Source organism: Natator depressus, chromosome 28 (genome assembly GCF_965152275.1).
Source record: "Natator depressus isolate rNatDep1 chromosome 28, rNatDep2.hap1, whole genome shotgun sequence".
Classification (NCBI taxonomy): domain Eukaryota; kingdom Metazoa; phylum Chordata; order Testudines; family Cheloniidae; genus Natator; species Natator depressus.
In genome coordinates, this window is record NC_134261.1 from 12,670,202 (window position 1) to 12,726,795 (window position 56,594).

Consider the following 56,594-nt stretch of genomic DNA (forward strand, 5'->3'; position numbering starts at 1 on the left):
AGGCATTTCCCCCGCCCCCCAACCCTAAGAGTCTCTTCCTAGCCTCTAGGAACTGGGTGACACAAGTCTCAGCAAGTTTGTCACACCCTCTTTCAGCACCATGGCACATTTTTCTGCCTTCTCCCACCGCCAAGGCACTCACTGCTCCTTTCCCACCGGCAGCTCCCGGACAGTCCCTACCTGAACCGGTTCCAGGGCAACCCTTTCCCTTCCCCGTCCCACGGGAGGACGGGACGGTCTGGGACAAAACACGGAGGTTATTCTGCAGCCTGCCAAGGCAAAAGGAGCATTCGGGGAGATGTCAGAACAGGCTTCAGTTAGCGTCACATCCCAGTGCTCTGCCCACCCCCTTCCCAAACCTTTCCCTGCAGAAAGACATTCCAGGCTCTGCCATTCAAACGCCAGAAATGTCCCAAACACAAGCCCTGGTAATAAGAGTGGGGTAAGAGTACCTACATATCTGTGGGTGAGGGGGCTCAGGGCTGGGGATTAGGGTGTGGGGCGGTGCTTACCTGGGGGGGGCCTCCCCGGAAGGGCGACAGGAACTCCCCTCCCTCAGCTCCACATGCTGCCTCTGCCCACAGGCACCGCCCCCGCAGCTCCCATGGGCTGTGGTTCCCAGCCAATCGTAGGACTGGAAGGGACCTCGAGAGGTCAGCTGGTCCCGTCCCCTGCACTCATGGCAGGACTAAGTATTATCGAGACCATCCCTGAGAGGTGTTTGTCCAGCCTGCTCTTAAAAATCCCCAACGAAGGAGATTCCACAACCTCCCTGGGAAATTTACTCCAGTGCTTCACCACCCCGACAGGTAGGAAGTTTTTCCTAATGTCCAACCTGAACTGCCCCTGCTGCAATGTAAGCCCATTGCTTCTTGTCCTGTCCCCAGAGGTTAAGGAGAACAATTCTTCTCCCTCCTCCTTGTAACCACCTTTTATGTCCTTGAAAACTGTGATCATGTCCCCCCTCAGTCTTCTCTTCTCCAGACTAAAACAAACCCAGTGTTTTCAATCTTCCCTGATGGGTCATGTTTTCTAGACCTTGAATCGTTTTTGTTGCTCTTCTCTGGACTTTCCCCAATTTGTCCACCTCTTTCCTGAAATGTGGTGCCCAGAACTGGACACAATCCTCCAGCTGAGGCCTAATCCGCACGGAGTAGAGCGGAAGAATTACGGTAATTCTCGTGTCTTGCTTTCAACACTCCTGCTAATACGTCCCAGAAGGATGTTTGCGGGTTTTTTTTGCAGCAGCGTTACACTGTTGACTCATATTTAGCTTGTGATCCACTCTGACTCCCAGATCCCTTCCCGCAGGGCTCCTTCCTAGGCAATCATTGCCCGTTTTGTGTGTGTGCAATTGATTGCTTCTTTGCATTTGTCCTTACTGAATTTCATCCTATTGACTTCAGACCATTTCTCCAGTTTGGAGAGCTGCAGAACCGGGGCTCGGGGTGGAGAGAAGGCACCACATGGATCTAGGAACTGGAGGTCGCGGCTTCCTAGGAACCAAGTAGGGAACCTGCCCCAGCCCCGCCAACTCTCCCCTGAGCACTCGGGCCCCCCTGTTAGGGGGGCGGGGGGCCAGGGCATCTCCACATGCCACTGCCCACAGGCACCGCCCCCACAGCTCCCATTGGCCGCAGTTCCCGACCAATGGGAGCTGTGGAGTCAGCGCTCAGGGCAGGCGCAGCCCACGGAGACCCCTCCCCAGGGGCCACAGGAAGGTGCTGGCTGCTTCCGGGAGCAGTGCGGAGTGAGGGCGGGCAGGAATCTTCCCTTAGCCCCGCTGCGTGCTGGGGGCCACTGGGTCCTTTTAAATCACCCAGGCCCCTCAGTGGTTTGAGCATTGGCCTGCTAAACCCAGGGTTGTGAGTTCAGTCCTTGAGGGGGCAAAAATTTAGGGATCCGGGGCAAAAATTGGGGATTGGTCCTGCTTTGAGCAGGGGGTTGGACTAGATACCTCCTGAGGTCCCTTCCAACCCTGATATTCTACGATTGTATGATCTGCCGGCCATCCACACCGGCAGCCGGGAGCCCTGGGGATGATGCTTCTTGAACAAGAGAATGTAGGGCACAGAAGAGCCAAAATATTTAAGACATTTCCAGGCTCTGTCACTGGCAAATAATGGCCACTGATCCACTCTAGAGGTGGCTGCATCTCAGTGCTGGGGGAAGCAACCCCTCATAGGTTTTTGGGGATACTTTTGCTCATAATCAAAGAGTCATGGTCACAGAGATCGAGGCCAGAAAGGACCACCAGATCATCTGATCTAGCTTCCTGTATATCACAGGACACTGTCGCTCTACGTAGATTTGACCTGGTAAAAGAGAAGCAGGAATAGCACCACAGGGTTTGGACTGTATCACAGATGAGTGTGAATTAGGTGTGTAGGTAAGATAAGGCTGTAAAGCGAGGCTGAAGGCCTGTAAGATATTAGGCTTAGCCAGACAAGGCCTTAAGCCCAAGATACGTTGACAGGACCAGTTACCCAAGACATGACCCTGAACCCATAAATTGCATGACTACAGCAAAAGCGTGTTCATTGCTGATGCTTAGGAAAACTTGCCACCATGTACCTGTTAACAGCGCAAGATGTCAGTTCGGAACAGTCACAAATATTTGGGGGAATTCTAAAATGAGCGCAAGTTACTTTAGTAACTGATTGATGTCAGTGTTAGTGAGGGTAAGAGGAACTAATTAGCCTATGGAAAATGGGGCATCCTGAATTTAGTAGGATGTGGAAGGACAGAGAAGGATAAGCCTTTATACATATGTATGAGTCTTAGTGGGCATAAGCGTAACTCAGGATAAAAGACAGCACCCAGCTTGTGTGCGGTAGGGTGGGGAACACATCAGAAGATGTCCAGCAGACGACCACCATAAGAATGGCCCTACTGGGTCAGACCAAAGGTTCATCTTTCCCAGTGTCCTGTCTTCCGACAGTGGCCAAGGCCAGGTGCCCCAGAGGGAATGAACAGAACAGGGAATCACCAGGTGATCCATCCTCTCTCTCCCATTCCCAGCTTCTGGCAAACAGAGGCTAGGGACACCCTCCCTGCCCAGCCTGGCTAACAGCCATTGATGGACCTGACCTCTATGAACTTATCTAGTTCATTTTTGAACCCTGTTATGGTCTTGGCCTTCACAACATCCTCTGGCAAGGAGTTCCACAAGTTAACTGTGCGTTGTGTGAAGAAATACTTCCTTTTGTTTGTTTTAAACCTGCTGCCTATTAATTTCATTTGGTGACCCCTAGTTCTTGTGTTATGAGAAGGGGTAAATAACACGTCCTTATCTACTTTCTCTACACCAGTCATGATTTTATAGACCTCAATCATATCCCCCCTTAGCCGTCTCTTTTCCAAGCTGAAAAGTCCCAGCCTGATTAGTCTCTCCTCATATGGAAGCCGTTCCATCCCCCTCATCATTTTTGTTGCCCTTTTCTGAACCTTTTCCAATTCCAATATATCTTTTTTGAGATGGGGCAACCACATCTGCACGCAGTATTCAAGGTGAGACAATATGATATTTTCTGTCTTAATATCGATCCCTTTCCTAACGCTTGCCAAGACCTGATGATCATCTTACCTATTCCAGCGTTCCCCAAGGGGATGTGAGTGGGAACGTATCGATGCTGGACGTTAGGTACTTTCCCTCTGTCTTCTGTTACGTTCCTATGCTTTGGCCTTTCTTTATCTGCTCGGGGAAATGATGAATAAACAGACATGTGAAAATCAGTGACTGTATCCCCTCTAATAGTTGTTCCTCGTGTCTCCCTAGAGCCTCTCCATCTAGTGATATTCAGAGCAGTGGCTCTCACCCTGCCAATCCTGATACTGTTGCCAAATTGGGAGGCCGAATCCTTATCGCAAATCACTGCCGTTTAAAAGACCTTGCATTGGTACAGCTGTACGTTCACCACCGTGGACATGGCCTCCGTCGCTAGGGAATACGTTTTGTTTGTAACCGTACCTGTCTTCTGCTCTTACCTCACATCACTTAAATCTCTGTTCTTTGTTAACAAACTCATCCTCGTTTGGGTGGACTTGTATTTTGATGTCCTACGAATGCAGCGGTGTTAACTGCCCACGTCAGAGGCCTCCGAGGAAGTGAGCTGTAGCTCACGAAAGCTTATGCGCTAATAAATTTGTTCATCTCTAAGGGGCCACAAGTCCGCCTGTTCTTTTCACTTCACTTTGAGGCAATATGGGTTAATTTCTTAGGATTCTCAATCTGTTCTAGGCTGAGTACCTTCCCCAGACCTGAGGAGGAGCTCTGTGGATCTCGAAAGCGTGTCTCTTTCACCAACGGAAATCGGCCCAGCGAAAGAGGTCACGTCACCCACCTGGCCGCTCGGGGCACTTTAGATCAGTTCTTGAGAACTGGGGAGAGAAATGGGTCAAAACCGAAATATTCGATAATATAAGATCAAAACACCAAGGTCTGAGGGATGGTCAATAATTCGAGGGGCGAGTGGGAAAGTTTGAAAGGAATGTATGGGATTGTAAAATACACAGACAGTAACGGTTCCCCACCATTCCCCTGGGCAGCAGGGAGCCTTTTGTGAAGGTGTTTTAAGAAGACCAGGGAGGGGGGTCTGGAGCAGGAAGGCTCCCTGGCGGTGGGGAGGGGGCAGCAGGATGGGAGGGGCAGGGGACAGGCAGCTGGTGGCTGTGGGGAGCTGCACTGGGCAGATGGGGGGGTAGAGGGGTGGCAGCTGGACCTGGTTACGCCACTGAGAAAAATCTCTTCTCCCTTCCCCCCGTGTCCCTCCCAGGCCCTGTTGCTGGCGGAGACCGACCGCCCCGTCCCACCCCAGAGCCAGACGCATCTCCAGGCTCCCCTAAGCTGGACCCACAGTTGGGGGAATGACTCGGGGCGACAATTTCCCACCTGAACAAGGACAATTGGCTGCAGATCAAATGGGTGGGGAAATAGCTCACAACTGAGACTTTAAACTGACCTTTGGGAATTAGAAAATGGGGCAAAATCTGAGGACGATAGAGACAGGGACAATCATTGGAGAAAAATTGGGGGGGATCGACATGGATTTTATCCCCATATTTTATAATTGGAGGGGAAAGGGGAAGAATTCAGGAAAAATTATTCAGTGTTTGAGACTGAAGTGGCAAAACCAGAGAGAACACCCCCCCCCCCCCACATCTCCAGCCTGTCCAGAGCCAGGTCTACCCAGTTCACACGGTCTGTCCCCTCCCTCCCTGGCTCATTTCTCATCCCTCCCTTCCCGGCCCCTGCACCCCCAGACACACGAAAGGGAACCCCACTGGGGCCCGGTCTCTTGCCCCATCTGACCCCCCCTCCCCCGTGCCTCTGGGTCAGCCCCTGGCTGGAGCCGGGGGCAGAGGGGTCACTGGTGTGAACGCAGCTCGGGGCCCACCCCAGGTGCGGGAACAACCCGGGGGCCGGTTCCCAGGGGCGGGGGGACCTGGGCCCCCTCGTGCAGAGGCGTCTCCCGCCCCCAGCCCTTGGTTAATTACCTGCAGGCTCCGGCCCGGGGCTGCCCAGGGGGCTGGTCCCAGCTGGGGAACATCCCCCCTGGCTGGGCAGGGAGGGGTTAATGACGCCCCCCCAGCACAGACCCCATGGGGGGAGCAGTGCCTTGTATTGCCCAGCCCGGAGCTGCCGCAGGATTTTCCTGCCTCCGCCCCCAGCTGCTCCAGCCCCTTCCCGGGTCTCCTGCAGACACCCGCCCGGGCGGCCGCGCTGGCTGGGACAAGGGGGAACCAGCCCCCCAGCCCCGCCCGGGCCTGCCCCTGCAAAGGCTGCCCTCCCTGGGGGTCACCCTCTGCTCTCCCTGCTGAGGTTAGAGGGAGCAAATCAGAGGGGAGGGCTGGGAATCTGTGCAGGGGCCGTACTGCCCGCCCAGGAGGGTCGATCAGCTGGAGGCAAGGCAAGGAGAGGGGCCATGGGGCAGAATCAGGGGCTGGGGGGTCAAGACCAGGGAGACGCATTGCAGTGGCAGAGGGGAAACCCACACACAATATAACTCTGCACCTGCTTCCCAGGGCTGTGTGTTTAAAGACACAGGGCACCCCAGTGCCTGGAGCGGTGGTGCTCAACCAGGGGGACGTGTAACCCTGGGGGTACGCAGAGGTCTTCCAGGGGGTAGATCAACTCATCTAGAGATTTGCAAAGTCAGTACAAACTAATGCCTTGCATGGTGACAGGTTTCAGAGGGGTGGCCGTGTTAGTCTGCATCAGCAAAAACAAGGAGTCCTTGTGGCACCTTAGAGAGGAACAAATGTATATGGGCATAAGCTTTAGTGGGCTATAACCCAGTCCATGCATCTGATGAAGTGGGTTCTAGCCCACGAAAGCTTATGCCTAAATACATTTGTTTGTCTCTAAGGTGCCACAAGGACTCCTCGTTGTTAATGCAAACTAAAATTGCAGACAGACAGTGACTTGTTCATACTGCTCTCTACCCTGTACGCTGCAATGTCTGTGCAAGTTTTATTTTCCACTGGATTTATAATTCTATGGTAAAATGAGAAATTAAGCAGTTGTTCAGTCCTAGTGTGCTGTGATACTTTTGTATGTTAATGTCTGATTTTGCAAGCAAGAAGATTTTTAAGTGAGGTGAAATCAGACGTACAGTCTAGAGAAGGCAGCTCTTCCCCGTCAAGAATGACTTATTGAGCTGCGAAAGGAGACTTGGTTCAGTGAAATGTTCCCCATCCATGTTTTTAGTGTTTAAAAGAGTCGCGTCTCAGTTTATTATACTGGAGCTCGGCTGTTCTCAGTGGTAGAAGAGGACAGGACAAGGAGTAATGGTCTCAAGTTGCAGTGGGGGAGATTTAGGTTGGATATTAGGAAAAACTTTTTCACTATGAGGGTGGTGAAACACTGGAATGCGTTATCTAGGGCGGTGGTGGAATCTCCTTCCCTAGAAGTTTTTAAGGCCCGGCTTGACAAAGCCCTGGCTGGGATGATTTAGTTGGGGATTGGTCCTGCTTTGAGCAGGGGGTTGGACTAGACACCTCCTGAGGGCCCTTCCCACCCTGATCTTCTAAGTTTCTATGATTCCATACGTCTGCAGAAAGCCTCCTCGCAGTTCCCAGATTTGGTTTATCTGCTCTTCTGATTCCCTGGTTTGGGAATCCAGTGTGAAGGGAGTTGCACTCCTTTTATTTGCTTTTTAAAATGTTTTTTATTACTCTTTTTAGTCTTCCTCATTTACCGGTGTTAGCATTGTGCGGCTGGATGCCCCTGTGCTATGGAATTGATATTTTAATAGCCAATAATTACTGAACGTGTTAATACTTGCTACTTTTAGCAACGACAGCTCAGTGTTTCTAGTATAATGGTTCCTATGTTTTGACGATGATTTTGTAATTTGCAATGTTTCACTCTAAATTTTTGTTCATATAATATAAATGTTTATTTTTTTGGTACATGTGACTTCAAGGCTGATCGATTTCCAGGGCTGATGTCAAAACTAGGTCTGCCAATTAATCGCAGTTAACACAAGCGATTCATGCAAAACAAATTAACTAGATTACAAAAAATATTTGTGATTAATTGCAGTTTTACTCACACTGTTAAACAATAATAGAGGACCAATTTAAATTTATTATAAATATTTTTGGATGCTTTTCTACATTTTCAAACATATCGATTTCAATTACAACACAGAATACAAAGGGTACAGTGCTCACTTTATAGTATTTTGATTACAAATATTTGCGCTGCAAAAATTATAAACAAAAGAAATTGTATTTTTCAATTCACCTCATACAAGTACTGTGGTGCGATCTCTTTATCATGAAAGTGCAACTTAAAAATTGTTTGTCAGAGTGATTGGCTGAAGAAGAAGGAGGACTGACTGGACTTCTAGGCTCTAAAGTTTTACATTGTTTTATTTTTGAATGCAGGGGTTTTTTTTTTTGTCCATAATTCTACATTTGTAAGTTCATCTTTCATGATAAAGAGGTTGCACGACAGTACTTGTATTAGATGAATTCAAAAATAATGTTTTTGTTTTTTACAGTGCAAATATTCGTAATCAAACATACAGTGAGCACTGCACACGCTGTATTCTGTGTTGTAATTGAAATCAATAGATTTGAAAAAGTAGAAAACGCCCAAACATATTTAAATAAATGGTATTCTACTATTAACAGCGCAATTAATCGTGCAATTAATCACGATTGATTTTTTTTTAATCGCTTGACAGCCCTAGCTCTTTCTGTTTGCCATTTTGTTCCTGAGCCGTTAGGGTGCACTAGGACCAGTGACGACTGGAAAAAGGCTAATGTAGTGCCCATCTTTAAAAAAGGGAAGAAGGAGGATCCAGGGAACTACAAGCCAGTCAGCCTCACCTCAGTCCCCGGAAAAATCATGGAGCAGGTCCTCAAGGAATCCATTCTGAAGCACTTAGAGGAGAGGAAAGTGATCAGGAACAGTCAGCATGGATTCACCAAGGGCAAGTCATGCCTGACTAATCTAATTGCCTTCTATGACGAGAGAACTGGCTCTGTGGATGAAGGGAAAGCAGTGGACGTGTTGTTCCTTGACTTTAGCAAAGCTTTTGACACGGTCTCCCACAGTATTCTTGTCAGCAAGTTAAAGAAGTATGGGCTGGATGAATGGACGATAAGGTGGAGAGAAAGCTGGCTAGATTGTCGGCTCAACGGGTAGTGATCAATGGCTCCATGTCTAGTTGGCAGCCGGTATCAAGCGGAGTGCCCCAAGGGTCGGTCCTGGGGCCGGTTTTTTCAATATCTTCATAAATGATCTGGAGGATGGTCTGGATTGCACCCTCAGCAAGTTTGCAGATGACACTAAACTGGGAGGAGTGGTAGATACGCTGGAGGGTAGGGATAGGATACAGAGGGACCTGGACAAATCAGAAGATTGGGCCAAAAGAAATCTGATGAGGTTCAATAAGGACAAGTGCAGAGTCCTGCCCTTAGGACGAGAGAATCCCATGCACCGCTACAGACTAGGGACCAAATGGCTCAGCAGCAGTTCTGCAGAAAAGGACCTAGGGGTTACAGTGGACGAGAAGCTGGATATGAGTCAGCAGTGTGCCCTTGTTGCCAAGAAGGCCAATGGCATATTGGGATGTATATGTAGGGGCATTACCAGCAGATCGAGGGACGTGATCGTTCCCCTCTATTCGACACTGGTGAGGCCTCATCTGGAGTACTGTGTCCAGTTTTGGGCCCCACACGACAAGAAGGATGTGGGAAAATTGGAAAGAGTCCAGTGGAGGGCAACAAAAATGATTAGGGGACTGGAACACATGAGTTATGAGGAGAGGCTGAGGGAACTGGGATTGTTTAGTCTACGGAAGAGAAGAATGAGGGGGGATTTGATAGCTGCTTTCAACTACCTGAGAGGTGGTTCCAAAGAGGATGGATCTAGACTGTTCTCAGTGGTAGCAGATGACAGAACAAGGAGTAATGGTCTCAAGTTGCAGTGGGGGAGGTTTAGGTTGGATATTTGGAAAAACTTTTTCACGACGAGGGTGGTGAAGCACTGGAATGCGTTACCTAGGGAGGTGGTGGAATCTCCTTCCCTAGAAGTTTTTAAGGTCAGGCTTGACAAAATCCTGGCTGGGATGATTTAATTGGGGATTGGTCCTGCTTTGAGCAGGAGGTTGGACTAGATGACCTCCTGAGGTCCCTTTCAACCCTGATATTCTATGATTCTATGATCCACAAAAGTATTTAGGATCCTAATTTCTATCTTTGTGGATCTGGGCCTTTGCTCATATTTTTGCTGTTACCTTTCCCAAAGAATCCACCTATCTAAAATGACTCTATGATCTTCAGTACTGTCTTGGACTCCTCCCCCTTCCCCAATTGAAAATTTCTTTTAAAAGCCTTATTTCTGTAAGTAATCCCCCGCATCCTGAAAACACTGAAACACACACTGTACTCTTCTCTTACGTCATTTGCTGCTAGATGCTGATTTTTCTATGGACTTGTTTACATTCCTAATTACGAACTTTACGGTTGTATCCTTTGATGTCTGATCCATAGTTTTGCTATGACACAGTTCAGCCATGTTCTTCATACTGAAAAGTTCACTGGTTTGTACTGGCGAAAATCAACACAGATTTTTAAAAACGATGCATTTTGTTCCTCCTTTGTGTCGGTCACGGGGAGGGGCAGACTGCTGCAGTTACCAGACATTCTCTGTGTTTGATCCTGAAGCCGGGGAGGCAGTTTTCCTTGTGGGCAGTCCACCTGGCTACTCCCTATACATTTCAGATCCTTCATCCGCGGAAAAACTGGGGATTCTACAATTGGACTCTGGAAAACAGAAACTGTGGAAGATGACCCAGCTGCGGCCCCTCATTCTGAAAGTACTCCGTGTCAAATTTGTATGATTATTTCTTAATGCTGTGCAATTATTATGTGATTTCTAATTAAAAGTTTAATTTGTTTACAGAGATGTATTTGGAGTATAAAGACATTCGTACTCGGGAAAGTACAGGAGACTCGAACTGTGCATAGAAGAGTCAGACAAGATTTTTGTTACATACGCCTAGTGAGGGCGAAGTACACAGGAAGAGAATAGGGAGAGTAGAATAACGTCCTAGATCACGAACAAGCATCTTCATTCACACGCAGTGGGATATGTCACAGGTCTCTCCGTATGAATAAGGCATTTAATTAGTGAAAAATTAAAAAAAGAAAAGAAAAAATGTTGACACTGAAAGGGCAGGGAAATCTATTTGGACATAGTTTTAGCTACCGGCATTAAAGTCGCAGTTTGAGACAAATAAATGAGGGTACCAAATAGAATTTAAAATATGAACCCTCAAAAGAAATGACATTCATGAGTAAGTCAAGATTTCTGCTTATACTTTTGGTCATTAGCGAACCATCATTTGCCGTGCTCCACCCCCCAAATCTGCGCCGGTCTAGGGCCCACCCCTTGCCCCCCATTCTGCCCTGGCCACGCCCCACTCCCCCAATCTGCCCTAGCTCCAAGACGGGACCCAGGACCCCGGCCCGCCCGCTACACAAGGGGCTGAGGTGCCAGTCAGGCCCCCAGAGGTACCATCCGCCAGCCCACAGCCACCCAGCAGGACCCCATTCATGCCCAGCTGGCAGAGCCGGGAGGGCGGTGGCCCCCGCTGCAGGGTGGCCGCCCCTTTGCTTGCCCAGGGGCCCAGACAGCGGCAGTGGGGCGGGGTAGGTGCCTTGCGCCCGGAGCTCCCCCCGGCAGCCACAGCTGTGTCTTCATCACCATCACCTGAGCAGAAGCTGCAGCCCATGGCCGGGGGGCTGGGGGCACTCGGGTGGAGAGGGGCCGGGGCGCAAGAGACCCAGGGTACCTGGGGAAGGGGCACAGAGGGTCCTGGGGAGATTGGGGTTTTAGGGGGGCCGGGGAAAGCAGAAAGATGGGGAAGTCAAGGAGGCAATGGGCGGCGGGGTAGTAAGGGATTGGGGGGACCTTGCAGGGGCACTGGACAGAGAGGTGCTGGGGAGATATTAGGGGTGGGGAGATATCTGGGGGGGGGTTGGATGAAGTAAGAGACCAGTAAGAGCGGGGCGGGGCAGTACGGGATGGGGGTGGTGGGGGGAGATCAGGGATTTGGAGAAGGGGAGGGTAGAGACTGGCGGAGCCTGGGGCAGGGGGAACCAGTATGTTGGTGGGGGGGGAATCGGGAAGGGACCAGAGGGAGATCAGGGTGCTGTGAGGGGGGGGTCCCTTTGGCTCTCGGTGCAGCTGGTAATGGAGGGGCGTGGAGGGAGGGAGGGTCTCTGGGCAGACTGACCTGGGAGGGCTCTGGCTGGGGTGGGGGGGGTGTGTCAGCGGGAGCAGGGATCTGGGGGCTGGGTCAGGGGGTCCCAGACAGGCAATGGGGGACTGAGTTCCCAGTGTGGCACCCCTGGCTGGTGAAGTGTGTGTGTGGGGGGGTGGCCGCTGGGAGCCCCCGGTGGGAATGTCCGTTTGGGGGTCCTAGGCAGGTGGTGGTGGGGTACCAGGAAGGTGGAGTGGTGGGATTCTGGGGGGGGTCCTGGCCAATGAGGTGGGTGGGCCTGGGTCCTAGTGGCTCATGGGGGGAGCGTCTGGGGAGAGTCTCGGTGGGAGGGTCGGATCTGGACCTGTGGTGCTGCGAGCCTGGGGAACTCCCTGCCACAGGACCCTGCGAGCACACGCTGGCCTCCAGCCGGAGCAGGGACACCCAGCGTGTGGCAGGGCTCAGCCACCTCACCACATCAGGGATCGGGAAGAACCATGGTGGGGGAGATGGGAGGATGCCCCCTGCCCCGCTTCCCCTAGACTCCCGGCTTTTCCCACAACCCCCTCGAGAGGCATGGAATCGGCCTCAGGTTACCCTGGGGAAACTGAGGCAGAGAAGGACAAAAATCCCCCACCGGGGATAGAACCCAGGCATCCTGTGCTGGGCGGGCGGTGAGGAGGGGAGCTTGGGCATTTTCCCTGGCACCCTTTTGAGCTGGCACCAATACCCACCTCACCCTGCGGGACTGCAAGTCTCAGCTCTTTCCCATAGCTCCTTGGGCAACAGGCTGCCTCTGGGTGTGAACCCAGGCGTCCGAGGGCCCAGCACAGGACTTGCCGGGCCTGTGAGCCAACAGCCCAGTCCCTCCCCGACCTCTGACCAGCACTTACTGGTTAGCGGCTAGAAGGTGGTCGCCTGGACCTCTGGGAGGAGAGTGGGGTCCAGTGGTTGCAGGTGGGGGCTGGGAGCCAGGACTCCTGGGTTCTCTCCCAGGCTCTGGGAAGGGAGTGGGGGCTGGTAGTTGGAGCAGTGGGGGCTGGGAGCCAGGACTCCTGGGTTCTCTCCCTGGCTCTGGAAGGGGAGTGGGGGCTGGTGGGTTAGAGCAAGGGGGGCTGGGAGCCAGGACTCCTGGGTTCTCTCCCTGGCTCTGGAAGGGGAGTGGGGGCTGGTGGGTTAGAGCAGGGGGGGGCTGGGAGCCAGGACTCCTGGGTTCTCTCCCTGGCTCTGGAAGGGGAGTGGGGGCTGGTGGGTTAGAGCAGGGGGGGCTGGGAGCCAGGACTCCTGGGTTCTCTCCCTGGCTCTGGGAAGGGAGTGGGGGCTGGTGGTTGGAGCAGTGGGGGCTGGGAGCCAGGACTCCTGGGTTCTCTCCCTGGCTCTGGAAGGGGAGTGGGGGCTGGTGGGTTAGAGCAGGGGGGGCTGGGAGCCAGGACTCCTGGGTTCTCTCCCTGGCTCTGGGAAGGGAGTGGGGGCTGGTGGTTGGAGCAGTGGGGGCTGGGAGCCAGGACTCCTGGGTTCTGGCTCTGGGAGGGGAGGGGGGGCTGGTGGGTTAGAGCAGGGGGGGCTGGGAGCCAGGACTCCTGGGTTCTCTCCCTGGCTCTGGAAGGGGAGTGGGGGCTGGTGGGTTAGAGCAGGGGGGCTGGGAGCCAGGACTCCTGGGTTCTCTCCCTGGCTCTGGAAGGGGAGTGGGGGCTGGTGGGTTAGAGGAGGGGGGGCTGGGAGCCAGGACTCCTGGGTTCTCTCCTTGGTTCTGGGAGGCCGAGCTCACATTTTACGCCTGTCCCACCCCCCCGAAGCAGCGCCGGCCTCTTTCCGGTTGGGGGGGGGGGGCTGAAGTGGCTAGACAGAAAATCGGGGAGCTGAGGCCCCCCCAACGCCAGGCCGGAGTCGGGCACGGTGGGGCTGATGCCCTGTGGGGATCCTCGACTCCCTGTCGCCCCCCCCGGCGGGGACCTGGCTACGGGCCGCGGAGCAGCGGTCACGGGGCGCTGAGGACCCAGGCGTCCGGGCTGCCGTGCGCGGCGGGGACCCAGGCGTCCGGGCTGCAGCAAGCGCTGCCGCCCGGGCTGGTATGTGCGGGGCACAGGAAGGGGCCGGGAGGAAGGAGGCCGGAGCCGGGGAGAACAAAGGACGGTGAGTGGGTCTCGGCGGGGAGAAGCCGGAGTTGCGGGGGCTTGAACTGTCTCTGGGCAGCCAGGAAATTCCCGGGGGGGGGAGTTAATTGGATCCGGTCCCTGTTTGTGCCACTTGCCCCCCCCTTCCCCTTTTCTCTCTCAGTGTCTCACACGTGGCTGTAAAATCAGGGGACGACCCCCCCCCTTCCCCTCCAACCATCAGCCCCCCGGAGCCCCCCTGTTCTCGCCATAATCCTCCAATGTCCCTTGACAGTCTCCTCCCCGGGGGGGTCCCCCCACCCTGCAGCGATTTGCCCTTGGGCGGGTTGCCCTGAGTCTTTCCCCCAAAGGGGTGGGGGGTCGGGGGGGGCTGTTTGGGGGAGCCCTGAGACCCGGCTGCCTCTGGGGTGGGGATGGGGGGGCGGTCTCTGCCAGGGTGGGGAAGGGAGGGGCACGTGTCCCCCATGGGGGTGGCCCAGAGCCAGGTTCCCCCATCCACGTGGCTGCCCCCCCATCACAGTTGCCCCGAGCCACCTGCCCATCCCCCACTGCTGCCCCCTTCCCTCCTCCAGGGACCTTCCCGCTCCCCGGCCCCCTTAAAACTGGCTCCCCAAGGTCTCCCTGCGGCCCATGTGAATAGTGGGGGTGGGAGGGTCCATCACTTTGTGTTTCTGTGTTGGACAGTCCCATAAAATCCCTTCAAACTGTCCCCCTTTCCCCCTCCCGTTATTTAATAGCCACATTAAATCCCCTCAGGTCTGGGCGTTTTTCTCTCAGGTGATCAAACGCGGAGTTTGTGACCCATTTTCTCTGCGAATCTCAAAGACTGATCTAAAATACCCTAACATTTTGCCCCACTTTCTCTCTAGTTGTCTATTACTAATTAGTCGATTCCTCATACCCGGAGAATTTTCCATCTCTTTAATTATAAAATAACAACAAAATCTCAGATTTAGGCTTTTTCTCAAATTCTTGAACGTGAACACAGTAGAATTTTTTTGCAAACGGTGCCTCTTTTCTCTCTCTCCATTTTTCAAATGAGGAAGGGAAACACACTCAGATTTTACCTCTTACAACAACGGACATAAAATCCCTCAGATTTTCCACTTTGCTCTCTAATTTGCAAAAATGGATCCAAAATTCCTCCGATTTCTGCCCTTTTCTCTTTCTGAACACTGATCTCAAGTCTCAGGTTTTGCCTCTTTCTAGGTCATTATCAAATGTCAATTAAAAATCCTCTCGGGTTTGGGGCTCTTCCCCATGTCTCTAAATCCCAGCAACTTCTTCCTTGGAGGGGACCAGTGGCCCTGAGTCGTTCTCCATCCTGGAGGTCGCAGGGAGTTAAATTGCCCAGTGATCGTCTTTCCCTCTCCTTTGCGAATCGTTTGTCCCGCCCCCGTTATCTTTGTTAAAAGGTTTGCCGATGAACGAGACCAGCCACATATTTAATAGACATCGCAGCCAGAGGCCTCCCCCTCTTTGGGGGATCAGTGGCTCCCAGCTGGCGACAGGAGAGTTGGCTGGACCCTTTTCTTTTCTCCAGCTGGCACGGGATGAGGAGGTCCCTCTGAGTGCAGCGTGGGTCCAGAAATATCCCAAACCCCGTGACAAAGGGTCTCCGTGAGGGGTGGCTTCCCACAGTGCTAAGATGCAGCCACCTCTGGGGTGGATCCAGGTGGCCATTATTTGCTAGTGACGGGACATGGAAATTTCTTGTCTATTTTGGCCCCTCCAGGCCTTCCCTTCTCCTGTTAAAGAAGCGTCCCCCCGGGCTCCCTCTGCCTGTGTGACTGGCCAGCAGAGGCAGGTGATAACTTTCTATCCACTTATCAAACACTGTGAGGTGAAACCACCACCGATTTCTGCTTCTCTCCCCTCTGGAAAATTGCAGGGGCTTCAGGTTCTGGAGGGAAAACTGTTAACCCGAATTCTTGCCCTAGATCGAGGGAGGTGGGAAGGGGGTGAGCACTCGCACACAGTGATCTGTTGAAGAGGATTCTGGCCTCATCCTTTCTGAACTGTGCTTCTGGTGTCATTGGGACGAGTGTTAATCCGGAGTCACTGCAAGGAAAGACAAGGAGTGACTCCAGATTTACAATGGGGCAAATGAGATCAGCAGCTGTGCCCATGGGGAGGTGGTTTCGTTCGCTGCTCTCCCCAGAGAGCTCTGGTTGTTGCTAAAGGAGGGAAGGCGGCTCAAACTCTCTGTCCCTCTCTGTTGTCAGGGGTTGGCTGTGTGTGTTTCCTCTGCGTGCTGCCCCGACTCTGGCCAGGTAGCCGGCACCACAAGTCTTGATCGAACTGCCCAGGAAGACCACGGACTTGGGTTGAGTGGCAAAGGCGCTTGGCCAGGTTTATTGTTAACGATGCACGGTCCTAATGCCCGGCAGATTCTGTGGGGACGCTAACACATGGATGCCCGTTACAAGAGTTGACAAGAAGGGGTGAATATCAACACAGGGAAAATTACTTTTTGAAGTGCTAACGAGGCCAGTTCAATCAAGGTGGATGTGGCCCATTCCCAACGGTTGACAAGAAGGTGTGTGTATCAACAGAGGGAAAATTATTTTTTGTAGGGACCCAGCCACTCCCAGTCTTTATTCAGGCCTAATTTGATGGTGTCAGGTTTGCAAATTCATTCCAGTTCTGCAGTTTCTCGCTGAAGTCTGTTTTTTGAAGTTTTTCTGGGGAAGAATGGCCACGTTTAGGTCTGTTATTGAGTGTCCAGGGAGATTGAAGTGTTCTCCGACTGGTTTTTGAATGTTACAGTTCTTGATGTCTGATTTGTGTCCATTTATTCTTTTACGTAGCGACTGTCCGGTTTGGCCAATGTACATGGCAGAGGGGCATTGCTGGCACGTGATTGCTGTGGGGAATGGGCCAATCCACCCTAATTGAATTGGCCTCGTTAGCACTGACCTCCCACTCAGTAAGGCAACTCCCATGTTTTCATGTGGTGTGTATTTATACCTGCCTCTGTATTTTCCACTCCATGCATCTGATGAAGTGGGTTTTAGCTCACAAAAGCTTACACCCAAATAAATTTGTTAGTCTCTAAGGTGCCACAAGGACTCCTTGCTGTTTTTGTGGATACAGACTAACACGGCTGCCCCCCAATATTTGTTACTGGGGAGGCTTAAAAATGTCTCTGTGAGCTTAGCCTGGCAGGAGGGGCCAGGTCTACACTATAATACAGAGAACAAGCATTTTCCCAGCATGGCAGAATCTAGGCTGTCTGTCTGCAGGGAAAGGGCCTGGGGGAACTGTGATGTGAAATGAACTAAAGCCCGTTCCTAAACCTCCACAACTGCCCTTCTCGCCCTGTCAGGCTGCAGAATGACGCCCACGTTTCGCTCCAGCTGATCCCGTCCTCCCATGGGACAGGGGAGAGAAATGGCTGCAGAGGAGCCAGTTCAGGTAGGGATTATTGGGGGGTTGCTGATGGGTTCCTGCAGGAGAGAGAGGGACAGCAAATACACCGGAGGTGGGAACGTTTCATTAGTCTGGTTTGGAGGTTGGAGCAAGGCAGGAAATGCACAGGATGGAGAAAGGGAGGAGGACACGGGGTGGCAAACCTGCTGGAAGTTATTTAATAAGTGGCCTAGATTCTAGGAACAGACCCATGAGGTTCGGAGGTGGAAATGCCCTAATTTGTGGAAGAGGAAACAACCCACCTACCTGGGGCTGGGAAAACGGACCAGACTCCCAGTGCTGGAGCCTGACCCGGCTAACCAGCAGCTGCTGTGAGATATGAAGGGGGCACCCACCAATCAAACTTAGGGGAGATTTCCGTCCCTCATATCCAGCTCCTCACAAGGAGGAGGGTGTTGGGCTTCCTACCAGGGAGCTCGCCCTGGACCCTGTTGGGGGCTCCATCTCCTGTATCAGTCTGTGATTAGTCGGTGTGATGAATTTGCGGGGAGAGACAAGCAGCCTCTCTCTTTGTCCCCTCACCCTGGTGTTTCCTGGATCCTCTGAGTGGTGTGGAGATGGGACTCTATTGATGCCAAACCATCCAGAGCTTCCATTTGATTGGCTCGTCTCCCCCATGAATAGTGGGGCTGTGACTGGGGCAGCAGGTCCTGAGTGGGGGGCTCTTGCTCTTTCAGGGGCCGGTGACCTTCGAGGAGGTGGCTGTGTATTTCACCAGGGAAGAGGGGGCTCTGCTGGACCCCGCTCAGAGAGCCCTCTACAGAGACGTCATGCAGGAGACCTATGAGAATGTGACCTTGCTGGGTAAGGGTTCCCGTCCCCTCGGTTCTTGGAGGGGGAAGTGACTAATTAAGGTTCACGTCATCTCTATAATGTAACCATTACACTGCCCTGATTCAGCATCACCCCACATGCCAGTGACACACACACTAGCCCTCTGCCCTCCCCTGCTACCCAACACTGCGGGAACAGAGCACATCAGCAGTTTAGCACATGGTCAAATACCTTCTGGGTTTAAGGTGAAACTGGGGTTTGGGTCCCGCATAGTGAACAGAAGCTTCCAGCCCCGGCCTTCACTCCATGCAAACCAGCTCCGACTTACAGAATGATCCCACTCCCTTACCCTCACCTTGAGGATTTCTTCTGAGTCGTTGCCTTCCCTTGCCCTGCAGATCACTACCATGTATCCCACCAGGGTGCTGACAATCCCCGTGGCAAGAACTCCCCCTTGTGCACCTTTACTGACAACCTACAACCCTGAGCACTGAAATGGGGCAGACTCGGTCCCTCAGGGGTCACATGCACCTCTCCGCATACCACAGTCACAGCTCTGCCAAGCTGCTCCAGCTACTCCCTCCACCGTCCGATTACAGCTACACCTGGCCCAGTGCACACAGCCGGAGGGCATGCCGATAAATGCTGGGATTCCCGTCTGTAGAGCACAATGCAATGGCATGTTCTTAGTCCTTCCTCGTATCTGTTATAGATTCACAGATTTTTAAGGCCAGAAGGGATGATTAGGTCATCTCGTCTGGTCTCTTGTATAACTCGGGCAATAGAATTTCATCCAGTTACTGCCGTATTCAGCTGAACACCTTGTGTTGGACTAAATCCTCTCCCAAAAAGGCATCCGGCCCTGACATGAGACTTCCGGAGATGGAGAATCTGCCGCTTTCCTTGCTAGTTTGTTAACCTTTGCCCCGGCCTCACGGCACCGTTCCCAGTGGTTAGTGCCCGCTGCAGGGTTAGTTCAGGAGCGGAGCCACGCTCGCGTTACGGGCGTGGCGTGGGCTTTAACTCTTCGTTTCGTAGTCCTCCGAGGCTTAAGGGTAGCTACCATCCAACGCTGGAAGGACCGGAGTCGGCACTTGGCAATTTGACCTCTGCGTGAATGGCGCGTGTGGGTATTTAATTACCTGGATTTTTTTTTTTTTAAATGGCTGTGTGGCGAGCTTCGTACCTCATCGACCCCTTAAGTCAGGGGGGCGGGAGGTAACCCCGCCTCTCTACGCCTGCATGCGTTTTCTTAACCCCCCCCCCCCGGTAGTCAGCCCAGTGTGGCCCAATGCCCAGGGTCCGTCTGTTGCCTCTTTTTGAGTGGCGTAATGCAGCCTAGCGTCTGGAGTCCACTCAGTGTGCCCCAGGGCAGTGCGGCCCAATGGCCGGAGTCCGCCTAATTCCCCCTCCCCTAGTGGGATAGTGCAGCCTAGCGGCCAGAGTCAATACAGCCACTTTTAGAGGCAAAATGGGGGCCTAGTGGCTGGTACTTGGGGGCCGTCACAAGGGGGTGGCAGCCCCCGGTAGGGGGGCCCAGGCCCACCCAACTCCACCAGGCCCCGAGCGGTCCGCCACAGGGTCAGCAGGGAATCCTCCCGAAACACGCTGCTCTCACAAGGGTGGGAGGTACCACTCCCTTGCCCTCCCTGGGTCCCTGCCTCCCGGCTCTCCGGCCGCAGTGGTCCCTATGGTATCGGGGTCTCCAGGCAGCTCGGCAGCAGACGCTCCCTGGGGTTCTCCTCTGGTCCAGGTTTCGGGCTCTTCCGCTCTCGCAGGTAAAGGCTGTAACGGCTCCGGGGCTGGAGCCCCCGCCGAGCGTCCTTCCTCCTTGGCCGTCAGCAGTTCTGCAGAGCTGCAGGGGCGAGGCTTCCTCTGCTAAGAGGGAAGGGTTGACCCCCTCCGTACCAGCGCAGGGCTGATCTGTGTCTTTGCCACAATAACTGTGCCGACCCTAGAGCTTTTGCCGGCATAGCTGTGTTGGTTTTTTCACACCCCTACCTGGCAGAGCTATGCTGGCAAAACTTTTAAGTACGGACCAGGCAAGAGTCTGCAGGTGGATTTTAGGGCCCTTTAAAATACTACTCTTGACCCAAACATTTTGATATCAGAGGGCAAGACATCCAAGAAGCGCGTTGGCAGAATGCAAGAAATATGCACAACACACGTTGTCTGAGAGGTTGGGCTCAGTCTCACATTCAAGGGTAAAGTCCAGGTTGAATAGCCACAGCACATCTCCTTGGGCCAGCTTTTTACCGTGACAGCAGGTTGCAGGAAACCCTCGAGCAGTTACAAGGGATTTAGCCTTGCAGCATATGTGCACTTCAGTGTCAGCGACTCACCAGTTTGGCTTGTGTGGCTCTGAAATGCCAAATTCTAGAGTTGCTGACCTTTTCGGTTCTGGCTCCCCGCAGAAGTCGTGGGTGCCATGTACGAACTGAGGGACTGAGATCAGTCAGGGGACAAGGAGAACCCCAGTTTGAGCCCCAGCTGCGTGCAAGGAAATGTTATAAGAACAAGACGATATTGTAAGAGGACGGAAGATGCTAAAATACGGGTTCGATCTGATGGGAATCAGTCAAATGAAAAGAAGTCCCATTCAGTTCCGTCATGTAATGGCAGACAGCTCAAAAGTGACAGGTTTTTAAAGTGCGTATTGTGACAAAGCAGGAATGTTCTTGACGTTTTCTCTGAATACGGTGTGGGCCCTGACTGCCCCACGGTCCGTGACACTTATATACCAATGCTAGAAGTCGAAGTAATAAGATGGGTGAACTACAGTGCCTCGTATTAAATGAGGCTATTGATAGAAGAGGTATCACCGAAACTCGGTGGAATGAGGATAATCAACGGGAGACAGTAACACCAGGGCACAAAATATATCGGATGGACAGAACAGGCCGTGCTGGTGGGGGAGGGGCACTATATGGGAAAGAAAACATCGAATCAGATGAAGTAAAAAAATTAAATGAACCAAACTGTGCCATAGACTCTCCAGGGATAGTAGTAATTCCATGCGCTAATAAGAAGAATGTAGCAGGAGGGATCTATTACCGGCCACCCGACCAGGATGGGGATAGCGACTGTGAAATGTTCAGAGAGATTAGAGAGGCTAGAAAAATAAAAAACTCCATAATAATGGGGGTTTCAACTCTCCCCATATTGACTGGGTACATGTCACCTCAGGACAGGATGCTGAGATAAAGTTTCTTGACACCTTAAATGACGGCTTCTTGGAGCAGCTGGTCCTGGAATCCACAAGAGGAGAGACAATTCTTGATTTAGTCCGAAGTGGAGCACAGGATCTGGTGCAAGAGGTGAATAGAGCTGGACTGCCTGATAATAGTGACCCTAATATAATTAAATTTAACATCCCTGTGGCAGGGAAAACACCACAGCAGCCCAACCCTGTAGCATTTAATTTCAGAAAGGGGAACTACACAAAAACGAGGAGGTTAGTGAAACAGAAATTAAAAGGTACAGCGCCAAATGTAAAATCCCTGCAAGCTCCATGGACACTTTTTAAAGACACCACAATAGAGGCTCAACTTAAATGTGTACCCCAAATGATAAAACATAGTAAGAGAAACAAAAAAGAGCCACTGTGGCTGTCAAGGTTCCTCCCCCACTCTGAACTCTAGGGTACAGATGTGGGGACCTGCATGAAAAACCTCCTAAGCTTATCTTTACCAGCTTAGGTCAAAACTTCCCCAAGGTACAAAATATTCCACCCTTTTGTCCTTGGATTGGCCGCTACCACCACCAAACAAATACTGGTTACTGGGGAAGAGCTGTTTGGACACGTCTTTCCCCCCAAAATACTTCCCAAAACCTTGCACCCCACTTCCTGGACAAGGTTTGGTAAAAAGCCTCACCAATTTGCCTAGGTGACTACAGACCCAGACCCTTGGATCTTAAGAACAATGAACAATCCTCCCAACACTTGCACCCTCCCTTTCCTGGGAAATGTTGGATAAAAAGCCTCACCAATTTGCATAGGTGACCACAGACCCAAACCCCTGGATCTGAGAACAATGAAAAAGCATTCAGTTTTCTTACAAGAAGACTTTTAATAAAAATAGAAGTAATTAGAAATAAGAAATCCCCCCTGTAAAATCAGGATGGTAAATACCTTACAGGGTAATTAGATTCAAAACATAGAGAACCCCTCTAGGCAAAAACCTTAAGTTACAAAAAAGATACACAGACAGAAATAGTTATTCTATTCAGCACAATTCTTTTCTCAGCCATTTAAAGAAATCATAATCTAACACATACCTAGCTAGATTACTTACTAAAAGTTCTAAGGCTTCATTCCTGGTCTATCTCCGGCAAAGACAAAATGTAGACAGACACACAAACCCTTTGTTTCTCTCCCTCCTCCCAGCTTTTGAAAGTATCTTGTCTCCTCATTGGTCATTTTGGTCAGGTGCCAGCGAGGTTACCTTTAGCTTCTTAACCCTTTACAGGTGAGAGGAGATTTCCTCTGGCCAGGAGGGATTTTAAAGGGGTTTACCCTTCCCTTTCTATTTATGACACGCCCCCCAAATCTCAGCTAGGGTGAAACACTGGCTGGGATTTCTTCCTGGAGCTCTAGGAAAACAGAGTTAATAAGACACATGCATCTCTAAATATGCTACCAAGTACATAAAGACTAACAATATTTTCCACATCTCAAGGACGATTTTAACCAGTTGAGTCTGGGAAACTTTCACGTGAGAGTGCATCAGCCACTTTGTTAGAAGCTCCTGAGATGTGTTGGATGTCGAAATCAAAACCTTGGAGAGCTAAACTCCACCGAAGAAGTTTTTTGTTATTTTCTTTGACGGTGTGAAGCCACTTCAGTGCAGCATGGTCGGTTTGCAGGTGGAAACGCCGTCCCCAAACATATGGGCGTAGCTTTTCCAGAGCGTAGACAATGGCGTAACATTCTTTTTCAGTGATTGACCAGTTGCTTTCCCTCTCAGACAGTTTTTTGCTGAGAAACACTACAGGGTGGAATTCTTGATCAGGTCCTTTCTGCATTAAAACTGCTCCCACACCACGCTCGGACGCATCTGTGGTTACTAGGAACGGTTTGTCAAAGTCTGGGGCCCTTAGTACAGGGTCAGACATGAGTGTCGCTTTAAGCTTGTTAAAGGCCTTCTGACACTTTTCGGTCCACTGCACAGCATTTGGCTGTTTCTTTTTGGTTAGGTCTGTCAGTGGGGCGGCGATTTGGCTGTAGTGCGGTACAAATCGTCTGTAATAACCGGCCAAGCCTAAAAAGGATTGAACCTGTTTCTTTGACTTTGGGACAGGCCACTTTTGGATAGCATCCACTTTGGCCTGTAGGGGGCTGATAGTTCCTTGACCCACCTGGTGTCCAAGGTAAGTCACTTTGTTTAGGCCTATTTGACACTTCTTAGCCTTAACAGTTAGTCCTGCCTCCCTTATGCGCTCAAGGACTTTTTGTAGATGTTCCAGGTGGTCTGCCCAGGAATCCGAAAATATGGCCACATCATCAAGGTAGGCGACTGCATATTCTCCTAATCCCGCTAGGAGACCATCTACAAGTCTTTGGAAGGTGGCGGGTGCATTTCGCAGCCCGAAAGGGAGTACATTAAATTCATACAGCCCGAGATGTGTGGTGAAGGCTGACCTTTCCTTGGCAGATTCATCTAGCGGTACCTGCCAGTACCCCTTGGTTAAGTCCAAGGTAGAGATGAACTGGGCCCGTCCCAGTTTCTCTAATAGTTCATCTGTGCGTGGCATTGGATAGTTGTCTGGGCGAGTAACAGCATTTAGCTTACGGTAGTCCACGCAAAAACGTATTTCCCCATCTGGTTTGGGAACTAGAACCACTGGAGATGCCCATGCACTGCCAGAGGGGCGGATTACCCCCATCTGTAACATATCCCGGATCTCCCGTTCTATAGCAGTTCTAGCTTGAGGAGACACCCGGTAAGGTTGGACTCTAATTGGGCGAGCATTACCTGTGTCAATGGAGTGGTATGCCCGTTCAGTCAGTCCTGGGGTGGCTGAGAACGTTGGCGCGTAGCTAGTGCACAGCTCCTGGATCTGCTGTCGCTGCATACGCCCAAGGGTCATGGAGAGGTTCACCTCTTCCACACCACCAGCACATTTCCCTTCGTAGTAGACACCTTCAGGCCACTCAGCGTCGTCTCCTCCCTGGGCTGTAAACTGACAAACCTTTAATTCTCTGGAATAAAAGGGCTTTAGAGAATTAATATGGTACACCTTAGGCTTTCGGTTGAAGGTGGGGAATGCTATGAGATAATTAACAGCTCCCAGGCGCTCCTGGACCGTGAATGGCCCTTCCCACGATGCTTCCATTTTATGGGCCTGGAGCGCCTTTAAGACCATGACCTGGTCCCCTACTTTGAAGGAACGCTCTCTGGCATGTTTATCATACCAGGCTTTTTGCTCTTTTTGAGCATCCTGTAAGTTTTCTTTAGCAAGGGCTAAAGAGGTTCGGAGGGTGTTTTGTAGGTTGGTTACAAAGTCCAGAATGTTAGTTCCTGGAGAAGGTGTAAATCCCTCCCATTGCTGCTTCACCAACTGCAATGGCCCCTTAACCTCACGGCCATATACAAGTTCAAATGGGGAAAACCCTAAACTGGGGTGTGGTACAGCTCTGTAGGCAAAGAGCAACTGCTGCAACACTAGGTCCCAATCATTGGAGTGCTCATTTACGAATTTACGTATCATGGCCCCCAAAGTTCCATTAAACTTCTCCACCATGCCATTTGTTTGATGGTGGTAAGGAGTGGCAACCAAGTGATTTACCCCATGAGCTTCCCAAAGGTTTTTCATAGTTCCTGCCAGGAAATTAGTCCCTGCATCTGTGAGGATGTCGGAGGGCCAACCTACCCTGGCAAAAATGTCTGCTAGTGCCTGGCACACACTGTTAGCCCTGGTGTTGCTTAGAGCTACTGCTTCCGGCCATCGGGTGGCAAAATCCATGAAAGTCAGTATGTACCGCTTTCCTCTGGGTGTCTTTTTCGGAAAAGGACCCAGAATATCCACAGCTACTCGCTGAAATGGAACTTCAATGATGGGGAGTGGCTGGAGAGGGGCTTTGACCTGGTCTTGGGGCTTTCCCACTCTTTGGCACACCTCACAAGACTGGACATAGGTAGAAACATCCTTGCCCATTCCCTCCCAGTGGAATGACCCCCCCAAACGGTCTTTGGTCCGGTTCACCCCAGCATGACCACTAGGGTGGTCATGGGCTAAGCTCAAGAGCTTGGCCCGGTATTTAGTTGGAACTACCAACTGTCTCTGAGGATGCCAGTCTTCCTGGTGTCCACCAGAAAGTGTTTCCTTGTATAAAAGTCCTCTTTCTACAACAAACCTGGATCGATTAGAAGAGCTGAGAGGCGGTGGGTTGCTCCGTGCCGCCGTCCAAGCTCTCTGGAGGCTTTCATCTGCTTCCTGTTCGGTCTGGAACTGTTCCCTCGATGCTGGAGACATCAGTTCCTCATTGGATTGTGGACCTAGGCTTGGTCCCTCTGGAAGCGATATAGGGGATGGAGCTGTTTCTGTTGACTGTGAACCGCTCTCCGCTGGTGCACTATGTTGGGATTCAGGCTCCGGCTGAGCCTCTTGTGTCGGGTTATCGGCTGCTGCCAGTTCAGGTTCGGTGGGGCCCTCTGGTGTTGAGGTTGCAAGTACTGGATTCAGTGCTGACAATGGGTCTGGTGTTGGTTGTTCGGCTGGTTCCGGTTCTGGGACTGGTTCCATCTGGGTCTCTGGGACTGGATCCACTACTGCTGTTGCAGACATTGGCCTGGGGTCCGGGTCCATCACCTCTGACCGGGTCCTGATAGAAGTTTCCGGAACAGAGCTAGGCCTCACGGCTTGTTTAGCCTGGCTGCGGGTGACCGTTCCCACCCTCTTGGCCTGCTTCACATGATTGGCCAAGTCTTCCCCCAACAGCATGGGGATGGGATAATCATCATAGACTGCAAAAGTCCACATTCCTGACCAGCCCTTGTACTGGACAGGCAACTTGGCTGTAGGCAAATCGAAAGAGTTGGACTTGAAGGGTTGAATCGTCACTTGGATCTCTGGGTTGATTAACTTGGGGTCCACTAAGGAAGCATGGATAGCTGACACTTGTGCTCCGGTGTCCCTCCACGCGGTGACCTTCTTCCCGCCCACACTCACAGTTTCCCTCCGCTCCAAGGGTATCTGGGAGGTATCTGGGCCTGTGGACCTCTGGTGCGATTCCGGTGCAATGAACTGTAATCTGTTGGGGTTCTTGGGGCAGTTGGCCTTTACATGCCCCAGCTCGTTACATTTAAAACATCGTCCAGCTGACGGGTCACTGGGGCGAGGAGGGTTGCTGGAGAACGGGGTGGTGGGACGATAAGGGGTCTGGAGGGTTCTTTGGGAGGTAGGTGGGGCTTTGGGCGGCCCCCGGTAATAGGGTGTGGCCTGGGGTTGTCCCTTCTGGTCTCCGCTCCAACTGCGACCAGTTTTTTTCTTCTCTGCCACCTCCACCCATCTGGCTCCAATCTCTCCTGCCTCGATTACAGTTTTGGGCTTCCCATCTAGGATGTACCTTTCTATTTCTTCAGGAACACCCTCTAAGAATTGTTCCATTTGCATTAGGAAGGGCAAATTTACTGGAGATTCAACACTTGCTCCGGATATCCAGGCATCCCAATGTTTCACAATGTGGTAGGCATGTCGGGTAAATGACACGTCTGGTTTCCACCTTAGGGCTCTGAACCTCCGACGAGACTGCTCGGGTGTTATCCCCATTCTGACTCTCGCCTTGGATTTAAACAGTTCATACTTGTTCATGTGTTCTTTAGGCATTTCAGCTGCCACCTCAGCTAAGGGTCCACTGAGCTGCGGCCTCAGCTCTACCATGTATTGGTCAGTAGAGATGTTGTACCCAAGGCAGGCCCTTTCGAAGTTTTCTAAGAAGGCCTCAGTATCATCACCTGCCTTGTAGGTGGGGAACTTTCTGGGATGGGGAGTGGTACCTGGAGAAGGATTGCTAGGGTTTGTTGGTATATTCTGCTGAGCCTTTACCTTCTCCATCTCCAGTGCATGCTTCCTCTCTTTTTCCTTCTCCTCCTCCACATGCTTCCTCTCTTTTTCCTTCTCCTCCTCCACATGCTTCCTCTCTTTTTCCTTCTCCTCCTCCACATGCTTCCTCTCTTTTTCCTTCTCCTCCTCCACATGCTTCCTTGCCTCCATTTCCCTCCTGTGGGCAGCCTCCTGTACCTCCTTTTCCAGCCGCATGAGTTCTATCTGTCTTTCATGTTCCTTTTGTTTTTCCTCAGCCTGAAATCTGGCTAATTCCATCTTTTGTTGTGCTGTGGATTCTGTCATCCTAACCTCTCTGTTTTTAACTAACTTTACACCCGAGGTTTAGAAATAAACAAACAAAACTTGGCTGTAAAATTTTGCTGTGCTGGAATAGAATACCTATTCTCTGATAGTGATTGTCAGCCTACAGAAAAAGACAATTCCCTTGTCTCTGCTCTGGGCCCAAATCAAAGCAAAAACTTCCAACTACTTTGAAACCTGTTTACCCAGCCCAAAGAAAAAACAAGTTTCCTTTTTAAACTTGTGCTCCTTGTAAAAAATCAAAATCCAAAAAAAAACCCCTGCCACTTTTGTCTCCAGGCAAATGGGTAGAACACCCCTCCTTCTATTTACTTTTAGGGAAACAAAAAACTCTGGGTTGGAAGACTGTGAATTTCCCTGCAGGAGTTAAGTACCCTGCCTCCAGGCAAAGAAAACCTGCAATTCACAAAGATAATCCCCTTTTGTCTCTGCTTGGCCACAAAGCAGAGAAAAACAAGCTGCTTTCAGTTTCAGCAGCTTCTGGACTTCCTTTTTTTTTAAAATCTGTATTTCTAGTTCAAAAAAATCTCAACTGGATCTCAAAATGATTTCAGGTTAATCCCACCACTCTGCCACCATGTCAAGGTTCCTCCCCCACTCTGAACTCTAGGGTACAGATGTGGGGACCTGCATGAAAAACCTCCTAAGCTTATCTTTACCAGCTTAGGTCAAAACTTCCCCAAGGTACAAAATATTCCACCCTTTTGTCCTTGGATTGGCCGCTACCACCACCAAACAAATACTGGTTACTGGGGAAGAGCTGTTTGGACACGTCTTTCCCCCCAAAATACTTCCCAAAACCTTGCACCCCACTTCCTGGACAAGGTTTGGTAAAAAGCCTCACCAATTTGCCTAGGTGACTACAGACCCAGACCCTTGGATCTTAAGAACAATGAACAATCCTCCCAACACTTGCACCCTCCCTTTCCTGGGAAATGTTGGATAAAAAGCCTCACCAATTTGCATAGGTGACCACAGACCCAAACCCCTGGATCTGAGAACAATGAAAAAGCATTCAGTTTTCTTACAAGAAGACTTTTAATAAAAATAGAAGTAATTAGAAATAAGAAATCCCCCCTGTAAAATCAGGATGGTAAATACCTTACAGGGTAATTAGATTCAAAACATAGAGAACCCCTCTAGGCAAAAACCTTAAGTTACAAAAAAGATACACAGACAGAAATAGTTATTCTATTCAGCACAATTCTTTTCTCAGCCATTTAAAGAAATCATAATCTAACACATACCTAGCTAGATTACTTACTAAAAGTTCTAAGGCTTCATTCCTGGTCTATCTCCGGCAAAGACAAAATGTAGACAGACACACAAACCCTTTGTTTCTCTCCCTCCTCCCAGCTTTTGAAAGTATCTTGTCTCCTCATTGGTCATTTTGGTCAGGTGCCAGCGAGGTTACCTTTAGCTTCTTAACCCTTTACAGGTGAGAGGAGATTTCCTCTGGCCAGGAGGGATTTTAAAGGGGTTTACCCTTCCCTTTCTATTTATGACAGTGGCTAAACAACAAAGTAAAAGAAGCCGTGAGAGGCAAAAAGGCATCCTTTAAAACCTGGAAGTTAAATCCTAGTGAGGAAAATAGAAAGGAGCATAAACTCTGGCCAATGAAGTGTAAAAATATAATTAGGAAGGCCAAAAAAAGAATTTGAAGAACAGCTAGCCAAAGACTCAAAAAGTAATAGCAACTGGACGATGGAGGTGCTAAAGGAGCCCTCAAGGACGATCAGGCCATTGTGGAGAAACTAAATGAGTTCTTTGCATCGGTCTTCATGGCTGAGGATGTGAGGGAGAGTCCCAAACCTGAGATATTCTGTTTAGGTGACAGATCTGAGGAACTGTCCTAGACCGAGGTGTCATTAGAGGAGGTTTTGGAACAAATTGAAAAACTAAGCAGGAATAAGTCACCAGAACCAGATGGGATTCACCCAAGCGTTGTGAAGGAACTTAAATGTGAAATTGCAGAGCTACTAACTATGGTTTGTAAGCTACCATTTAAATCAGCTTCTGGACCAAATGACTGGAAGATAGCTAATGTGACACCAGTTTTTAAAAAGGGCTCCAGAGGTGATCCCAGAAATTACAGGCCTCTAAGCCTGACTTCAGTACCGGGCAAACTGGTTGAAACTATAGGAAAGAACAAAATTGTTAGACACATAAATGAACATAATTTGTTGAGGAAGAGTCAGCATGGTTTTTGTAAAGGGAAATCATGCCTCACCAATCTACAAGAATTCTTTGAGGGGGTCAACAAGCATGTGGACAAGGGGGATATGGTGTACTTAGATTTTCAGAAAGTCTTTGACAAGGTCCCTCACCAAAGGCTCTTAAGCAAAGTAAGTTGTCATGGGATAAGAGGGAAGGTCCTTTCCGGGATCAGTAACTAGTTAAAAGACAGGAAACAAAGCGTAGGAATAAATGGTCATTTTTCAGAATGGAGAGAGGTAAATCGTGGTGTCCCCCACGGGTCTGTTCTGGGCCCAGTCCTATTCAACATATTCATAAATGATCTGGGAAAAGGGGTAAACAGTGAGGTGGCAAAATTTGCAGATGATACAAAACTACTCAAGATAGTTAAGACCCAGGCAGACTGCGAAGAGCTACAAAAGGATCTCTCAAAACTGGGTGACTGGGCAACAAAATGGCAGACGAAATTCAGTGTTGATAAATGCAAAGTAATGCACATTGGAAAACATAATCCCAACTCTACATATAAAATGATGGGGTCTAAATTAGCTGTTACCACTCAAGAAAGGGACTTTGGAGTCATTGTGGATAGTTCTCTGAAATCATCCACTCAATGTGCAGCGGCAGTCAAAAAAGCCAACAGAATGCTGGGAATAATTAAGAAAGGGATAGATAATAAGGCAGAAAATATCCTATTGCCTCTATATAAATCCATGGTACACCCACACCTTGAATACTGCGTGCAGATGTGGTTGCCCCATCTCAAAAGAGATATATTGGAATTGGAAAAGGTTCAGAAAAGGGCAACAAAAATGATTAGGGTTATGGAATGGCTTCCATATGAGGAGAGATTAATAAGACTGGGACTTTTCATCTCGGAAAAGAGATAACTAAGGGGGATATACTAGAGGTCTATAAATTCATGACTAGTGTGGAGAAAGTAGATAACGAAGTGTTGTTTACTACTTCTCATAACACAAGAACAAGGGGTCACCCAATGAAATTAATAGGCAGCAGGTTTAAAACAAACGAAGTATTTCTTCACACAACGCAGTTAACTTGTGGAACTCCTTGCCAGAGGATGTTGTGAAGGCCAAAACCATAACAGGGTTCAAAAATGAACTAGATAAGTTCATGGAGGATAGGTCCATCAGTGGCTATTAGCCAGGATGGGCAGGGATGGTGTCGCTGGCCTCTGTTTGCCAGAAGCTGGGAATGAGCGACAGGGGATGGATCACCTGATGATGACCTGTCAGTTCATTCCCTCTGGGGCACGTGGCATTGGCCACTGTCGGCAGACAGGACACTGGGCTAGATGGACCCTTGGTCTGACCCAGTCTGGCTGTTCTGATGTAAAAAGCTGTCTCTGGTGGCAGGGCTGTATCTCAGGAATCTCTTGATCAAATAAACCGAGATTTGGACCAGTCGCCCTTCGCTGAATGCCCATAAAAACCAGAAAATTTCAAGACAAGTCGAAGAAACATGTGGCTTTTACAGTTGTTAGACTAGTTCATGTTTAAACAGAAAATAAGGCTTCTGTCCACCGAGCCGACAGGAGATCCCTTCGCATTGCTGTAGTGAGTGGCTACCCTGAAGCACGACAGCAGGGCAGCTACAGTGTCTTAAGTGTAGACAAGCCCTGAGAGACGACATTTAGTGACACCCCCAGTCCCTCCTATTCCTTACTGCGCTGAACCCACCAACCCATGCTCGCTGATCCCGGCTTTCGTACAACTCTCCCATTGTCTCTGGGTTTCTCTCTGTGATTAAGAAGCAGGTCCAAGGTGACTTCTTCTCTGGCTGGAGTCTTTACTCTCTGGGACATGTGTTTTAGGAGCCCCTTTGATGAGGAGCGTCGGGGCTGTGTGTGTTCCCAGCAGAGATGGGGATAGCTAAATCCCTCATACGCAGAGTGTCCTGCACCTTGGAGCACCTGGGGAGCTGCCCTCAGGATTTTACTGATTTAAAACGGGCTGGGGTAAAAGTAATACAATCTTCTTTGTGACGAATGTCCCATGAATTCCTCTCATCTCCCTTGTTTTCTTTCCCCTGAGCAGGGTTTCCCGTTTCCAAACCTGACGTGATCTCCCAGCTGGAACGAGGGGAGGAGCCGTGGGTCCTGGATCTCCAGGGATCTGAGGAAGGAGGGATCCTGAGAAGTGTCTGTGCAGGTGAGGGATCGTTAAACCAATTCAAAAACTCTCAGTGCCAGGAGTATCCCCAGGAGGCCTTGTACCCTATGGGCAGCTATCGCTCACGGCTTCCCACCTATCCTCACTGACACCTGGCAGCAGCTCCCTGCCTGATGGGATGTGGAGGCAGAATTGTCCCCCTCCTCTCTGCCCTATGGGGAAGGGTTTTGGAGAATTCAGCTATTAGGTTTTTTCTGTCTCTTCAGCTCTAATTTCAGTTTGTTTCCCTTTTCCACCCTGTTTCTGAGATTTCTCCCTCTGTCCCAGCAGGTGCTGGGATGGTGAGTGAGAACGAGGAACAGAATCCTCAGCAGGAAGATGCTGAGCAAGTGGAACCATATGGGGGATTATCGCAAGGATCCCAGGGGAATGTGTCCCGGCGTCGTGTGCAGGGAAAAGCCTGTGAGAGTCAGGACAGGCCAGAGAGAGAGCCGGGAAACCAGCCCAGGGAGAAAGTGGGCAAATCTATTAATTGTCAGCGAATTCACGAGGACATCAAGGAAATCCCAGCCCAGCAGAGAACCCTCACAGGAGAGAGAAAAAACACATGTACTGAGTGTGGGAAAACCTTCACTCTGAACTCCACCCTTATTAAACATCGGAGGATCCACACGGGAGAGCACCCCTACCAGTGCTGTGAGTGCGGGAAACAGTTTAGTGAGAAATCAAACCTTATTACACATCAGACAAGCCACACAAGAGAGAGACCCTATGAGTGCCGTGAGTGCGGGAAAAGCTTCACTCGGAGCTCAACCCTTATCAGACATCAGAGGAGCCACACAGAAGACAGACCCTATGAATGCTGTGAGTGCGGGAAAAAGTTCACTCGAAGCTCAGTCCTTATTAATCATCAGAGAATCCACACAGGAGAGCGACCCTATACATGCTGTGAGTGCGGGAAAACCTTCCCTCAGAGCTCAATCCTCTTTAAACATCAGAAGATCCACACGGGAGAGCGCCCCTACAAATGCTGTGAGTGCGGGAAACAGTTCATTGAGAAGTCCACACTTATTAAACATCAGACAAGCCACACAGGAGAAAGACCCTATGAGTGCTGTGAGTGCGGGAAAAAGTTCAGTCAGAAATCAAGCCTTATTAAACATCAGACAAGCCACACAAGAGAGAGATCCTGTCAGTGCCGTGAGTGCGGGAAAAGCTTCACCCACAGCTCATCCCTTATCAGACATCAGAGGATCCACACAGGAGAGAGACCCTATGAGTGCTGTGAGTGTGGGAAAAGCTTCACTTTCAAATACGACCTTCATAAACATCAGAGGATCCACACGGGAGAGCGCCCCTATGAATGCTGTGAGTGTGGGAAACAGTTCACCTGGAGCTCAGGGCTTATTAATCATCAGCGAATGCACACAGGAGAGCGCCCCTATGAATGCTGTGAGTGCGAGAAAAAGTTCACTCAGTGCTCGGGCCTTATTAGTCATCAGAGAATGCACACAGGAGAGCGACCCTACACATGCTGTGAGTGCGGGAAAAGCTTCACTCAGAATTCAGGCCTTCTTAATCATCAGAGAATGCACACAGGAGAGCGACCCTATACATGCTGTGAGTGCGGGAAAACGTTCCCTCAGAGCTCAGCCCTTTTTAAACATCGGAGGATCCACACGGGAGAGCGCCCCTATGAATGCTCTGAGTGCGGGAAACAGTTCAGTGAGAAATCAAAACTTATTAAACATCAGACAAGCCACACAGGAGAGAGACCCTATGAGTGCCGTGAGTGCAGGAAAAGTTTCACTCAGAGCTCATCCCTTATTAGACATCAGAAGATCCACACGGGAGAGAGACCCTATGAGTGCCGTGAGTGTGGGAAAAACTTCACTTTCAAATACGACCTTAATAAACATCAGAGGATCCATACAGGAGAGCGCCCCTATGAATGCTGTGAGTGTGGGAAACAGTTCACTTGGAGCTCAGGGCTTATTATTCATCAGAGAATCCACACAGGAGAGCGACCCCATGAATGCTGTGAGTGCGGGAAAACCTTCACGCAGAGCTCAGGGCTTATCACTCATCAGAGAATGCACACAGGAGAGCGACCCTACACATGCTGTGAGTGTGGGAAAAAATTCACTCAGAGCTCAGGCCTTCTTAATCATCAGAGAATGCACACAAGGGAGCAACCCTATATATGCTGTGAATGCGGGGAAACCTTCCCACAGGGCTCAGCCCTTTTTAAACATCAGAGGATCCACACAGGAGAGCACCCTATGAATGCTGTGAGCGAGGGAAAAGTTTCATCCGGCGCTCATACCTTAATAGACGTCAGTGATTTCACAGGATAGATAAACACCATAAAAAGTTTGTGCAGGGCAGAGAAAATATTTTTTTTAAAGACATTTGCTAATTCCCACATAGTGACTTTTTTTTTTTTTTTTTTAGGGCTGTTTGTGGCATTTGCATCACCCAGGGGAGTTGCCCGCTTTTCATTTTGCAGGTCTCCCTTCTCAGGGGTGAATCCCGTGGTCCTTTCTACCAACTCCTTTCTCCTGTGAATCATGGGAGTGTGTCTCCCTCCTGCCAGGAGTGTCCATCAGCCCCAGATACGGGAAATCGGGATGACCTCAAGTAGCTACACTGAGCGAAGGTTGACCTGGGTTTTGTCTCCTCTAGGATTTTCCATGGAGTTGGCCTGCTGGAGGTAGCTATCCTAATGTAAACACATCACTATATGTGCAGTGCTGACATACCCCAGGCTCAGTGATTGGGGTTAGCCAGCACGTTCCCCTTTGACCTCTCCTAATTGACACCAATTTTCATAGTCTAGACAAGCCCTGAGCATCACATTTATCCTGTCACCGCACTAGCAGAGCGATTGTCAGTCACCAAGTTCCCCCTTTGGCGACAGATTATCTCATTCCCAGGCTTTCTCCTGCTGGTCCAGGTTGTGCTGGACAGCAAGTTGTTTGGTTTATTCACCATTTTTTGTATTTAAAATATATTTCAATATAAAATAGAGGAAGAGGAGGAATAGGACAAACGCATATTTTTGGCAACATCAGAAGGAGATGGGGTGAGTTGGAGGGATTCCCTCCTTCTCCAGCAGCATTGGCGTCCAGCTGAGCCACGATGGAAGTTTATCCCCCTATTCTGTCCCTCCACTTCCCTAAATCTGACTCCTGAGGGCTGGAGGTGAAAGTGTCCCAGACCTGGACGGGGAATGCCAATGGATCCCAAACACAAGTGCGATCATTCCGAGTTTAAATCCCAGTTTCTGCCCATTGACAAATCCACTTCTGGGCTTGTTCCTGCCGCGCTGGGACTGTTTGCAGGTGAGAAGGTCGGCAGTTTTTCCCTCTTACGATAATGCTCATTTCTGTTTTTGTGAATAACACGGCTCCATGATAATGAAGTGCTGTTGAGTGAAGCGGGTTTGAATGGATCAGAGGAAAAAGCGACAGGAGAATCTGCTCTCCTCATTTGTGAGTCATCAGATGTAACCTGCTCTGGAATTTCATTTCGTATGAAAGAGAAAGTGACTTCTACCACTCTGTGTTGCGGGTTTTTCCTCTCTCTCCTGAACGCCATTTGATCACGTCATTGAATATTCTCCAGCATGTAGCTCAGATTTATCGGGGATGTTGGGAGAAATGCCTGTTTGCTAAAAGAGTCCTTTATTATCTTATTTTTCACTTTCCTCCACCGCTGCATGATGACATGGAAGAAGCTCAAGTGCAGTTCACTCACGAGGAGAGGATGCTCCGAGCCATCGGGGGTGCCGCCAAGGAAACAGTAGTGGGTTTAGGTCTCCGCTCTGAAATGGTGAAGAACAGCACGCCTTAAATTGTGCAACTAACTGAAGTAGCTGGGTGCATGTGGCCCAGGATGTGGGAAATGCTGTCCCTGTCTGTGTTGATGTGGAGAAAATAAAAGTGGCTCTTTTGCTGAACTTTTCCCTGGTAGATGCTGCAAATGTGCATTAAAATGAACTCAGGGCTGAATGTGATATAGCTGCAGAATATCTGTTTTTAATACGTTCCCCTCCTTTGGTGTCTTACTCGGATTCTGATGCAGGAGTGTTTCTCGTCCCTAATTTAGACCTGTGCCACCAGATTAAAGAAACAGGTAGGGCGTGTTTGGGGAAGCCATTCCTCACTAACACTGCTCAGATTTTGGGTCGTTTGGTAAAGGATTCTACACCAGAGAAGTGACCAAGGCCAAGGATTTGGCGAGAACTCAGTTCGATATAGAAGGCACCCAGCAGTTGATTTTTCGCCCCAGAGAAGGAAGCTGTGGTGAACCACGGTCCGGGTAAAACTGTTTGTTTTTTTAACACCGATCCCTAGTTTGGGGTCTCTGATTACAGTCCCAAAGGAGGCCCTGGCTCGAGTGGAAGGTCCTTCACTATTTGGATCCAAAGTTCCACGAGGCAAAATGAGAAATAGTTGATGGCTTCAGAAGAGGTTCCTTTGCCAGCCGGATTGGGCAACAAGAACGTTCATGGTGTTGAAATGACGGTAACCTAGATGGAGCTACGATAAGGCGGGTGCAAAACTGGTTGGAAAACCGTTCCCAGAGAGTAGTTATCCGTGGTTCACAGTCATCCTGGGAGGGCATAATGAGTGAGGTCCTGCAGGGATCAGTTCTGGGTCCGGTTCTGTTCAATAGCTTCATCGATGATTTAGATAATGGCATAGAGAGTACACTTATAAAGTTTGCGGACGGTACCAAGCTGGGAGGGGTTGCCAGTGCTTTGGAGGATAGGTTTAAAATTCAAAATGATCTGGACAAACTGGAGAAATGGTCTGAAGTAAATAGGATGAAATTCAATAAGGACAAATGCACAGTACTCCACTTAGGAAGGAACAATCAGGTGCACACATACAAAATGGGCAATGACTGCCTAGGAAGGAGTGTTGCGGGAAGGGAACTGGGGGTCATAGTGGATCACAAGCTAAATATGAGTCAACAGTGTAACGCTGTTGCAAAAGAAGCGAACTTCATTCTGGGATGTATTAGCAGGAGGGTTGTAAACAAAACACAAGCAGTAATTCTCTGCTCTGCTCCGTGCTGATTAGGCCGCAACTGGAGTATTGTGTCCAGTTCTGGGTGCCACGTTTCAGGAAAGATGTGGAGAAATTGGAGAAAGTCCAGAGAAGAGCAACAAAAATGATTAAAGGTCTAGAAACCATGACCTGTGAGGGAAGATTGAAAGAATTGGGTTTGTTTAGTCTGGAGAAGAGAAGACTAAGAGGGGCCGGGATAACAGTTTTCAAGTACATAAAAGGTTGTTACAAGGAGGAGGGAGAAGAATTGTTCTTCTTAACTTCTGAGGATAGGACAAGAAGCAATGGGTTTAAATTGCAGCACGGGTGGTTTAGGTTGGTCATAGGGAAAAACTTCCTCACTGTCAGGGTGGTTAGGCACTGGAATAAATTGCCCGGTCAACATGGATTCACCAAGGGCAAGTCATGCCCTTTACGCGCACTGTGGGAAACGTCCATGTTGACTGCCCGGAGAGGTTGTGGAATCTCCATCATTGGGGATTTTTAAGAGCAGGTTGGACAAACACCTGTCAGGGATGGTCTAGATAATACTTAGTCCTGCCTTGAGTGCAGGGGACTGGACTAGACACCTCTTGGTGATCCTGATCACCTTCCTGTCCTCCAAGTTGCTTCAAAATGGATTTCTTGAGGACCTGCTCCATGATTTTTCCAGGGACTGAGGTGAGGCTGACTGGTCTGTCGTTCCCCAGATTCTCCTTCTTCCCTTTTTTCAAGATGGGAACCTTTTTTCAGTCGTAACAAAATGCAAATGAAAGAAATGATGTTTGTCATAGGATGTCTACATTTATTTTTAAGCATCTTGATGGGTGCATCATGCAGGTTTTCTGTTACATATTTTTGCTACCAGTTATTTTTATGGGTGCTGACACCTCTTTTCCTTTTGAGGATGCGAGCTGGTGGAGCATGGCCATTTAACCCTCAGGCCGGGCTATAAAACCTCCTGAAAATTGGCTTTGTTTTTTCTTTTGTATTTGATATTTCTGGGGTTCACACATGCGCCCTGAATGTGGTTTGCAGTGACTGATATTTTAAGACAACTCCTGGGGTAAAACTGACATTAACCCAAAGTCTGCCTCGTTCTAACTTGATTGGGACATTGATTATCTGTATCCAAGGCATACTTCACATCGGATTTGCCTCCGGGGAGGCACCACCAAGCAGGTAAACTGGAATCGTCAACCATAAATGTCAAGTAAAAGGCTGAAGTCCATTGCCTTTCCATTCAAAAAGCCATATTGTAGTTAAATTGACCTGAGCCCCAGAGTAGACATTACTAGGTTATCGGAAGAATGTTTCCAGTGTTTTAAGTGTAGACATAGCCCAAGGTCTTGTCCACCCTGCCAGGTTTTTTCACCAAAAGGCAGCTTTGGGTGATGAAACCGTGGAGGTGTTCGGTGGAACGCCTCAGTTTCAGTGACCTAGTAAAACCGCCTTGATGAGAATCGTAAGGCTTTTTGTGCCAAATGTTTGTTTCCAAAGGCAAGTGTAGACACCTCTCTTGATTTTTTCACTGTAATTGGCCTCCAGAGAATGTCCCACAAGTCCCGTCCTGACCACTCTGGTCAGCAGTGTCAACTCCACTGCCCTGCCACCAGGTAAGCAGCCCCTGGCGTCTGAACTGTGGCCCCACCCCTGCATGACGCCCGTTCTCCCTGAGGCACCGCCCCTTCTCCTTGAGGCCCCGCCCCTTCCACAGAGGCCACACCCACAGAACACCTCCCCCCAAAAAACTCCACCCTGTTCCCCCCTCCATCGTCCATCCTTCTGGCCAGTAAAGCGTGGTGGGGCCATGGCCCCTTGCCCCCCATGTTCTGGCGCCCCTGACCCAGAGCTAGGCATGCAGGGGTGTGTGTGTGTGTGTGTGTAAGAGAGAGAGACTGCTGCGCTGTGCAGAGTCAGGGGTGTCGCCCTCCCCCTGCCTCAAGACTGGTTGTTTCGGGTGCCTGTCTGAACTTAGAGACAACGTGCTGACACACTCACTCTTCCCCAAAACACACACTCCCCAACACACATACGGCAGCTGAAAAGCAGCTGGCAATCTCGGAGGATGCCCACGGAACAACGGGATGGAGAAACCTGCCTCGTGTGGCTGCCCATGAGCCATTGCAAGCCCTTCCCAAAGCACCCTGCGGCCCGTTGCACAGTGGGATAGCGACCCACAATGCACTGCTCTCTGTGGCCATCCAAGAGCCATTGCAAGCCCTTCCCAAAGCACCCTGCGGCCCGTTGCACAGTGGGATAGCGACCCACAATGCACTGCTCTCTGTGGCCATCCAAGAGCCATTGCAAAGCCTTCCCAAAGCACCCTGCGGCCCGTTGCACAGTGGGATAGCGACCCACAATGCACTGCTCTCTGTGGCCATCCAAGAGCCATTGCAAAGCCTTCCCAAAGCACCCTGCGGCCCGTTGCACAGTGGGATAGCGACCCACAACGCACTGCTCTCTGTGGCCATCCAAGAGGCATTGCAAACCCTTCCCAAAGCACCCTGCGGCCCGTTGCACAGTGGGATAGCGACCCACAATGCACTGCTCTCTGTGGCCATCCAAGAGCCATTGCAAGCCCTTCCCAAAGCACCCTGCGGCCAGTTGCACACGGGGATAGCGACCCACAATGCACTGCTCTCTGTGGCCATCCAAGAGCCATTGCAAACCCTTCCCAAAGCACCCTGCGGCCAGTTGCACAGTGGGATAGCGACCCACAATGCACTGCTCTCTGTGGCGATCCAAGAGCCATTGCAAACCCTTCCCAAAGCACCCTGCGGCCCGTTGCACAGTGGGATAGCGACCCACAATGCACTGCTCTCTGTGGCCATCCAAGAGCCATTGCAAGCCCTTCCCAAAGCACCCTGCGGCCCGTTGCACAGTGGGATAGCGACCCACAATGCACTGCTCTCTGTGGCCATCCAAGAGCCATTGCAAAGCCTTCCCAAAGCACCCTGCGGCCCGTTGCACAGTGGGATAGCGACCCACAACGCACTGCTCTCTGTGGCCATCCAAGAGGCATTGCAAACCCTTCCCAAAGCACCCTGCGGCCAGTTGCACAGTGGGACAGTGACCCACAATGCACTGCTCTCTGTGGCGATCCAAGAGCCATTGCAAGCCCTTCCCAAAGCACCCTGCGGCCCGTTGCACAGTGGGATAGCGACCCACAATGCACTGCTCTCTGTGGCCATCCAAGAGCCATTGCAAAACCTTCCCAAAGCACCCTGCGGCCCGTTGCACAGTGGGATAGCGACCCACAACGCACTGCTCTCTGTGGCCATCCAAGAGGCATTGCAAACCCTTCCCAAAGCACCCTGCGGCCAGTTGCACAGTGGGACAGTGACCCACAATGCACTGCTCTCTGTGGCGATCCAAGAGCCATTGCAAGCCCTTCCCAAAGCACCCTGCGGCCCGTTGCACAGTGGGATAGCGACCCACAACGCACTGCTCTCTGTGGCCATCCAAGAGCCATTGCAAGCCCTTCCCAAAGCACCCTGCGGCCCGTTGCACAGTGGGATAGCGACCCACAACGCACTGCTCTCTGTGGCCATCCAAGAGCCATTGCAAGCCCTTCCCAAAGCACCCTGCGGCCAGTTGCACAGTGGGATAGCGACCCACAATGCACTGCTCTCTGTGGCCATCCAAGACCCATTGCAAACCCTTCCCAAAGCACCCTGCGGCCCGTTGCACAGTGGGATAGCGACCCACAATGCACTGCTCTCTGTGGCGATCCAAGAGCCATTGCAAGCCCTTCCCAAAGAACCCTGCGGCCCGTTGCACAGTGGGATAGCGACCCACAATGCACTGCTCTCTGTGGCCATCCAAGAGCCATTGCAAAGCCTTCCCAAAGCACCCTGTGGCCCGTTGCACAGTGGGATAGCGACCCACAATGCACTGCTCTCTGTGGCCATCCAAGAGCCATTGCAAACCCTTCCCAAAGCACCCTGCGGCCAGTTGCACACTGGGATAGCGACCCACAATGCACTGCTCTCTGTGGCGATCCAAGAGCCATTGCAAGCCCTTCCCAAAGCACACTGCGGCCCGTTGCACAGTGGGATAGCGACCCACAACGCACTGCTCTCTCTGGCCATCCAAGAGCCATTGCAAGCCCTTCCCATAGCACCCTGCGGCCAGTTGCACAGTGGGATAGCGACCCACAATGCACTGCTCTCTGTGGCCATCCAAGAGCCATTGCAAAGCCTTCCCAAAGCACCCTGCGGCCCGTTGCACAGTGGGATAGCGACCCACAACGCACTGCTCTCTGTGGCCATCCAAGAGCCATTGCAAGCCCTTCCCAAAGCACCCTGCGGCCCGTTGCACAGTGGGATAGCGACCCACAATGCACTGCTCTCTGTGGCCATCCAAGAGCCATTGCAAGCCCTTCCCAAAGCACCCTGCGGCCAGTTGCACACGGGGATAGCGACCCACAATGCACTGCTCTCTGTGGCCATCCAAGAGCCATTGCAAAGCCTTCCCAAAGCACCCTGCGGCCCGTTGCACAGTGGGATAGCGACCCACAATGCACTGCTCTCTGTGGCCATCCAAGAGCCATTGCAAAGCCTTCCCAAAGCACCCTGCGGCCCGTTGCACAGTGGGATAGCGACCCACAACGCACTGCTCTCTGTGGCCATCCAAGAGGCATTGCAAACCCTTCCCAAAGCACCCTGCGGCCAGTTGCACAGTGGGACAGCGACCCACAATGCACTGCTCTCTGTGGCGATCCAAGAGCCATTGCAAGCCCTTCCCAAAGCACACTGCGGCCCGTTGCACAGTGGGATAGCGACCCACAACGCACTGCTCTCTGTGGCCATCCAAGAGCCATTGCAAGCCCTTCCCAAAGCACCCTGCGGCCCGTTGCACAGTGGGATAGCGACCCACAATGCACTGCTCTCTGTGGCCATCCAAGAGCCATTGCAAACCCTTCCCAAAGCACCCTGCGGCCAGTTGCACACTGGGATAGCGACCCACAATGCACTGCTCTCTGTGGCCATCCAAGAGCCATTGCAAACCCTTCCCAAAGCACCCTGCGGCCAGTTGCACACTGGGATAGCGACCCACAATGCACTGCTCTCTGTGGCGATCCAAGAGCCATTGCAAGCCCTTCCCAAAGCACACTGCGGCCCGTTGCACAGTGGGATAGCGACCCACAACGCACTGCTCTCTCTGGCCATCCAAGAGCCATTGCAAGCCCTTCCCAAAGCACCCTGCGGCCAGTTGCACAGTGGGATAGCGACCCACAATGCACTGCTCTCTGTGGCCATCCAAGAGCCATTGCAAAGCCTTCCCAAAGCACCCTGTGGCCCGTTGCACAGTGGGATAGCGACCCACAATGCACTGCTCTCTGTGGCCATCCAAGAGCCATTGCAAAGCCTTCCCAAAGCACCCTGCGGCCCGTTGCACAGTGGGATAGCGACCCACAACGCACTGCTCTCTGTGGCCATCCAAGAGGCATTGCAAACCCTTCCCAAAGCACCCTGCGGCCCGTTGCACAGTGGGATAGCGACCCACAACGCACTGCTCTCTGTGGCCATCCAAGAGCCATTGCAAACCCTTCCCAAAGCACCCTGCGGCCAGTTGCACACTGGGATAGCGACCCACAATGCACTGCTCTCTGTGGCGATCCAAGAGCCATTGCAAGCCCTTCCCAAAGCACGCTGCGGCCAGTTGCACAGTGGGATAGCGACCCACAATGCACTGCTCTCTGTGGCCATCCAAGAGCCATTGCAAAGCCTTCCCAAAGCACCCTGCGGCCCGTTGCACAGTGGGATAGCGACCCACAATGCACTGCTCTCTGTGGCCATCCAAGAGCCATTGCAAACCCTTCCCAAAGCACCCTGCGGCCAGTTGCACAGTGGGATAGCGACCCACAATGCACTGCTCTCTGTGGCGATCCAAGAGCCATTGCAAACCCTTCCCAAAGCACCCTGCGGCCCGTTGCACAGTGGGATAGCGACCCACAATGCACTGCTCTCTGTGGCCATCCAAGAGCCATTGCAAAGCCTTCCCAAAGCACCCTGCGGCCCGTTGCACAGTGGGATAGCGACCCACAATGCACTGCTCTCTGTGGCCATCCAAGAGCCATTGCAAAGCCTTCCCAAAGCACCCTGCGGCCCGTTGCACAGTGGGATAGCGACCCACAACGCACGGCTCTCTGTGGCCATCCAAGAGGCATTGCAAACCCTTCCCAAAGCACCCTGCGGCCAGTTGCACAGTGGGACAGCGACCCACAATGCACTGCTCTCTGTGGCGATCCAAGAGCCATTGCAAGCCCTTCCCAAAGCACACTGCGGCCCGTTGCACAGTGGGATAGCGACCCACAACGCACTGCTCTCTGTGGCCATCCAAGAGCCATTGCAAGCCCTTCCCAAAGCACCCTGCGGCCAGTTGCACAGTGGGATAGCGACCCACAATGCACTGCTCTCTGTGGCGATCCAAGAGCCATTGCAAGCCCTTCCCAAAGAACCCTGCGGCCCGTTGCACAGTGGGATAGCGACCCACAATGCACTGCTCTCTGTGGCCATCCAAGAGCCATTGCAAAGCCTTCCCAAAGCACCCTGTGGCCCGTTGCACAGTGGGATAGCGACCCACAATGCACTGCTCTCTGTGGCCCTCCAAGAGCCATTGCAAAGCCTTCCCAAAGCACCCTGCGGCCCGTTGCACAGTGGGATAGCGACCCACAACGCACTGCTCTCTGTGGCCATCCAAGAGCTATTGCAAACCCTTCCCAAAGCACCCTGCGGCCAGTTGCACACTGGGATAGCGACCCACAATGCACTGCTCTCTGTGGCGATCCAAGAGCCATTGCAAGCCCTTCCCAAAGCACGCTGCGGCCAGTTGCACAGTGGGATAGCGACCCACAATGCACTGCTCTCTGTGGCCATCCAAGAGCCATTGCAAGCCCTTCCCAAAGCACCCTGCGGCCCGTTGCACAGTGGGATAGCGACCCACAATGCACTGCTCTCTGTGGCCATCCAAGAGCCATTGCAAACCCTTCCCAAAGCACCCTGCGGCCCGTTGCACAGTGGGATAGCGACCCACAATGCACTGCTCTCTGTGGCCATCCAAGAGCCATTGCAAACCCTTCCCAAAGCACCCTGCGGCCCGTTGCACAGTGGGATAGCGACCCACAATGCACTGCTCTCTGTGGCCATCCAAGAGCCATTGCAAAGCCTTCCCAAAGCACCCTGCGGCCCGTTGCACAGTGGGATAGCGACCCACAATGCACTGCTCTCTGTGGCCATCCAAGAGCCATTGCAAACCCTTCCCAAAGTACCCTGCGGCCCGTTGCACAGTGGGATAGCGACCCACAATGCACTGCTCTCTGTGGCCATCCAAGAGCCATTGCAAGCCCTTCCCAAAGCACCCTGCGGCCAGTTGCACAGTGGGATAGCGACCCACAATGCACTGCTCTCTGTGGCGATCCAAGAGCCATTGCAAAGCCTTCCCAAAGCACCCTGCGGCCCGTTGCACAGTGGGATAGCGACCCACAATGCACTGCTCTCTGTGGCCATCCAAGAGCCATTGCAAAGCCTTCCCAAAGCACCCTGCGGCCCGTTGCACAGTGGGATAGCGACCCACAATGCACTGCTCTCTGTGGCCATCCAAGAGCCATTGCAAAGCCTTCCCAAAGCACCCTGCGGCCCGTTGCACAGTGGGATAGCGACCCACAATGCACTGCTCTCTGTGGCCATCCAAGAGCGGCTAGCCTGGATGCGCTCGGGTGACACAAGCAGTCTAATTAAAATGCTTTAACTAAAGCGGCATCACTCTCTAGTGTAGACGTAGCCTGAGAGTGAGACCTAGTTCCCGTTGGTACCAAGGACACTCAGGCACTGACACTAAAGAACCCCAAGTGTCTCCGTAGTTGGCAGGATTCGAACCTGCGCGGGGAGGTCCCAGTGGATTTCGAATCCATCACCTTAACCACTCATTTTATGTAGCTTTCTCACGACACTCTAGTTCTCTTCTCATTGAATGCTCAATTCCAATTGTTTGCTCAGACCAGCCTCCCCAGCACCCTCGCTGCTGGGCGGATGTGTAAGTGGGTCCAGGGCGGAACAAGAATTCCTGCCCATTTCCCGTCTGGCTGGGGCACGAGGAGCCTGTGTTGGTGGTTAATGACGCTGCTGTAGATTGTTGTCCGTTTCCTGCCTTGACAATGACGGGGAGGGAGAGCTCCGTGGTTTGAGCACTGGGCTGCTAAACCCCGGGGTGTGAGTTCAATCCCTGAGGGGGCCATTTAGGGATCGGGGGCAAAAATTGGGGCTTGGTCCTGCTTTGAGCAGGGGGTTGGACTAGATACTTCCTAGGTCCCTTCCAACCTTGATATTCTAATTCAGACAGTCCCTCTCCCATCATATTGCCAGCCCATCAGTGATTGCGATAGCAGGGGGCAGGTTTTCTCTGGGGCACTGAGACTTTCCAGGGGGCTGGTAGCACCTTTCTTTCCTCACCCTGGAGCAAACTCAGCTTTTTATTCCATCCCTTCACCTTTCATGGAATAACAGCAGCAGCATGAAGAAAGAGGAGAGCGAAGGTCTCGCCGCCAGGGATGCAGGTGGCCGCGTCCCCTCTGTCTGCCCCGTGCCGTTGCAGGAGGGAAGGGTTCAATGGAGTTGAATGCCCGGGCTCGGACAAGAGGCACAGGGAGGTTTTGCTGTTCAGGGATCTGTGCAAGGGAAATTGTGTCTCTGTGTGAAACTGGGGAGGGAAATGAAACACCCCCATGGTGGTGCAATGCCCTAAGGAAAGAGGGTGAAGGACTCAGGCTGAGAACTGAATTAACTCCACTCACCTGGGTTAGGAACATTTGTTTCTTTGGAGTAGATCATCGGAAATGGGGCATTAATTCAGACCCAGGAGGCAAGGCAGAGGCTTCATCAACTTGATCCTCAGGAAGGGAGCGAGGAAAAGCTCAGAGCTGCCTTTCCTCCCAGGCTGGGGTCTCCTTGGTCGCTGAGGATCGCACGGGAGCTTGCTGCTCCAAAGGCTCCAGAGTCCTGGGTGCAGGAGGTCGCTGCACACCCTGAAATGCCCGGGAGGATCCTGGAAGGGAAGGGAGGAACAGAAAATGGAGAGGAATGAAACAGAGAGAAAACATTTCTTGCCCCGTTTCGGGAGGCTCAGCCTCCCCGAGCCCCTTATCCCCGCCGCCCCCACACGGTGTCACTGGTAAATACGGTCAGAGGAGACGCTGGGGGTGTGAAATCACTGGGAGAAACTGGCGGCCTGAGCCCAGCCCCTCTGCACTCAGGGGAGTCGGGGGCGGGGGCTCCATGTGTAAATCCTCAGAAATCTCACACCTGGGTTTGTAATGTCAGGCCCCAGCAAACAAGTCCCTCTATGTGTGACGGGAGGGGCTGTGGGGGAGGGTCCATGGGGGTGTCAGTGTGAGGGGGAGGGTCTGTGAGGGGGAGGGTCCATGGGGGTGTCAGTGTGAGGGGGAGGGGCTGTGAGGGGGAGGGTCCATGGGGGTGTCAGTGTGAGGGGAGGGGCTGTGAGGGGGAGGGTCCATGGGGGTGTCAGGGTGAGGGGGAGGGGCTGTGAGGGGGAGGGTCCATGGGGGTGTCAGTGTGAGGGGAGGGGCTGTGAGGGGGAGGGTCCATGGGGGTGTCAGTGTGGGGGGAGGGGCTGTGAGGGGGAGGGTCCATGGGGGCGTCAGTGTGAGGGGGATGAGCTGTGAGAGGGAGGGTCCATGGGGTTGTCAGTGTTAGGGGGAGGGGCTGTGAGGGGAAGAGTCTCTAGGGGTGTCAGTGTGAGGGGGAGGGGCTGCAAGAGGGAGGGTTCATGGGGGCGTCAGTGTGAGGGGGAGGGGCTGTGAGGGGGAGGGTCCATGGGGGTGTCAGTGTGGGGGGAGGGGCTGTGAGGGGGAGGGTCCATGGGGGTGTCAGTGTGAGGGGGAGGGGCTGTAAGGGAGGGTCCATGAGGGTGTCAGTATAAAAGGAGGGGCTGTGAGGGGGAGGGTCCATGGGGGTGTCAGTGTGGGGGGAGGGGCTGTGAGGGGGAGGGTCCATGGGGGTGTCAGTGTGAGGGGGAGGGGCTGTGAGGGGGAGGGTCCCTAGGGGTGTCAGTGTGAGGGGGAGGGGCTGTGAGGGGGAGGGTCCATGGGGGCGTCAGTGTGAGGGGGATGAGCTGTGAGAGGGAGGGTCCATGGGGTTGTCAGTGTTAGGGGGAGGGGCTGTGAGGGGGAGGGTCCATGGGGGTGTCAGTGTGGGGGGAGGGGCTGTGAGGGGGAGGGTCCATGGGGGTGTCAGTGTGAGGGGGAGGGGCTGTGAGGGGGAGGGTCCCTAGGGGTGTCAGTGTGAGGGGGAGGGGCTGTAAGGGAGGGGCCATGAGGGTGTCAGTATAAAAGGAGGGGCTGTGAGGGGGAGGGTCCCTAGGGGTGTCAGTGTGAGGGGGAGGGGCTGCGAGAGGGAGGGTTCATGGGGGTGTCAGTGTGAGCGGGAGGGGCTGTGAGGGGGAGGGTCCATGGGGGTGTCAGTGTGGGGGGAGGGGCTGTGAGGGGGAGGGTCCATGGGGGTGTCAGTGTGAGGGGGAGGGGCTGTGAGGGGGAGGGTCCCTAGGGGTGTCAGTGTGAGGGGGAGGGGCTGTGAGGGGGAGGGTCCATGGGGGCGTCAGTGTGAGGGGGATGAGCTGTGAGAGGGAGGGTCCATGGGGGTGTCAGTGTTAGTGGGAGGGGCTGTGAGGGGAAGAGTCTCTAGGGTGTCAGTGTGAGGGGGAGGGGCTGCGAGAGGGAGGGTTCATGGGGGTGTCAGTGTTAGGGGGAGGGGCTGTGAGGGGGAGGGTCCATGGGGGTGTCAGTGTGAAGGGAGGGGCTGTGAGAGGGAGGGGCTGTGAGAATATAGTCAGCTCCAGGCAGCAGGAGCCCCCTGAGGTGGGGGTTGAACTGCCCCCTCCCCCCAGGTGCTTTGGGGGGCCCCTGGGGCCCAGCATGGAGCTGCTGTCCCTGTGGGGTCCCTGGGAGTCACAAAGGGGTGATGTGCGGTTACTGCCCCGTCTGCCCTGGGGTGGGGGCCTGGAGCCCCCGGAACGGCCCTGGGGGGACTCCACTGTCTGTGGGAAAGCACGTCTAGGAGCGGGGATTCCCCGCTGCCTGACAGCGGCAGGAAGGAGAAGAGGCGTTAAAGCTGCAGCCAAGTCTGGGCGCGCTGGGCGTGGGGAGGGTCTCTGTCCCTGGTCAGTGCAGCCCCAGAGTTCGAAAGTTTATCTGCAGAGTTTTACCTCCCAGCCTGGTGGAAATGGGAGGGGGGGGGAATTAAGGGGCACCTTACATGGTCCGAACCCAACTGCTCCGCCTCTCCGTGGGGCTCTGCCCCTCTCCACCAGCCGTCCCACGAATCACTCTGCTCCGCCAGCCGCCCCACAGACGGCTCCACAATATATCTTCAGGCCCCCCCCACTTAACACAACACTCAGTGATTTCAGCTCTTAGTAAGTTTAGCTCTTTAGTGATTTCAGCTCTTAGTAGGGAAGCCTCAGGGCTGGTGCACCATTGGCCCAAAGGGAATTCAGCTCAGCAGCCTGTGTCTAGACTCCTAAGGGAATCAAAACTAGCTCTGATCTTCCACAGTGGAGAGATAAGGTACAATTAACATGTAGGGCCCTCACCAGGGAGCCCATACCACCAGGTAGGTAGGTAGCTAGGTCCGTCCATCCGTCGGATGGGGGTGCTCAGGGGAGGAGGCGGAGAAGAGGCAGGGCCAGAGCGGGGATTTGGGGAAGGAGTTGGAATAGGGGCAGGGAGGGGGCAGAATTGGGGTGGGGAAGAGGCAGGGCAGGGCATCATAGAAAGGGTGGGGGCAGGGGGCGAGGGGCTTTCACTGAAGTAATTCTAAAAGTAAATGCGTGTTTTGTCATTTGAGTGAGGTGCATTACTGAGTGTTCGTATTTTATTAAAACCCCGCTTTGCATAACAATTTTTAAAAAGTTAATACCTTGACTTTTAATAGCATACTATCAGGTGTCAGAGTAGCAGCCGTGTTAGTCTGTATCCGCAAAAAGAACGGGAGGACTTGTGGCACCTTAGAGACTAACCAATTTATTTGAGCATGAGCTTTCGTGAGCTACAGCTCATTTCATCGGATGCATACTGTGGAAAATACAGGGGGGAGATTCATACCCACAGAGAACATGAAACAATGGGTGTTACCATACACACTGTAACCAGAGTGATCACTTAAGGTGAGCTATTACCAGCAGGAGAGCCGGGAGGGGGAACCTTTTGCAGTGATAATCAAGATGGGCCATTTCCAGCAGTTGACAAGAACGTGTGAGGAACAGTGTGTTTGGGTGCGGGGAATAAACATGGGGAAATAATTTTACTTTGTGTAATGACCCATCCACTCCCAGTCTTTATTCAAGCCTAATTTAATGGTGTCCAGTTTGCAAATTAATTCCAATTCAGCAGTCTCTCGTTGGAGTCTGGTTTTGAAGTTTTTTTGTGGAAGAATTATCACTTTTAGGTCTGTAATCGCCCAGAGAGATTGAAGTGTTATCTGACTGGCTTTTGAATGTTATAATTCTTGGCGTCTGATTTGTGTCCATTTATTCTTTTACGTAGAGACTGTCCAGTTTGGCCAATGTACATGGCAGAGGGGCATTGCTGGCACATGATGGCATATATCACATTGGTGGATGTGCAGGTGAACGAGCCTCTGATAGTGTGGCTGATGTGATTAGGCCCTGTGATGGTGTCCCCTGAATAGATATGAGGGCACAGTTGGCAACGGGCTTTGTTGCAAGGATAGGTTCCTGGGTTAGTGGTTCTGCTGTGTGGTATGTGGTTGCTGGTGAGTATTTGCTTCAGGTTGTGGGGCTGTCTGTAGGCAAGGACTGGCCTGTCTCCCAAGATTTGTGAGAGCGAGGGGTCATCCTTCAGGATAGGTTGTAGATCCTTGATGATGCGCTGGAGGGGTTTTAGTTGGGGGCTGAAGGTGACGGCTGTGGCGTTCTGTTGTTTTCTTTGTTGGGCCTGTCTTTACTCTTCATTTTTTTCACTATACTTTTATAGCGTTGTATAAAAAGGTTTCAGTGATGCGGCCCTCGGGCCAATGTACTAGTCCTCATGTGGCCATCCTGGTGATTTGAGTTTGAGATCCCTGGGCTGGGATGTAGAGCCCAGGTCCCCATCTGTCCGTCACGCTGGGAGCCCGTCTCCGCTCCCAGCTGACAGGCCGCCTCCAGCCTGTCCGGCCAGCTCCTGAGCGCTGGGGGGGTGAGTCATTTGGTGTAAGTGGCACGTAGGAGACACTCTCCCAGAGGCATTGGTGGTATAGTGGTGAGCATAGCTGCCTTCCAAGCAGTTGACCCGGGTTTGATTCCCGGCCAATGCAGGGATGTGCTCTTTTCTTGGCCGGGAATTGGTTTAATTTCAGTCACGCTGTATCAGTTTATCAATGGAATGAGAGAATTAATGTCCCAAATCCCAGCAGGTCATTCAGCCCCCGGTGGAGGAAGAAAGGGGCGGGACTATACAGTGAGCTGTTGGAGTCATCCTTGTATTACAATGTTTGGTTTATTTTTTTAAATGTTTCCTTTACTTCCCTCTCCCTTTTAGACTCAGAGCCTTTAAGCTCAGAATGGACCATCGTGATCATCTGGTCCGACCTCCTGCACCTTGCAGGCCAAAGGATGCATGGAGTGGAAAATACAGTGGGAAGATATAGATAACAGTGCATGGAAAGATGGGAGTTGCCTTGCCAAGTGGGGCGTCGAGACAATTCAATTAAAGTGGGCTATTATCAACAGGATGAAAAATCACTTTTGTAGTGGTAATCAAGGTGGCCCATTTCAAACAGTTGACAAGAAGGTGTGAGTAACAGTAGGGGGGAAAATTAGTATGGGGAAATAGTTTTTAGTTTGTGTAATGACCCATCCACTCGCAGTCTTTATTCAGGTCTAATTTGATGGTGTTCAGTTGGCAAATTAATTCCAGTTCTGCAGATTCTCACTGGAGTCTGTTTTTGAAGTTTTTTTGTGGAAGAATTGCCACTTCTAGGTCTGTAATCGAGTGACCAAAGAGACTGAAGTGTTATCTGACTGGCTTTTGAATGTTATAATTCTTGACGTCTGATTTGTGTCCATTTATTTTTTTACGTAGAGACTGTCCAGTTTGGCCAATGTACATGGCAGAGGGGCATTGCTGGCACATGATGGCATATATCACATTGGTAGATGTGTAGGTGAACGAGCCTCTGATAGTGTGGCTGATGTGATTAGGTCCTATGATGGTGTCCCCGGAATAGATATGTGGACAGACTTGGTAACGGGCCTTGTTGCAAGGATAGGTTCCTGGATTAGTGTTTTTGTCGTGTGGTGTGTGGTTGCTGGTGAGTATTTGCTTCAGGTTGTGGGGCTGGCTGTAGGCAAGGACTGGTCTGTCCCCCAGGGTCTGTGAGAGCGATGGGTCGTCCTTCAGGATAGGTTGTAGATCCTTGATGATGCACTGGAGGGGTTTTAGTTGGGGGCTGAAGGTGACGGCTAGTGGCGTTCTGTTATTTTCTTTGTTAGGCCTGTCCTGTAGTAGGTGACTTCTGGGAACTCTTCTGGCTCTGTCAATCTGTTTCTTCACTTCCGCAGGTGGGTATTGTAGTTGTAAGAATGCTTGATAGAGATCTTGTAGGTGTTTGTCTCTGTCTGAGGGGTTGGAGCAAATGCGGTTGTATCGCAGAGCTTGGCTGTAGACAATGGATCGTGTGATGTGTCCTGGATGGAAGCTGAAGGCATGTAGGTAAGTATACTGGTCAGTAGGTTTCCGGTATAGGGTGGTGTTTATGTGACATTGCTTATTTGCACTGTAGTGTCCAGGAAGTGGATCTCTTGTGTGGACTGGTCCAGGTGAGGTTGCTGGTGTGGTGGAAATTGTTGAAATCCTGGTGGAATTCCTCAAGGGCCTCTTTCCCATGGGTCCAGATGAAATGGCTCCTTCCTGGTATGTCACCGGCCACAGCAATACAATGAATGGAACCAAATCCCTTTTCAGCACCAAGACACACAAAGAAATCTTGGGGCTTTTTGTTCCTTAGCTTCTGGCGCCATCGTTTGGCCCTTTGGTTTCACTCATTTCTGTTAAAACCTTGAGCATTTTGCAAAGAAATGTTAATTCCTTGGGAGAGACTCCGGAGCGTTTGTGTGTTTTGTGTTGTTAAGGGTTGAAATGTTCCCTGGGTTCCTCAGTCCCAACCTGCCTCCCATTCTACTGCCCATGCAGCCCCATCCCAGCCCTGAGTAGACGCTGATTCCCTCAGCCCCGTCTGTACAGGGCGTGAAGCCCTGTCACTCCGCATTGCCTAATTCCCCTAACTCTGAGGGACTTCAGATCCTCTGTGTCCCCAGGGACCTTCCACACCACTCCCCTGCGTACCACGGTTCAGATATTGCAGTAGCATGAGTCTGACACTCACTTTAGAGGCCCCACATTAATAACTATTTTCAATATGCCCTTACTGGAGAGTCTATCGCAATTTTTGGGTGAGGGAAACCTTTTAAAAATATTCATAAAACTCCTTTCCCAAGAGAGTCACAGGGCTCTTGATGTCCCGTGTTTTGGGTGACGAACGTCCACTGACCATGTAGCTGATTGTGGTATAAACATCTTAGATTTCCCTAGTTAGATAAGATCCCATCTTTACATAAAGGTTAGGGAACCCTGCCCCAAAATAGTGATATTCTTAGAACAGTTCATCTGCAGAATTATTACACTAAGGCACATATGCAAAGCGTGTGCCCTACCAGTGAGATACTCCCCGCCCCCCGCCACACAGCTAATGCCATACGGCGTTTGGGGGGAGAGGGTCTCCATGCCTGATCTTGGTGGCAGAAGTGTTTCGGGGCTTCAAGAGCTTCCACATTATCCTGGGATGACCCCCATCCTGGTCCTGGGAAATGATACGAAAGACCCACCTGGCGATGGAATGGATTGAACCCACAGCCACAGGGGTGGAGCCGGGGGGCATCCCCTGGCACATTAGAAAGTCAGCACCTCTGCTCTGTCTGGCAAAACGACATGCCAGCAGTTTCGTTCAAAAGGTACCACTGATTGCTTCTGCCTGTGCTTTAGTTTGTAATACTTCCGTTCGTCTACCTATAGTTGTCACGGTCTGGCCTTTCCTTTGTTTTTGTCAACATTTAAATGGACTCCTAGGTGGTGGGTTAAGACTGGTGGGAAATATTGTGTTGTTACAAAGATTGGTCAAGGTATTGCTAAGCAGGGCTCAAGTTTCATTATAAAAACCAGGGTCCAAGAAAGAAAGAAAGAAAGAAAGAAAGAAAGAAAGAAAGAAAGAACTCCCCTCCGAGACACAACCCAAACCAACGCGGTCAGAATCCTCTACACGGCCGCGAAGTGCAGGAACCAGAATCCAGATGAGACCGACCGTGTCTGGTCAACAGGGAAAGTCCATCGGCGTGATCAGGATTGGTGAGCCCAGCATTGTACGCTTAGCGTGTGTGTTTTCTATTTTGGTAATTGTTAATAAATAGAGGTTAAGGACAAAGATGACTCATGTCTCCCCACACTCGGGGCAGGGGGATACTCTAAAGGGCAGGACATGTGACTGCCCCTCGTGTCTCCCCTGCACAGTGACACCCCCCCACACACCTTGCACCCAGCCCTGTGCTGCCGAGCTCTCCCTGCCCCGCTGCCCTCTCCCTGCGACATGTCATCCGGGGGGTGGGTTCTGTCCTCCCTTCACCTCCTCGCCCCTGCAAGTTCGTTGGCTTCTCTGGCCCACTCCCTGCCTGGACTCAGCTATTGGGGACAGGGGCCGAGCATGCCAGACAGGGAGGGGAGCTTCAGATCACATGGCCATTGTCCCTGGAAGCAGGGCCTGGTCGGGGAGTGGCCCGCTGCTGCTCAAGGTGCCTCGGACAGGGGCCAAGCAAGCCGGAGCATCACCTCCCCCCACCCCTGGCATGTTTCTGGCTCGCTGGTCCCCTTTCTCTCTGTTACTGTAAAGTGAAAGGAAGAAAACTCCCAAATCCCTCCTGGTGCAGGGAGCCAGGTTTGCTGCTCACAGTCTGAATTTCACAGACTTCCAAGTCTGGGACTGTCTAAGAACGGCATTTCTCATGGGAAGGTGGAGGCAGAGCGATTAAACTGGGGATGCCCAGACCTCGAATGGGTGTGAGCTGGAAATTAATAATATTTTGAGGATCATTGGGGGGTGTAAAGGAGTGAGCAGGGTGGGGCCAGTGGGGGAAGGGGTGGAACAGAGGTGACATAGTGGATGGGGTCATGGGTGGAAAGCATGGAAGCCGCTGCTTAGCGAGTAGGGTTCAGTTTAGGGCAGTGGTCCCCAAAATGTGGGGGATGCCTCCTAGGGGGTATAGAGGAATGTTCATGGGGGCACCTCAGGGCCCAAGCCAGCCCCCATGGAGGGCAGGGAGGGAGCACCACTCAGCCCCCAGCTCTACCCCAACCCTGCCCCCAGCCTGGGCCCCTGTCTCCTGGCCTGGTCTCAACCCCCTTATCCCTGTCCACACCCCTCTCCCCAGCAAGCCACAGCCCTGCTCCCAGCCCCGGTTCTCGACCGTGGCTGCTGAGGGGCTGCAGACACGGATAAGAAGGCACAGTGTGAAAAGTTTGTGGGCCACTGATTTAGGGTGACGCCCTCAATCACTTCTACGCAGTCCAATAAAAGGTATTCCTCACCCACCTAGCCCCTCCATCAGGACGGACTGGGTGTGTTCTGCCGCCCTTTACTCATCCAGGAAGGATCATAACATTTCATTGCACTCATGTGATTTGTAACCCAGCCCCAGCCAAAACTGGTCCTTTTGGCAAAGCCGCCCCATCATGCTGTGTGCCTAGGCGGAGTAGGTGGGTCTATGCAAACACAGTCTGTTCCTGAAGTCTTTCCCCCAGCTCCTCACTAGATGTGAGGGGGGAGCTCATTCAGACCCTGCTTCCGCTTAGTATTTAAAAACGCCTTATTGTCCCGACCTCTGCTGGCCTTCGATTTCTCCTCCTGTCCCAGCCTTGGCAGCTCAGATGAGGTGGCCGAGTGGTTAAGGCGATGGACTGCTAATCCATTGTGCTCTGCACGCGTGGGTTCGAATCCCACCCTCATCGAAGGCGTTCAGTCCTCTCTCTTCCTTCACAAGCAACCATCTCCCCCTTTGGTACAATGACAGACCAACTCACATTGCTTCCTGCAAACAAAAACCTTCTCAGGAACTCAGAGCCCCCTGCTTTAAACCAAGTGCCTAAATTCCAGATTTCAAAAAGAATTCTCTAGTCCTGTATTTCTTAGTCTTTATCTCAAAAGGTAACAGCCTCATAATCTCCCCCAAACACCTTGTGGCCTCCTCAAATAATTAAAATGCCCCCATCCTCAGCAAGGCCACGACAGTGACCCACACCTAGAGTGTCTAGGCCAAGCTGTTCGGAAGGAGGCAAGTCAAACATTTTCTCTCCGCTTCCCTTGGCAAGGTCTGACCGGGAAAACAAAATCCCCCACATGGAAAATTTTCTGCTGGAAAACCAATACTCGTCTAAAGAACAGGAGGACTTGTGGCACCTTAGAGACTAGCCGATTTATTAGAGCATGAGCTTTCGGAGCTGCAGCTCACTTCATGGGAGGCATTCAGTGGAAACCAGTGGGGAGATTTACAGACACAGTATTTACTCACCAGGCCGACTCCGTACAAAAAATGTCACCCTTATACGACAGTGGTGAATAGGGGGCTTCCAGGGTGCTGCTCTGAGCACCCCTGGGCTGACACTGCAATGGAGACGTCCCCGTAGAGTCCCTCTCTCCCGGGATAAAGATGGCAGCAGGCTGGCCTGGGTCACCTGACGTGGGCTCCTGGAGCTCAAGCTGAGGGGCTCAAAACTGGGGTGCAGATATCGGGGTTCCTGCTGAAGCCTGGGTTCGGAAACCCTCCCCCCTCGTGGGGCCTCAGAGGTTGGGCTCCAGCCCATCTGTCTGCACTGCCATTTTATAGCCCTGCAGCCCCAGCCCCACAGGCCCGAGCCAGCTGCCCCGGGCTGTGAGACGGGTGCCCTGGGTGTGTTCAGGGCAGCGTAGCCCTAAGGCCAGGGCACGTCTACACTGGGCCGAAGCACCCACGGCTGGCCCGTGTGCGACGAATCCGGCTCTGCCTCCTTCCGCTCCCTGGTCACCGGGAAGGGACAGTCTGCCCCGAGAGGCTGCAGCCAGCGGGTCTGGGCAGGTCCCCGGTCTGGGGATCCCCCCGCTCCCCCCCACATCCGCTCTGCCCCCCGCCCCCACGGGTCTCTTCGTCTCCCCGCATCGCCCCCCGTTCCCCCCCGCCGGCCTCTTCGTCTCCCCCCATCTCCCCCCGTTCCCCCCCGCCGGCCTCTTCGTCTCCCCCCATCTCCCCCCCCCGCCGGCGTCTTCCTCTCCCCCCATCTCCCCCCCCCGCCGGCCTCTTCGTCGCCCCCCATCTCCCCTCCCACCGACCTCATCGTCTCCCCCCACCTCCCCCCCCGCCGGCCTCGTCGTCTCCCCCTATCTCCCCCCCCCGCCGGCGTCTTCCTCTCCCCCCATCTCCCCCCCCCCGCCGGAGTCTTCCTCTCCCCCCATCTCCCCCCCCGCCGGCCTCTTCATCTCCACCCATCTTCCCCCCCCCCCGCCGGTCTCTTCGTCTCCTCCCATCTCCCCCCCCGGCCGGCCTCTTCGTCTCCCCCCATTCCCCCACCGCCGGCCTCTTCATCTCCCCACATCTCCCCCCCCCACCCGTCTCTTCGTCTCCCCCCATCTCCCCCCATTCCCCCCCGCCGGCCTCTTCGTCTCCCCGCATCTCCCCCCGTTCCCCCCCCGCCGGCCTCTT

The 56,594-nt window shown here is 52.1% G+C and overlaps 1 protein-coding gene and 2 non-coding genes across 3 annotated transcripts; all 3 read left to right on the plus strand.

Annotated features, from left to right (window-relative positions):
• The first annotated feature begins 13,817 nt into the window (after positions 1-13,817).
• Positions 13,818-37,339, plus strand: LOC141978892 (uncharacterized). Its single transcript, XM_074941238.1, is given in 6 exon segments — positions 13,818-13,856; positions 17,166-17,254; positions 17,947-18,073; positions 31,666-31,779; positions 32,068-34,014; positions 34,017-37,339. Coding segments are annotated over 5 exon segments (2,298 nt in total). The 5' UTR covers positions 13,818-13,856; positions 17,166-17,212; the 3' UTR covers positions 34,085-37,339.
• A 12,720-nt stretch (positions 37,340-50,059) lies between these two features.
• TRNAG-UCC (transfer RNA glycine (anticodon UCC)) lies at positions 50,060-50,131 on the plus strand. Its single transcript has one exon. It is a non-coding gene; the product is annotated as a tRNA-Gly (tRNA).
• A 4,657-nt stretch (positions 50,132-54,788) lies between these two features.
• Positions 54,789-54,870, plus strand: TRNAS-GCU (transfer RNA serine (anticodon GCU)). Its single transcript has one exon. It is a non-coding gene; the product is annotated as a tRNA-Ser (tRNA).
• The last annotated feature ends 1,724 nt before the right edge of the window (positions 54,871-56,594 follow it).